General features: G+C 43.2%; 2 protein-coding genes across 2 annotated transcripts; both read right to left on the reverse strand.

Moving 5' to 3' along the window:
* Nucleotides 1-30,163: 30,163 nt before the first annotated feature.
* Nucleotides 30,164-59,185, reverse strand: LOC139469386 (uncharacterized). The gene is made up of 7 exons (XM_071251549.1): nt 58,965-59,185; nt 42,768-42,873; nt 41,871-42,001; nt 38,881-38,899; nt 38,443-38,467; nt 32,229-32,451; nt 30,164-30,737 (listed from the first exon to the last, which is right to left on the reverse strand). Exons 1-6 carry the CDS (start codon nt 59,020-59,022, stop codon nt 32,245-32,247), a joined length of 546 nt encoding a protein of 181 aa, XP_071107650.1. The 5' UTR covers nt 59,023-59,185; the 3' UTR covers nt 30,164-30,737; nt 32,229-32,244.
* Nucleotides 59,186-60,916: 1,731 nt separating this feature from the next.
* On the reverse strand, nt 60,917-71,659 carry LOC139468801 (chitinase-3-like protein 1). The gene is made up of 10 exons (XM_071250939.1): nt 71,599-71,659; nt 68,440-68,667; nt 68,108-68,281; nt 67,343-67,584; nt 65,763-65,887; nt 65,086-65,200; nt 63,582-63,767; nt 62,996-63,127; nt 61,623-62,235; nt 60,917-61,098 (listed from the first exon to the last, which is right to left on the reverse strand). Exons 1-10 carry the CDS (start codon nt 71,657-71,659, stop codon nt 60,917-60,919), a joined length of 2,058 nt encoding a protein of 685 aa, XP_071107040.1.
* Between the last annotated feature and the right edge of the window lie 430 nt (nt 71,660-72,089).

Consider the following 72,089-nt stretch of genomic DNA (forward strand, 5'->3'; position numbering starts at 1 on the left):
ACATTTACACCGACGGCTACAGCACACAGGGTCTGTAAGTTAGAGGCGGGCCGTTCTGGAAAGCGCGTTTGTCTCATCTTGCTAGCTACCAAAAAGCTACAATGCAATAACCCTTTGTGTAACTTACGTTTGTTAGAATATTTTCCAAGCCTGTAGAGATGGGTATAGGACTATCTCTAATGCACACATGTTTCTTACTTTCAAACTGATGTGCATTTACTCTTTGTCACAAAGAAAACTAAGTTTGTTTGGTCCACGTCTGAGGGTCCATTTGGATTCTGTTACACCTGACATGGAAGGTCGCAGTACATATGCAAGCCCCCTTCAGAGCCTTGAAGCCGTGGAGCCGTGGAGCCGTGGAGCCGTAGAGCCGTGACGCCTTGCATCTTTATCAGTCTGGAGAGAGACCTCGGAGCAATTGACGACTACACACGTTACCACTTAATCCCGTGTGATTAGATGTCCCCCTTGTGGTCGTCTCAGATTGTCTACAGAATTTATCAGCAGTCAGTTTCCTCGAGCTGAACAACAGTTAGGCAAATAACAATACTCTACAGCACCTCTTGAAACGCTGGCATCTCCAGTGCAATATTGTCTGACATCGTATCATGACGGCTAACTGATAGCATGGGTGTGTTGACGCGTGGTGAAACTCCATTCTCATCTGTGTCACTGTTTGCAGGTTTCAGCAATATATCTCAAGTGCTTTTTAACAGTATCAGCATACAAGTAACATAGGTTGGCTCTGATTGACGGTAACACGGCCAAACTTACAGATAAGCCCTTCATCCCTTTATCGACCTGATTGTACATGTGAGGAGTCTTGCACGATACTCTCCATGATGAAAGCAGTGGAAGAGACAGGTTATTATATCAGTGTTACCATAATTGTGACACTTGAGCAGCCTCACTGACACCTGGACAACCTGCATCAGTTGCTGGAGAAAGTAAACCCTGGTTAGTTGCTCGCAAACTGAGTCATACATGGCGAACATGGCATTCCATTTATATATCTCCCGATATATTGGATATGCAGATACATAATCTTTCTTTCTCAAATGAAATCGTGAAAAACCAATGCCTTGAAAAAGGGGCAGCCATCATTTCGTCAACGTCAGATATTAGTCAGCCTCGAATATCTATCAAGACAGATTCATAAGGCCGTAAAAGGAAAAATAGTGATGACAATTACATAAATGGATGAGTGACAATCAATGATGACAGCTGGGTAAGCCTGTCTTGCTCTGCCGGAAGTACCGGCCACTCCCACTCCGGAAGTGCCGGCCACCCACACCGGAAGTACCGGCCACTTACACACCGGAAGTACCGGCCACTTACATACCGGAAGTACTGGCCACTCACACATCGGAAGTACCGGCCACTCACACACAGCTAGGAAGTACCGGCCACTCACACACCGGAATTACCTGTCACTCACACACCAGAAGTTCCGGCTACTCACACACAGGAAGTACCGGCCACTCACACACAGGAAGTACCGGCCACTGACACTCAGGAAGTACCGGTCACTCACACACAGGAAGTACCGGTCACTCACACACAGGAAGTACCGGCCACTCACACACAGGAAGTACCGGCCACTCACACACAGTAAGTACCGGCCACTCACACACAGGAAGTACCGGCCACTCACACACAGGAAGTACCGGCCACTCACACACAGGAAGTACCGGCCACTCACACACAGGAAGTACCGGCCACTCACACACAGGAAGTACCGGCCACTCACACTATGTACATATAAATGAAGGTGCCAGTGAGTAATAGGATTTGCAAACTTCATGTACATGTCACAGCATGGGATAACATCATATTGACAGGCGACAAGCGCCACATTAGTTACTTCCTCCGAATGTCTACCACAAAATACATGTAATGAACATACTTATCCATAGGGCATTTGTCAATCATGAGACATCTCTCCTCGGATTGCCAAAGTCACAACGAGGTAATTCAGACAAGGAGTTTAACTAAGCTTATAGTATATCGACGATTGATGTCGTTCATTACTATGCCTCTAAGAGAGATTGACCAATCAACTACGAACCCCATATGAGCCGTTATACTGTCAGTACAAATCCAAGATGGTTGTTACTGACCTAATATAAGACCGTATACCGTCAGTAGCAGCCGTTTGGTTTTTTGCAACACCCGTCTCACGTATTTTACATGAAAATCCGGGTACAGAAATTCGTTATTCGACACTTTTTTGTGTTTTAATGTCATTAATATTGATTCGCGAAGACATTAGTGTTTAAAGAAACCACGTTTGTGACTTTAATAATAAAAAATTATAGCGACAAAAAGCTTCCAACGGAAGTCACTGAGTTACAAATAGCAACGTCATAGAGCATAATATAGGATGACGTCACAAACAAGAAACGTTGCCCGCAGATTTCTGTTAATATTTGTTTTGACATGACATAAGCCATAAAGAATCCAAACAGTGTAAAACATTCGGCATAATAAATTCGTTATGGTGTCATTAGTGGCCGCATACGTTGTCATATCAGGTTAGCAGAAAAATACTCGGCTGACGCCTCGTCCAATATTTTTCTCCTTACCTAATATGACACCGTATACGGCCACTAAAGACACCCTAACTAAAAAGGCCATCGGATAGCTGGTTCCCTTTACCCACAAGAACCAGACACATAGGAGACCCGTGAGGCCAGTAGGAAACACAACACTCTCCGCTAGACTGTGCGACAAGAGCGGTGACTTTCCAACTGTCAACTTTCCATTAATGTCGAGCAACAATCCTGCAGACCTTTGTGACTACATTTCACAACTCTTGAGGTACAATCCAGCATGTTTTTTCCACCAAGATTTCAGTGAGCGTCGTCTGACTCTAATCAAAGTTGTTTGATCAAGGTTACAACATTCAAGGCCTCAGTCTGGCTTTCAAAACATTTTATGGTGTAGATGTGGAGGAATAATCCAAATGTGACGCATCAGTGACGAAAATGATGTCCGATACTATTCTCTATTTTGACTTGTTCCATATGTCCTCGTGTTTTTCAGGTGAACATTTGACTTGCCTTTGCATGCATTTATGATGGGTGTTATCTGTGGGACAGGATTCGCGATCAACTGGTATCATCATTAAGGTGGACCTAAAAAGGGCCAAAAGCGATTGTATTTCTAACGGCGTATATTAAACTTGATGTTTTCACCTGTGGTTATATTAGTGTCTTATTTTCTAATGTACATATCTTGATATATATATATATATATATATATATATATATATATATGGGCATGGAAAGGGTTTTGTCGCTTATATTTAATTAACTTGATGTCGATCAAACGTCGATTTTAATAACTGGGTGGTGGAACGTCGATTGAATAATTATATTTTAATTAAACTTGCATAATGATGTGTTCTAAAACCTTACTGACTTTACAGAGTGTATGTTCACAGTTTACCTATTGTAACAATTTTGTGCAGTTTTTGCATAAGAAACCATCACTAAACTCCTCATATCTTCCAAAGTCTCGCGCCAATCGTCCTAGAACTAACATAACTGAAACTGCAAAAATCTAACATCTAATTCAAGATCTTACATGCATTTACTTGTTCAATCAACACAAGTAATAATACGACGGAAACTGATAAAGGTAATTGTGTTATTGTGCAAGAGATCACCAAACGTACCAGAAAAGAGAAAATACGGAGCAGAACAACATCACCAAATGAAAACAAGGGTATCGACAAACATTAGTTTACCAAGTTAAGTTGTTTCGACTGGATTTACTTGCCCGCCTGTTCAGTGAATGTAATCTGACATCAGGAGACAGCATACGTAACATTGTTGATCCCTAGTCGGAAACACGGTTGTTCGTTTTTCTAGCAAACAGGTTAGAACGTGCTTGGAATTATGCCTTGAGATTAATCAACAAAAATTGAAAAGTGACTTAATCATTAAAATGTGATTCACAAACTCTACTCGTCAACATTTTCTGGCTGCTGCGCGCTCGCTGCCTTCTGTGGGAAATTCATGAATAAATGCTACCAATTAAACAAGAAAAAGGAACCTTGAAAATATTCATAAATATATATCATGTACTGTTACCACGCATTAAATGAAAATTCAATAATATTTCCTATGTGGAAACGCAGCCTGCGGATATAGCGAAATTGACGAAAGTTCCGTCTTTCATGAAATATCATTTTGACAGTATTCACAGTATTAGCTATGTCATGTCTTCTCACTTTGATGTTATTCATTTACGATCTAAGTTTGTCGAAGACCTAGGATTCTGATAACGATGGGTTGTCTCCCGTTGGTTGGGCCAACGAAATGAACAGTTGGTAGCAGTAAAGACATCTTCTGTACGATCTATTGTACTCGCGAATAATCTTCCAAACTTGTCAGTCAACAGAAATACATATTTATTGATGAAAACGGTATTAACTATCATTTGACAATGCTCAAAATTCAATAATACATAATAATTGTAATTTATTTATCGTGGAATAGGATGTCGACAATATCAGAAATCCTGCTGAGTGGTCGCGGGTTTTAGTTCCATGGGGTAATCACCTCGATCAATATATTTCCAGCTTCTTTCCGATAAATGTTTTAAATTTGATAACATGTTCGCAAGTTCATTTACTGATTCAATCCGAAGCCTGTACCACGACTCAGGCATCAATAGGCTTTCTTAGAACGTCGAAAATATCACGTGACCCAACAGTTTGTTTACGTTTTGAAACCAACTCTAAATTCTACAACTCGAGACATGACCGACAGGCTGTCCTCGTAGTTTTTGAAAGAGTACGCTGTCATTAAGTAATCAAACTATAAAAAACATTTGCAGAAACCAATATACCTTTTTTACTTCTGTTCCAAACAACTTTGCAGAGGTATTTGCTTGACTTAATGGAGAACTTGTGTTGTGTATCACTTGGAGCTGAGCCAATTCCCGCGCATATTGTACGATTAAATATTAATATAAAATTCTCTCCAAATCCATGTTTTTGCTCCAATAATGCCAACGTTAACACATCGTGGTGGTTGAGGATATTTTGGGAGTAGCGCACTTTCCCGGGCGCACTTTTTCAGATCCAGTTAGCGCTGTGCCGACGCTCTACCACTGGACCACGGGCGCTATCACATATATATATAATCAGTGGTCGTTTAACAGGTCATTAAAATCCCAATTAACATGCATGCGTAATTCAGTAAACAATCAATTGCGCATGCGTGTGACGTCACGGTCAGCTCTCCCATTCATCTTTTCTCGAAACTACACCCGCCATTGTTTATGTCAACCAATCGGATTAACCGGATTAACGCTTGAAAAGGTAAGAATTTATGGCTAACCCTTGCCCTAAGCAAGCTAACCCTAAGGACCGAAAAGGGGTGTTGGATCGTAAAGACGTGTAAGTTTCCCTAATCGGAAAAAGGGGTGTGGGATCGTGAGGCGAGAGTCATCGGAGCGTGAGGCACGGTAACGGTATAGCGAGACAGCGATGGCACTATAGCGCGGTAATTGAGCAGATGGTAGAGCTTGGGCTGCGCCCGGTAAACTGCATTGTCACAGACAGCCTCCGTGGTCAAGTGCGTCCGGAGAGCGGAAGGCCCGGGTCTCGATCCCCGGCTGCATCATACCAAATGACGTTAAAAGACGGTGCTTGTTGTTACCCTGGCTGACGCTCGGCATTAAGGGGCTAAAACAAGGACTGGCTGGCTCGGAGTAAGTATACTGTGTCTGAGTGGGGTATTCATGTTAACTGCGGCATGGTATCTCAGAGAGCTAGCACTATAAATCGGCATCAGTCCGGAGTAGTACAAGCAGCCACACACACACACAAACAGACGTCGCTATAGTAGTGCAATAATCTTGGACGCGACATTAAACCCCATTTCACCTGACCTCACTTTTGTGAAAAGTCAAGCATAACTAACTTGAAAAGAAAATTGTTAATACAGGCCGTACTATTTGTTTATAATGACCACGATATGCCTTTCCCGTGCTTCTTTTCTTTACTCGAGGCTAACAACCTTTATGTAATCGCTTAAAGAATTTAACACCGGAACATTTAATTATCATTTACCAAGTTTCTTCTCCCGCGCACATTCAAAATTTGATGCAATTGACCTTTTCCTTAAAGCATGAAGTTCCCCGCGGAAATCACTCCGGTAAAAAACATCTAAACTCGGGATAAATTCATTTGCATGTGATGCCTCCGGAGTCTGGAATTTCTGCCGAATGATTTTCGAAAAGTTGAACTATATATTGATTTCTGCTCACTTCCTCGGAACTCAGGCCCAATGGCAATTGCTCTGTATGTAAATATGATAATTGATCTCCCCTGTGATTTCACTTAATTCGTAGGCATTTTATTGTAAATATGCTTTTTTAAATTGTCCTTTATTCTTATCAAGTCACTTGTTCTTACTTGTTCGTTTTCTTTGAATCTGTTAATGTTTGTCGACAGATTAGCTCTTAAAAGGTATTGTTGTTTGTTTTCCTTGAAAAAACAGTAAACAAGCATGTAGGCCAAATGTGTCTTTTTAGTAACCTGCGAATAATTCACGTTTGCACGACAGTACCAAGCAACCGTGACATGTGCACACCATGGGCTGAATGGGATGGTTTTCATGGACAGGGGACTTTAAGACCAGTACTTGTTCATTAGGACAGTAGTATGCATTTGTATTGTTGAAGGGTGAGAACGGTTCAGATCGGCGCAGCTACTGGGAATACAGACGTATACGACTGACGGTAATTCATCTGTGATTTGATTGTGTAGCTGACAGTGATGATGTAAATTTGTAAATGGTCACTGTAAGGTTGAACCTAACATCGACTAGAATACATTCCCTCAAGAACAAACGTCATTAGTGCAGTGAGTCGCGTGCATACGAGCTCGAAGCGAAGACAGTTGCCCGTGTAGTCGAGTCGTAGCACAGGAGCGTCTTGGAAAGACTCATAACTTTCATATAGGTTTTATTTTAAGGACTTCCACTGTGTTACTGTGATATAGGTTATATTGTAAGGACTTCAACTGTGTAACATTGATATGGATTTCATTGTGAAGACTTCAACTGTGTAACATTGATATAGGTTTCATTGTGATGACTTCAGCTGTCTAACAATGATACAGGTTTCACTGTAAGGACTTCAACTGTGTAAATGTGATACAGGTTATATTGTAAGGACTTCAGCTGTGTAACACTGATACAGGTTTCATTGTAAGGACTTCAACTGTGTAACATTCATACAGGTTTCACTGTAAGGACTCCACCTGTGTAACTGTGATAAAGGTTATATTGCAAGGACATCAACTGTGTAACATTGATACAGGTTTCACTGTAAGGACTTCAACTGTGTAACATTGATACAGGTTTCACTGTAAGGACTTCACCAGTGTAACTGTGATACAGGTTTCATTGTAAGGACTTCAGCTGTGTAACTGTGATACAGATTATATTGTAAGGACTTCCACTGTGTAACTGTGATATAGGTTATATTATAAGGACTTCAACTGTGTAACATTCATACAGGTTTCATTGTAAGGACTTCAACTATGTAACATTGATACAGGTTTCACTGTAAGGACTTCAACTGTGTAACATTGATACATGTTGCACTGTAAGGACTTCAACTTCGTAACATTGATACAGGTTTCACTGTAAGGAATTCAACTGTGTAACACAGATACAGATTTCACAGTAAGGACTTCAACTGTGTAACATTGATACAGGTTTCATTGAAAGGACTTCCATTGTGTAACATTGATGCAGGTTTGATCGTAAGGATTTCCACTGTGTAACTGTGATACAGGTTTCATTGTAAGGACTTCCACTGTGTAACATTGATACAGGTTTCACTGTGGGGACTTCAACTGTGTAACATTGATACAGGTTTCATTGTAAGGACATCCACTGTGTAACATTGATACATCTTTCACTGTAAGGACTTCATCTGTGTAACATTGATACAGGTTTCATTGTAAGGACTTCAGCTGTGTAACTGTGATATAGGTTATATTGTAAGGACTTCAGCTGTGTAACTGTGATATAGGTTATATTGTAAGGACTTCAACTGTGTAACATGGATAAAGGTTTCATTGCAAGGACTTCCACTGTGTAACTGTGACATACATTTAATTGTAAGGACGTCAACTGTGTAACTGTTATATAGTTAATATTGTAAGGACTTCAACTGAGTGACTGTGATATATGTTATATTGTAAGGACTTCCACTGGGTAACTGTGATAAAGGTTATATTGCAAGGACTTTAACTGTGTAACATTGATACAGGTTTCACTGTAAAGACTTCAACTGTGTAACTGTGATATAGGTAACATTGTAAGGACTTCCACTGTGTAACTGTGATATAAATTTCATTTCAAGACTTCAACTTTGTAACTGTGATATAGATTATATTGTTAGGACTTTCACTGCGTAACTGTGATATAGGTTATATTGCATGGACTTCAGCTGTGTAACTGTGATATAGGTTATATTGTAAGGACTTCCGTTGTGTAACAGTGATATTGGTTATATTGCAAGGACTTCCACTGTGTAACTGTGATATAGGTTATTTTGGAAGGACTTCATATGTGTTACATTGATATAGGTTATATTGTAAGGACTTCAGCTGTGTAACTGTGATATTGGTTGTATTGCAAGGACTTCCACTGTATAACTGTGATATAGGTTATTTTGGAAGGACTTCATCTGTGTTACATTGATATAGGTTTCATTGTAAGGACTTCCACTGTGTAACTGTGATATACATTTCATTTTAAGACTTCAACTGTGTAACTGTGATATAGGTTATATTGTAAGGACTTCAACTGTGTAACTGTGATATAGGTTATATTGTAAGGACTTCAACTGTGTAACTGTGATATAGGTTATATTGTAAGGACTTCCACTGTGTAACTGTGATATAGGTTATATTGCAAGGACTTCAACTCTGTAACATTGATATAGGTTTCATTGTACGGACTTCCACTGTGTAACTGTGATATAAATTTCATTTTAAGACTTCAACTGTGTAACTGTGATATAGGTTATATTGCAAGGACTTCTACTGCGTAACTGTGATACAGGTTATATTGTGAAGACCTCAACTTTGTGACTGTGATATAGGTTTTATTGTAAGGACTTCCACTGTAGCACTGTGATATACGTTTCATTGAAAGGACTTAAACCTAAATGAAAAAAATTGGTTATTGATTTTTTGACTTGAGCTCAAAACGCTGAAGTAATTTGTTTTGAGCTAGATAGACAGTTGGTATTTGGAACGTCTGATGTTTGCTGTCAAATATCTAACTGCCAGCCAAGCGATGTGAGAAATTGTGATTAGCTAAGATTATTTATAGCAATAGTTGATAAAGTGCATTTCTCTGCTCAGAATTTCCACTGTAGGCCTACCTCGTGATGTCCCACACACGGTACACCTGTAACTGCACGTGAGTAGAGCTCCTCACTTCACCACGTGGTGATCTACCCATCGCTATCTACCCTGAAGTTCACCGGTAACTGCATGTGAGTGGATGATATAGACCAGCGTTCATCGTGATGTTAACGGATCGAGTATTGAATTTCCCCAAGTGGTTGCATTTAACATATTCCCAGCAAGGGGATTTCGCAGTACGAAGTCATAGACGTTTGTGTAAAATTTTGATATTATAGTTTATTGTTGTTAGTAGGTTAGGAATGTGTGTATTGCTTTGTGAAAATGAAAGAAATTCAAGTATAAAAAGGTTTAAACTGTATAAAAACATGTTGTATTGGTGGAAGTTTATTACGGTTATTTTGTGGATTGGTTGCAATGTCATTTATGTTGACATTCAGGTCCAATCCTCATCATTCAGCAGTTGTGTGATATTCCAACTCCTAGTTGAAATACGCCATTGTTCTTACCTAGTTGGCCGGTGGGGCAGTCTAATGATTAAAGTGTTCACTCGTTACGCCCAAGGCCTGGGTTCGATTCCCGACATGGGTAAATTGCTAAAAGCGGCGTAAAATCACACTCACTCACTCTTTCTAAGTGACACTCATTATGGTTTGTTCACGCTAAACCGGTTCGGCTCATTCTTGATTAGATGTTCAATTTGTTAATCAGGTGACTATTTTTTATCCCTTTTGATTGGCTATTTAGGCCTTATGACATCTATGCACATAACCTAACCATGTTCCACTCTGAACTGCTCATCACAGGAGGAAAGGTTAGCTCCAACTTTCTTACAATTTCTAGATAGTAAATAATATGAAATAGCATTGACTAATGTTAAGGATAAAGGTTTGCTAACTTGGTCGGCTGTTTTATTTTTAAGGACTGTTTTTTTTAATTACTTTTGGAGACAGTTAAATCATGTGCGTAATGTAGAATGTAAAATAACCATAGCTTGCTGTTCGATGTTTGTGTATTGGTGGCACTATTCGTGTGGACCGTATGTTAGCATTCAAGTGTGAAGTGCTTGCTTTTGCTTTGTTCTGTGTGGGCGGAGGTTTGGTGACGCTTCTTCGTTCGCGGCGGTCTGTAAATAATCGCGTCTGTACCAGACAATCCAGTGATTTTTATCACTTGGGATACGATGACAAGCATCAGCGAGCCTGACCACCCGATCCCTTCAATCGCCTGATACGACAAACATAGTCGTCTTTCACGGCAGTTTGACAAGTTGTGTTCAGGGCACGCAGGGCACATTAGCGTCATGGCGATTGGTCTGGACTATTGCTATCGTATGGCCTTATTCCACAAATTGGGGAGCCTCTTTTGCATGTTGTTGTATGTTTACAAAATACCCTGGCATATGCTGGGAATGTTCCTATCCTGTCTGGCTGTATGTTATTTTCTGTTTATTGAATAGGGAGATGTTAATGTTGTGATATGTATTATATATAGCTAAAAGGGCAAAGCATTGTGATACAAATCTTTACCGTAATGTTTTCAGGGTCATATCATATCATCAACCAAGTAATTGAACAATCGACCAAATGTGATATACGGCCACGCGGCTCTGTCTGGGAACCGTCTGAATAAAACGTCTCACACCCAACAGCAAGCCAGTCTTTGGCTAGTGTAGCTGTTACAGCTAGTCAGTCCAGATATTGCCTGCACATCATGATACTCAAGATTCAGTTGTAAACCTACAAGTACGTATGCTATATCTAGATCAGTGATGTTCTTACAAAATTGCAAAACAAATGCGAATCTTCAATTGCAACTTTGCAATACATCCAAAATGTCGACTTGATGTAGTTGTTGTCATTACCAGCACTTGCCAATGAAAGTGTTTATTCGGCAGTAAATGTATGTAAATGTAACTGTTATGGGCGGATATTCAGGGCGGTCGGGTAGCCTAGTGGTTAAAGCATTCGCTCGTCACGCCGAAGGCCCAGGTTCGATTCCAACATGGGTGCAATGTGTGAAGCCCATTTCTGGTGTCCCACGCCGTGGAAAAGCAGGAATACTGCTAAAAGCCGCGTAAAACCATACTCACTCACTATGGGCGTATAGTCACTGCCACGACTATAGTGTTACATGATTACTGGGGATGGCTCAGCATTAACACTCAGGGTCTTGTGTAATCACGCTTACATCATGCGTCGTCATTGATGGGGATATTGATAAGCTGGACACGTGTTCACTCTTTTGAATGAATACCAACAATATATGTGGAACCTATAACATCGATGTATTAGGATGTTAAAAGTAAATTTACGATTAATATAATATTTTCAATAGTATTCTGTAAATAAATACAGAACAAAACAAAATTGAAAAGACTTTCAAACTGTTTTAGTTGTGTACACCCATTTACGTGACCATAAACATTACTAGTTGACAGAGAGTCACAGGGAGTATTAGGTAACAGCTTTAGAAGTCCTAGATAACACAATGTCTCATCATCGTGCCCTGGATAACACGATGTCTCATCATCGTGCCCTGGATAACTCAATGTCTTATCATCGTGCCCAGGATAACACAATGTCCCATCGCCGTGACCTGGATAACACAATTTATCATATAATGGGTAGGTTTCTCGGCAGGATAAAGCCAATGGATAAAAACGATATCCGTTGGGGTCATATGCGGATAGAGATGCAAATATCAAAGGTCAAGTAGGGACTACTTTCACTGTTTATAAACAAACATGGCGTCGCCCTCGTCATTCGGGGATCGAGTTAGAATTAACCATCGGCAATCTGGATAAACTACAGGGATAATTGCTATCATTATTAAGACACAGTCTTATATACTGAAAATCCGTGTCTAACTGTGACGTAGATAAGGCATTTTATAAGTTTTGTCAACTTTGGAGATATAAATTTCGAAACAATTTTGCGAGGGCACGAGGCCTTGCCAAGCGGGATGAGTAGCCGTATCTGTGCTTGTAGACCTCTGCGGCTTGAAACCTTCTCCACAAATTAAAATTGTTGGATTTGGCCGAAATATATGTGAATTGTTACCTTGTTGCGTTTTTTCTCTGTGTGTACATCTGACTACACTTCTTACGTTATGACAGAACAGACCGACTGTCAACAAGGTCTGAACGTGGTCGTGACGTCTCAGAGACTAGGGTTAGGGTAGCTTCCCTTTGACAAAGGGCAGTTACTGTAGCGAACAGACCGATGGATTGCCGCAAAAGGCAATTAAAAACAATTTTTGTTTTGCGTTTATGTTGCTTCGCCACTGTATAAGAAATAGATTTCAGTTGGAACTATATTGGCTGCTGTCACTGTCCGACTGACACATCACTTACTCTCCGACCTAATAAATATTAATGCGCGCATTCCAGGAAAACTCGCAATGTTTCGGTTATGTTTGTGAGAGAGGGAAAGCGATTTTTGAGCACAGAATTAAAGAATGACATTATAATGATAAAGAGGTTATCACGCTTGTGTGTTTGGGGATGGTAAATATCCTGTATTAGGAATAAACACTATGTATTTAGCTCGCCAAGGCAATGCAATGTCCCATCGCCGTGAACTGGATAACACAATGTCTCATCACCGTGCCCTTGGTAACACAATGTCTTATCACGATGCCCTGTATAACACAATGTCCCATCGCCGTGACCTGGATACCACAATGTATCATCACCGTGACCTGGATAACACAATGCCTCATCACCGTGACCTGGATAACACAATGTATCATCACCGTGACCTGGATAACACAATGCCTCATCACCGTGACCTGGATAACACAATGTATCATCACCGTGACCTGGATAACACAATGCCTCATCGCCGTGATCTGGATAACACAATGTCTCATCCCCGTGACCTGGATAACACAATGTCTCATCACCGTTACCTGGATAACACAATGTCTCATATCATGCCCTTGGTAACACAATGTCTTATCACCGTGCCCTGGATAACGCAATGTCCCATCGCCGTGAACTGGATAACACAATGTCTCATCCCCGTGACCTGGATAACACAATGTCTCATTATCATGACCTGGACAACACAATGTATCATCACCGTGACCTGGGTAACACAATGCCTCATCACCGTGATCTGGATAACACAATGTCTTATCATCGTGTCCTGGGTAACACAATATGTCATTACCGTGACCTGGATAACACAATGTATCATCATCGTGTCTTGGGTAACACAATATCTCATCACCGTGACCTGGATAACATAATGTCTCATCACTGCGCCCTTGGTAACACAATGTCTTATCACGATGCGGCCCTGTATAACACAATGTCCCATCGCTGTGACCTGGATAAGACAATATCTCATCCCCGTGACCTTGATAACACAATGTCTCATTATCATGACCTGGATAACACAACGTATCATGACTGTGACCTTGATAACACAATGTCTTATCACCGTGAACTGGATAACACAATGCATCATCACCGTGGCCTGGATAACACAATATCTGATCAATTATACCTGAACCATTCCTTTTTCAGTGCTATGAAGCGTCGCAACATCCTGTCTGAACTGTCTGAACGCCCTGCCTGACCAGAGGTTATAACAATGACAACACCCTGCCTGAACACAGACTATAACAATGCCTTACACAATGTCTGAACGTCCTGCCTGACCAGAAGTTATAACAGTGACAACACCATCCCTGAACACAGACTATAACAATGTCTCACAGAATGTCTGAACGAACATAGGCTATAACAATATTCTTAATACGCGCCCTGACGTCAGGATATAACAATGTCTGAACACCCCGCCTGAACACCCTGTCTGAACACCCTGTCTGAACACCCTGCCTGAACACTCATTTACATTCTTTACCCACTGATTTGTCGAATGTAATATACTTCCCAGTTTACATAAATGGTGTCATTGTTGTATGAGCTAGTGTGCTTTGAATAAGATGCAGGATTTTTCACAGACCCCACAAAGTGTCACCATTCCCTTTCACACCTGCAGACAGCTTCAACTCAGCATTTTAAAAGGATCACTTTCAGTCCCTGTCTTCTGTGTATAATCATAGCCCAGGGACTCTGGGACTCTGAGCAGAGGTGGAATCGATGAGGACAAATGTTGCCACTTAGTCCGGTTTAATGAGTTGCCCCTCCTGTGAACCTCTCAGACAGTCTATAGGAAACACCGCTACTGTCACAGAATACATCAGAAGTCGCTGAGTCCGTTTCCTCCAGTTGTACGTGAGGTGACCAGCTCTGCTGTGGTCAGTATTACCCCGGACACGTCGAGGTTATAGGACGTTTCGACACGTGGTCAGTGTCGTCAATGTCACACTTCAAGTTGAACAACATTTAGAATGAAGTCAAAATTCAGATCATGTGCCTTCTCACGCACGTTTTGCCATTTTTGTGGTATCTTGTGATTTGTTTAAATTAGTTAATATTAGTTAATTATGGTATCATAAAGCGTATTTCTACTAATGTATTTACTAAACTTTATTCGGAAAAACGCCAGGTGTCTCTCTTAAATCACTATACTTTTCTTAACCTATAATTTAATTTCACAATATGTGCAGTCATCGGAACTACTGTGCTGTGTCACCGAGAAAACATTATTTGTGTACGACAGACTGTTGCACAATCAGTGTCAAAACATTTGTATTCTTCAAAACAAATGTGGGAGTAATTCGAGCCAGGGGAGTTATCTGAGCCTGCGACGGGGTAGTCGTTTGGGCCTTAGGGGAGTCATCTGACCCCTAGGCTCAAATATCTCTCGAGTCGTCTGAGCCTGGGGAGTCATTTGAGCCTCCTACACCGGGACTATCTCGTACACAGCACTGCTGGTGGCGAATTGGGTCTACACGCGTGGTTGGTTTTTGCAATTGTACGATCGCTGTGATACTATCTGACACATGCCCGCGACTAACTTAATTAAATCAATACTAAAACAGACACTTCAGGTGCCTTCAGTGCTCACCCGTAGGCTAAAAATCATTCTCAAATATATGGCACAGGATTTACATATTTTATTTTAATTCAACAGAGATGCGGTGCGATGCTAATGTGTTATCAAAACAACTGAAGATTTATCCATTGTGTTTACCGCTGCAGATCGTGAATCTTCTCAAGATGCGGGTGTGTTTACAGATAAAGCACATCAAACATACCGAAAATCTTTCATATGCCGATCTAACATCGATATAACTCTGAGTAAACCGACATGCTATATGAGTCTCGTCTTCCTCAATAAAACCACAAACATGGCAAAGTTTGCATGGGAAGGCACATGACCTGAACTTTGACTTCCCTTCAAAGGCTTTTCAACTTGAAGTCTGACATTGACGACACTGACCATGTGTCGGAGCTTCATCACCTGGATTGAACATTGATGGATTGATATGAATATGTACATTTTAACATAAACATTTAACTTAACATACATTAATTAAACATTAACCTTTTGGAACTTCAGCACCTGTTCTGAACGTTGATATGCATATGTTCATTTTAACATTTTAAGCATGAAAACCTGACATGTTTAAATACGGTAATGAAAGTGATGAGCGGTACTCCCTTGTTCTCGTTTTATTTGTTTGATACCGGAACGCCAAATCCCTGTCAGTGAACTGTGTCTGACGCCTCACTGGTCCCGGGAACGCCAACATGAGTTTTCCTCGGACGGATGCCGTTTGTCAGACGTGCTGTACCGGATTTACACAGTGAAGACAGAGGTTAATGAAAAAGTCTCGATGATAATGAATTGGAACAATCCATTGCTGCCTCATTTGAACAATGGAAACAGTTTGGCTAATCTGACCACGACATTACTGCCACATGACACATGACCGCCACATGACACATGACCACGACATTACTGACACATGACACATGACCGCCACATGACCGCCACATGACACATTACCGCCACATGACACATGACCGCCACATTACCGCCACATTACCGCCACATGACCACCACATGGGACATGACCGCCACATGACACATGTACACCACATTACCACCACATGACACATGACCACCACATTACCGCCACATGACACATAGCCACCACATGACACATGACCGCCACATGGCACATGACCACCACATTACCGCCACATGACACATGACCGCCACATGACACGTGATCACCACATGACACATTACTGCCATATGACACATTACTGCCATATGACACATTACCACCACATTACCGCCACATGACACATGACCACCACATTACCGCCACATGACACATGACTGCCACATGACACATGACCACCACTTTACCTCGTTTCTCGTTTTCCTCGGACGGATGCCGTTTGTCAGACGTGCTGTACCGGATTTACACAATGAAGACAGAGGTTAATGAAAAAGTCTCGATGATATTGAATTGGAACAATCCAATGCTGCCTGATTTGAACAATGGAAACAGTTTGGCTAATCTTTCGTATCAAAGAGTCCATTATCGATGAATAACGTAAACATGAATGTCTATGGGCTCCTCGTCTAAAACTATTGCAAATATTGTTTCAGTGTCTGCGAAGTGTAACGTCATTTTACTGCAACATTCTGACTTCCTTCCGTGCAGTGTCAAGAAGGGGGTCATCCAATGGATGCAGGAACCTCTGAAGCATGCGCGCGCACGCATGAACTCCCACAGGCACCGCGCAGCTGATCCGCTTATGCCAAATACGCATAATATCGGAAAGTGCATCTCCACCAGTAAATAAGTAAGCGCATCTGATAGTAAAGTCAGAGTCCGTCAAATCATGGCATTCCTGCTGTATAACACAATGCCTGTAAGAGGAAGGGACCTGCGTCACACGACATGACACATGACCGCCACATGAAACATGACCGCCACATGACCACCACAATAAAGCCACATGACAGCCACATGACCACCACATTACCGCCACATGACACATGACCACCACATGACCGCCACATGACACATGACCTCCACATTACCGCCACATGACACATGACCACCACATTACCGCCACATGACACATGACCACCACATGACCACCACAATAAAGCCACATGACAGCCACATGACCACCACATTACCGCCACATGACACATGACCACCACATGACCGCCACATGACACATGACCTCCACATTACCGCCACATGACACATGACCACCACATGACCGCCACATGACACATGACCACCACATTACCGCCACATGACACATGACCACCACATGACACACGACTACCATATGACCGCCACATGTCACATGCCCACCACATTACCACCACATGACACAGACCGCCACATGACACATGACCACCACATGACACATGACAGCGACATTACTGCCACATGACACATGACCACCACATGGAACATTACCGCCACATGACACATGACCACCACATGACACATGACCGCTACATGACACATGACAGCGACATTACTGCCACATGACACATGACTGCCACATGACACATTACCGCCACATGACACATGACCGCCACATGACACATGACCGCCACATTACCGCCACATGTCACATGACCGCCACATGACACATTACCGCCACATGACACATGACCGCCACATGACTGCCACATGACACATGTACACCACATTACCGCCACATGACACATTACCGCCACATGACACATGACCGCCACATGACACATGACCGCCACATTACCGCCACATGACACATTACCACCACATTACCGCCACATGACAAATTACCACCACAATACCGCCACATAACACATGACCACCACATGACGCATGACTACAACATTACCACCACATGACACATGACCACCACATGTCACATGACCTCCACATTACCGCCACATGACTCATGACCACCACATTACCGCCACATGACACATGACCACCACATTACCGCCACATGATACATTACCACCACATTACCGCCACATGACACATGACCGCCACATGGCACATTACCACCACATTACCGCCACATGACACATGGCCACCACATGGCCACCACATGACCACCACATAACCACCAGATGACACATGACCGCCACATGGCACATGGCCACCACATGACCGCCACATGGCCACAACATAGCACATGACCACCACATGACCACCAAACTACCGCCACATGACACATGACCACCACATGACCACCACATTACCGCCACATGACACATGACCGCCACATGGCACATGGATACCACATGGCCACAACATAGCACATGGCCACCACATGGCCGCCACATGACACATGACCACCACATGACACAATACCGCCACATGACACATGACCGCCACATGGCACATGGCTACCACATGACCACAACATAGCACATGGCCACCACATGCCCGCCACATGACACATGACCACCACATGACACATTACCGCCACATGACACATGACCGCCACATGGCACATGGCTACCACATGGCCACAACATAGCACATGGCCACCACATGGCCGCCACATGACATATGACCACCACATAACACAATACCGCCACATTACACATGGCCGCCACATTACCGTCACATGACATATTACCGCCACATGACACATGACGACCACATGACCACTACATGACACATTACCGTCACATTACACATGGCCGCCACATAACCGCCACATTACCGCCACTTGACACATGGCCACCACATGGCCACCACATTATCACTGCGTGCACGACAGTCGGGTGTATTCACAGCCGCCGTGGAACTTTAAAGGTTCTGCAGTGATTTGTATTATTAGTCTCCATTATCGTGAAACCGTTTATAGATAGAATACACTAAACATGTAGTTGTTCTCATTCTACTAACTATACAACCATACCTTCCTAGATGGCGCTACAGTCCCGCTTGTAGATGTACGTACAACTACATCAAGTTAATTATACTTATCAACCACGGCAATTACAGTTATTGGCCAGGGAAATAGTATCTCTGCAATCCCTAAACACAAGGCCATGACGGATCAAAGTTCACATGAATCGGGGATGCAGTTCCCACACATTCGTACACCCATAAAAATACAATAAATACCACCTTGTAAATCATAGGCACTTCCTGTTCGGGGTCAGTCGCCCTTTGCACGAGTAGCGGTCAGTCAGTCATTCCCGTATACATATCTGATGCGAGTTATCAAGACAACCTAATCACGAGATAGACATTCTGCTCCTCCACCGAACACTTCATCAATTCCCTGCTGGCCTTTTCATGATAACTTTAATTTCATCAAGCAATTTCATTACCCCGTGTCCAGCAAACGAACCCGTCCAGTCAGACGCCCGATCTACCTTTGTCTGCGTGACCAGCAGTAACTGGTCAGTCGGTCACAGCAATTACCTCCTATCTATTACTCAATGGCTAACTACGAGATCGATATGGACTTAGTCAATTCCGGGATTGGTCACAATGATATTTAAGATTAATCCTATGGATTTCAGTAGTAGCGCTTGATCTCTGATGTATGAGACTGGTGATCGAGATGCATGAAGGAGACGTGTACACACAACAAACCGGTTGGAGCAAAGTGAGAACTTTCTTTGCGGTACAAAGTGCAAGAGACTGCTAAGTACAGGAAATAATATTAAGCATTATGCATGATAATTATGATGAAAAATGTTTACAAAAATGCAAAGCATGTTTGCAGTGTCAGAACTGATCACATTCAACTAACTCGAGGCAATGCATCAGCAATAGCATTGACTTTGCTTTTGATATACTTGACATCTAAACCAAATTCTTGCAAAGACAAGCTCTAGCATTAGGCGTTGTTTATTATTGTTTTACATTCTATGAAGTAAAATCAGTGGATTGTGATCAGTGTACACTTGAAAAGCAAACAAAGTCGTACCCAGGTACACTTCAAATTCTTGCAGAGCTAACAATAGAGCAAGAGTTTCTTTTTCAATGATGGAATATTTTCTCTGATGTTTGTCCCATTTTCGTGAATGATCAGCGTCTGACGCGTCTACCTGCAGCCGGACCGCTCCACCACCACTGTCACCAGCAGCTGCTGCCAATTTCAAAGACTTTTCAAATTTGATGCTTGGCGAACAGGAGAATTCATGAGAATGGCTTTAAAATAGGTGACTGGTGTAGGGATATAAAGAGGAGATACATACATGTAGCAGACTGGTTTCTGGATATATAGAGGGGATACATACATGTAGCAGACTGGTGTCTGGATGTATGGAGGAGATACATACATATAGCAGACTGGTGTCTGGATGTATAGAGGAGATACATACATGTAGCAGACTTGTGTCTGGATATATAGAGGAGATACATATAGAATACTAAACGAGCTCCCGTGTAATACGAGTTACGAGTTTCATAAAATTGGTTTTACACGGGAGCGAGTTTAGAATTTTATTTATTATTTGCCATTGATAACGTTTTTAGAATTATACTGTTGAGTATGAATAGGCTGACACCTACACGATCCACGGCATAGTCCAATTGAGTTTAACAGAATAATACTTCAAACACGTCAAAAGTTGAAACGTATGAATTTAATACCATACAACGGTCCACCTTTAGAATTCAGGCGTCCGTTCCACAAAATTATCGTAGGGCTAATCGCAACTCACATACTTTAACTTAGACTAACGACTGTCGTTGCGCTACAATACGATCGCCTTGTGGAACGGGCCTTGCACCTTAAAGTTTACAATCACGTCACAATACCCGATGACGTAAATTGTGGAATTTTGTTGCAAGGTCCATCGGCGAAACAATGCCATGTGACGTCAGCCTAGCAACAAGGTTGCTGGGGTCATCGTGTGTGCATAATAGTCCAAGAGATAGGGTATGTTTATTTACCCCGAAAGGTCCATATGGTTTGAATACTTGTAACATTTGCATTATGTCTGGGCTATTCAAAAACATATTTCTTACAAAATACATCTTGACCATTTTGCCAGTAGGGGGCGTTAAAGGCATGACTCAGCACTTTTTCCTGAAGGTGACAGTATGTTTTCAGAGATGATCAGGATATGTATGTGTTACCTATAGTTGTCAAATTCTATGTTAAATCAAATCTTGAAAGATGATTTTTTATTATGAAAACAAAAAACTGACAAATTGTATTTAATTCATATATATTTTTTACAGTCAAAATGGCAATTTGAGTTATTTTTTTGTAAACTTCAACTTTTGATTGGATTCATAACGAAACTATTCCCCAAATTCATGAAACTTATGTCAATTTTATTAGAATGGGGCATAGCCAGTATAAAACACTGCAAAGGTTATTCATTTTCTGGCAAAAACATAAACTAGTGCTACTTTTATAATACTCTATAATATTTTAAATACACCAAAGGGAGATAACTCCTCCTTCAAAATTTTCTATTGTAGCTATCATTCGTGAGTAGAATGTAAAATTTGATTCAAGTTCTTAAAACGTCTTTCAAATTTCACCAGTTAGCGGTATATCTCACAATTTTCTTGAATGATATCACTGTTTATCCTGCACACAACAATTTTCAGTATTTCTTTGTTCATGTTCGTCAATGAATGTCCGGGTGACTGCTCTCGTTATCTGTGTCATCATCAGACAGATTGGAAAACTCATCTTCATCAGAGTCATCTGAGGAGAAAGTATCAAGCTTCCTGTGTATTGAGGTTGGTATTTGGTCTCCACTATACCAGATGACTGAATATGAGCCATCCACCAATTTCCAACCATGTTCCTCCGGAGACCTTAATGCAGGTGTTGCAGTATGAGCGTTCTTCCAGATAGATGCTACATAGTGAACACGGTTCAGTTTTTGAAGCAGTACACTCTTCGAAGGGGGAAAGGCACATGGATCACAGCCTTTAACGTTATCAAGTGGTCCTGATTTAGAACGAGGTGCATATTTGTCCTTGAAGATACAATAACGGGCCTCGTTGACATCTGAAATGTCACCTTTATTGTACATTATGCAAACAAAGTGCTCGATAATGTTGACAACTTCCTCTGTGATTTCGTCTTGGCATCCCAAATTAGAAAAAGCTTGTTGAAATGCATCTGATGTCTCCAACATATGTAATGGACGACATTTTCCTTTTCTGGCAAATGCTGCAGTGTAGTCACAACCTGTGAATGCATGGAAAGAAGGAAGAGCCTCACAGATATCCTCCCCAATAGCTGAAGCTACTGCATTGACATCAATGTAGCGTCTGGTGTTGTTACTACTATTTCCTATGTCCATCCATACCTGAGAACCATTCATTCGTTTCAGATGGTGCAGTAGAAGGACCATGACGTCTGTATCAGATGCTCTGACTGAAATCCTTGGCGATTCTAAGTCACTGCTGGTACTGCATGCATGAAATATCAATCTTGTATCTGCTTCTTCGTGGCCAGACTGTAGATGGGAAACAAGTGATCTGACAACTTGCCCACTGTAGGCTGTGAAAACATAGCACACACTGTCGATGGCAACATACAGTTCATGTCCTGACAATATTGAATTATATTCATCTTTTGCCCATTCTTCTACAAGAAACCTCAGGAGCGATGATTTGAACGTTGGAGACCTCAATGCTTGATGGAATTCTTTTGGTCTAATCTGGAGAGGACCTGTCACTAAGGCTTCAAATTCAGTCGGACCACGCATCTGCCGTTCAGTATCCTTAATGGATGGACTCTTGTATGTATCACACACAAACTCAACACGTTTGGCCATTCGACAGAGCGCAATAAGCATTGTTTGGGCAATATCCTTGTACCTTAGAGGTACATTCGTGAGAGACTGTACAAAAAACATCCTGTCAACAATGCATACATCAAGAGTGACAGCTTGTGAGTGATCCTCGACCTTCTTTTCAAGACAGTACAGAAGCCTTGATTTGTCAGTCTTGTTGAGAGAGCCGTCTATGTGGGCAAAGCAAAGAGGTACTGGAGTCAAGGGATATTGAAAGACTTCTTGCAGGTTGATGTTTGAGGTTGTAGCTAGGTACGGTAGTCTTCCAAACAGATCACTTGTGCATTTCAGCTCATTTACCTTCTTATCTTTGGCTGTGCATGAAAGTTTCACAGCTTCAGCAGCAATATTTTTTACTTTACGTCTGGGAATAGGTTTTTCAAACCGATGAGCATCACTGAAACAGCCATCTTGAAATTGCTTGTACCACTCTTGTAGCACAGAAACAAGATCATTGGCTATTTCATCTCGTACAGCCTTTCCGGAACTGATACAATAGAGGTTGGAGTTGGGACATGCTTCACTGAATGGATTCAAACTATTTTCTATTTCATTGAGAAGTTTCTCAACATCCTGGTGATCTCTCACAACCCGACATAGCCTTTGCTCACGAGAAGTTTCATCTTTTCTGTCAAGGCCAGCCATCTCAAGAAGACCTGACACAACTGCGCTTCTTAAAGAGCGAGTTATCATCCATCTTGTGCGAGCAGACTCTGATTGTATGAATGAAGAAATTCCTGTCATCCTTGAAGCTGCATCAGCATTGACAGTTTGCTCAAGTGCCATATCAACTGGTACTCTGGAGAATGAATTTGTGCTTCTCTTTATTGAAAGTCCTCCATTTTCTAGCATCTCTTTTGCTCCCGGGTGTGTGATATCTATGTTCAGTAGATTAAGTGATACAAGGTCATCCATCTTGAATAATTTGGACGATTAATAGCAAAGAAAGTTGGACACATCTGTCCAAGGCAGTACACAAAAAGGTTGAAGTCACACGTCCTGCAGGCCCTGCTAAACATCAGATAGAGATTTACAAGATCGATATAGATGATCCAGAACTGAGCAGTTTTCCCATGAGCCCCATTCCTTGTCTCCTCTGAATAGACATCATATGTGTCAAGGATGCTTTGAATTGCATTCTTTTCTAAAGCCAGTTTGACAGACTCTGATGTTGGATTGACGCCGACTTCACTCACCAGTTGCTTCATGTCATCATCAACAATTCCAGGGTGCTTGTCAAGGAAGGACTGAAAATGTAGTTTCCAGAACGTGAGGGCTAGTATTGGATGAAGGCGTTTGCATCTATTGTAATGTCTACCACTGATAAATCCCTTGAGGGATCCACCAGCAAGAACACCAGTCTCGGTCAAGAGGTATGGTCCCCCAGATCCATCCAGGAGGTACCCCAAACAAGCCAAAAAAGTCATAGATATATGGAAAGCTCCAAAGCAAATGAACACGTTGTCATAGGTGGGTTTTTCTTGTGCCTGTATCTGCAATGCAAGTTTGGCTACAGCCAAATCATAAGTGGCAAGTGCCATGTTTTCCCCACAGGCTTTTGCAACTTCTTGAGATATCCTCAGTGTTTTAGCAACCACATACAGTTGTGTTGGTGGCTCTGTTATGTTTTTCAAATACCCAATTTTTTGTTGGGGTAGATAGTGCTCAGACCATCGTGCATTCCATCCGATCCACATTGGGGTTTGCTGATTCCACGAATAACCCATCATCCAGAGCATGTCCATGTGTCTGAAGCGTACATAATTTGCAGGCTCCTCATCTTCGGATAATGGATACTCAAACCTTTGAATCCTAGGCTTCTTCATGTATGGCTGGATGTAAGATTGTTCTCCTTGGAATGATCTCTTTCTTCTTCCTGCTTTAAAAGATGTATGTGTTGGAACGTCTTCAGGTGTAACTGGGGCTGTTGGACAGCCTTGACACTAGGTGGATCTTTGGGCCTTGGAGAGCCTGTATACAATGTTCTAAAGAATCGCATTAAATCACTGGAGGGTTGGCCATTACCCTTTCCTATAACTTGTGCTGACAAAGGCAATGGTAGAACCTTTGACTCATCTCTCATCCTATTATTTCCTGCCTCAGAAGGAAAGCTGCGTCCACTACACGTGAAGAATTGGAATTTGCTTGTGCCTCAGCGTACAGGACCGCATCTTCATTTGATAGACTTGAAGAAAAAATTACTTTTCTGTTGGAGGATTTGGTACTCTTTATTTCATTCTTGTACTTGTTCAGCAATTTAGCTTCCACCTTCTGTGCACTGTATTTAGATTCACTCCCAAGGAATGTCACATATTGTTTATGCAGAGATGTGAGGTATTCAGCGCCATTTTTAACAACAATTTATTGTTCAACATAGAGTGACAATGTCTTGAAGGCTGTCTCATGTGCATTGCTCAGGTTTTCTTTGCTGTTGTCAGAGTGCTCCATAGATGCTCCATGATTGATGGATATATTTTCTGCTCTTTTGAAGTAAAGCCTACGACAAGAATGGTGATATTTTACTTCCTTCGATATGAAATCTACGTCACAAATCTGAGCAAGTAGCGCTTGGTCACACAGGGTTTCAGCAGCAGATTTTATTTTTTCTTCAGCATCAAAACTCTCACATCTTCCAAGTGTTTCTCTATGATTCCCAACACGCTTTGAAACAGATTTGCAGAAAATGCACACATTTTCAAATACCCCAGAGGAAGTACAAGCAATACCAGGCAATTTTGAACGTAGTAAAACAGATGCATTTCTTTGGTGCTCAATTTTCTCTTTTGGAATAGCTGTGAAATTTTTGTAGCAGTTGATATGATATCCATAGGACAGTTCAATGGCATCTAGAGTTCTCACATATTCACATGCTTTATGGTATTTTGATGAAGAATACTTGTTCAGACGAAGTTTGGCAGCATTTTGTATTTGTTGCCATGACTCACTGTCCAACCTTTTGACTGGTTCTTTTGAATGTTGACCCAGATGCAGAATACATTTGAGATTTTGATCATCCATTCTTCATATTTAACTGCCTCTGCAGTCAATGAATGGTGTTGCTACTACACAGCATCTAAAAAACAAACAAATTGCTTTATAAATGATTAATCAAACTTGAATAGCCCCAAACTAATACAACAACTGCTCCCTGGAAATACTTGAAATTAAGAGTAGTCTCCCTTGATAGCCTTAACTTTTTGCAGGAGCTTTATAACTAATCACAACTAATCATTGCACTTGATTGAAATTATATACTAAAACTTCATTAGAAAGGTTAACTGATAAACTCTATTCAAATCTGGTCCTTTTTATTACATTAATTGTACTTGAACTGTCTGAATTGTCACAGTTTATGATTTTAGGATGGAGTTATCTCCCTTTACCAAAAATAAATCATCCTGACTATTTGAATAAAACTCTGAATCTTCATGAATAATCATTTGAAAGTATTGAAAATTAATAATATTGTTTCTATAATGTTGGGCTTTTTAAGCAACATTACTTAGATAATTAAAACCTCATATTACAGAAGTAAGAAGAAACAAAAGATGGTACTTTGCAAACAAAATCATAAATATTATGATATTTCCTATCACAGATAAGACATTTTGATATAGTGGGTGCAATATTGTGTTCTCTTATAAAGTATATGCTCATACCTTCACTTCAATACCCAAATAACTTTAGTCATTTTCAATTTTTATTAAACTTTTCGCATTTTCCTTAATCACATGTGCGCTAACAAAATTTGCTGAGTCATGCCTTTAATGGCATACTGTGAGGAAATGGTAAAGATACAATTTGTAAGAAATTGATTTCTCGAAAATATACTTAATCTTCTTCATGATCTACATTTCAAACCTTTTGGACCTCTGAGGTAAATAAATTCCATGCTATCTCTTGGACTATAAGCTCCTCTCAGTGATCTATCAACTCCATATGCAATGTCGTTGAATGAGCCAATGGATGTTGAGAGCTTTCAATATTTGTTCGTGAAACGTGAGCGTACATAAGCACGCGTTTTTTGTATTACACAATGTGTAGTACAGCTGTATGTTTATTAAACGAGTGATCTCTTTAACGGGCAAGTAATAAATACATGTAGCAGACTGGTGTATTGACATATAGAGGAGATACATACATGTAGCAGACTGGTGTCTGGATGTATAGAGGAGATACATACATGTAGCAGACTGGTGTTTGGATGTATATAGGTGATACATACATGTAGCAGACTGGCGTCTGGATGTATAGAGGAGATACATACATGTAGCAGACTGGCGTCTGGATGTATAGAGGAGATACATACATGTAGCAGACTGGTGTCTGGATGTATAGAGGAGATACATACATGTAGCAGACTGGTGTATTGACATATAGAGGAGATACATACATGTAGCAGACTGGTGTCTGGATGTATAGAGGAGATACATACATGTAGCAGACTGGCGTCTGGATGTATAGAGGAGATCCATACATGTAGCAGACTGGTGTATTGACATATAGAGGAGATACATACATGTAGCAGACTGGTGTCTGGATGTATAGAGGAGATACATACATGTAGCAGACTGGCGTCTGGATGTATAGAGGAGATACATACATGTAGCAGACTGGTGTATTGACATATAGAGGAGATACATACATGTAGCAGACTGGTGTCTGGATGTATAGAGGAGATACATACATGTAGCAGACTGGCGTCTGGATGTATAGAGGAGATCCATACATGTAGCAGACTGGTGTATTGACATATAGAGGAGATACATACATGTAGCAGACTGGTGTCTGGATGTATAGAGGAGATACATACATGTAGCAGACTGGCGTCTGGATGTATAGAGGAGATACATACATGTAGCAGACTGTTGTCTGGGTGTATAGAGGAGATACAAGCATGTAGCAGACTGGTGTCCGGATTTATAGAGGAGATACATACATGTAGCAGACTTGTGTCTGGATGTATAGAGGAGATACATACATGTAGCAGACTGGTGTATTGATATATAGAGGAAATAAAAACATGTAACAGACTGGTGTCATGTGCCGCAGGTATCTTGGACAGGGTAATCACGCCTTCGTCTACGACTGGTTAGCCACACCGTCATCTACGACTGGTAAGCCCCACCCTCATCTACGACTCTTTAGCTACGCCGTCATCTACGACTGGTTAGCTAAGCTATCATCTACGACTTGTTAGTAACGCCTTCATCTTTGATTCTTTAGCTACGCCGTCACCTACGACTGGTTCGCTACGCCGTCATCTACGACGGGTTAGCTACGCCATCATCTACGACTTCTTAGCCACGCCCTCATCTATGACTTGTTAACCATGCCTTCGTCTACGACTGGTTAGCTACGCCTTCATCTATGACTGATTAGTCACGCCTTCATATACGACTGATTAGTCACGCCTTCATCTACGACTGGTTAGCTACCCCGTCATCTACGACTGGCTAGCCACGCCTTCATCTGCAACTTGTTAGTTACGCCTTCATCTACGACTGGTTAGCTACGCCTTCATCTACGACTGGCTAGCTACGCCTTCATCTGCGACTGGTTAGCCACGCCTACATCTACGACTCTTTAGCTACGCCTTCATCTACGAGTGGCTAGCTACGCCTTCATCTACGTGTGGCTAGCTACGCCTTCATCTGCGACTGGTTAGTAATAACAAAATACGCTTTAAGGCTTATAGTTTCAGGAACTAATCAAATAGACACTTGCACTCAAAGAATTGCATAGTTTATTTGAAAATGATATATACATAAATGTTTTCGAAACGTACAAAAATCAACATCGCATGAAATGTAGAGAGTCGCCATGTTTGGATGGAAAGTGGGTACCATAGCGAGGGAAGTAATATTTCCATTAATGTACACACACTGAACGTAATCCCAATATAACAGTAGACTGTCTCTACACAATCCGTACAAAAAAATGTTTACAATCATACATAAACTGTTTACAATCCGTACACAAACTGTTTACAATCCGTACACACACTCTACAGTCCGTACACAAACTGTACAATCCGTACACAAACTGTACAATCCGTACACAAACTGTACAATTCGTACACAAACTGTTTACAATCCGTACACAAACTGTACAATCCGTACACAAACTGTTAACAATCCGTACACAAACTGTACAATTCGTACCAAAACTGTTTACAATCCGTACACAAACTGTACAATCCGTACACAAACTGTTCACAATCCGTACACAAACTGTTTACAATCCGTACACAAACTGTACAATCCGTACACAAACTGTTTACAATCCGTATACACACTCTACAGTCCGTACACAAACTGTACAATCCGTACACAAACTGTACAATCCGTACACACACTGTTTACAATCCGTACACAAACTGTACAATTCGTACCCAAACTGTTTACAATTCGTACACAAACTGTACAATCCGTACACAAACTCTTCACAATCCGTACACAAACTGTTTACAATCCGTACGCAAACTGATTACAATCCGTACACAAACTGTACAATCCGTACACAAACTGTACAATCCGTACACACACTGTACAATCCGTACATAAACTGTTTACAATCCATTCACAAACTGTTTACAATCCGTACACAAAATGTACACAATCTGTTAAAAATGTCCATATGGATTGTTCACAAACGGTAGAGACTGTTGCAAGCAATACGTATTGTTATTACAGCCGTGTCCCTCGCTGCAGTAGAGGATCTGTCCGATGTAGTCACACACGTCATGTCTCCTTCTCAGACAGGCATCCGGACAGAATGCAGCATCTTATCACATACGACGAATACTGTTTTGACCTGTTGATACGTTCAGCGTCAGCAAAACAAACATATTCACTGACCTATCAACAGGATAAACCGACGTGGTCGTCAGGGAAATATATTATACATTCTTATCTAAAACAAAATACAAAATGTGTCACTGACTCTATTGCTGTATTGCGTATGTGGAAACAGCGTGACGTGACCACGCGCATGTAGTGCTGTGACGTAGTAGTCCAAGGCTCGTGGCCACCCCAACCTTCCCCCACCCCCGAACCCCATCCCCACCCCCAGAACAGCCACCTCAACACCTTTGTGAGGATACCGTCTGGCGTTGAACTGAGAAAACAACAGAGAACCGTTCTTGTTTTAGGTTACGCGTAATGCTGTTCAAATAGAAGCCATTATCGATAGATTGGCACAAACTGCTCACCTACAGACGAAGGACTACCATGTATAGTCAGGAGAGATGACGTTCTACATTGACGGTACAGTTATCTATTTGGCACTGTGTGACGTCCGTCGTACATGCATCAATATTCATATGTAAACATGATTATAGTCAGAGAATATGTAACGTATCTACGAACCACCATGGCAATCAAAGAGTACGCTATCCCGCATGTATATGGCAACCATATGTACATATGTATAAGCTATGGAAGAAAAAACTTTGAAAATATTTCCAGAAAACTAAGCTCCACCCGTCAGCACATATCGGGTAGGATCCAGTACTTTCCTAGCAGCCGGTGACAAAGTGACGTCAGCGGTACAGTAAAGGCTGGCCGGTGGGGGTCAGGTGATATGTTTCTTCCACGATGGTTGGCTAATGATGCACGTGACATTGTGACAATGACCGCAAGCTGAAACGAAAATAAAATTGTTAAAGAAATTGATTCCTTAGCTCCAACATTTGAGTTCCTGGGTTCAACAAATTAACGACAGAGAGAGTGGCTGTTAATCACGGGACGGGCCATCCGCTGATAAGGTCAGTCCTACTACTTAATGCCAGAGAAACACTACGGCAACAATACTACTGATCGCCATCAGTCAGGATGCGAAGTTCCGAGGTCTTACATTGCCGATACCCGACTGTCGAGGTCTCACTGTCTCGACCATAACCGAGGAAAAGTGCTTTATCTCACTTATAAACCGTCTAAATGCGATAAATACCAGAAAATATAAGAAAACATCGATATATCTTTTAGTGAAATAATACTGTGTGTCGCGGTATAAAAGGAATGCGATCAACGCGTGCGAGAGAAAGAACACGTGCAGCACTGACAAAGCTAAGTCATGATATCTAAAATTGAACATTCTCTCATCATCTGCCCCAGCAGTTCAGTGGGAAAACAGCGGGGTATAAAACTTAACATTATATGTGAGGTTGCAGGCTCTATAATCGTCACCCATTATGAAAAACTTTCATTAAATGTCTTCGAGATTAGAAAAATGGACGTTTTAAAAACGAAGTCCAAATTATATCTGCTACTCAAATCATCAGGTCTTACAAGCAAAACGTGAAACACAAACAAACTCATACCAGGTCTTACTGGTAAAAAATGAAACCTCATACCCGGAATGAGGTTTTATTAGGAATATATAAAACCTCCCGTGAGGTTTTTCAGGATAGAAACAAAGGACCTGCAATACAACAGACAAAGGTAGCAGTAGGTTTATAAGCCCGAGCCACGTTATCTTGTTTCGTTCAGACACCAAGATTAAAAAAAAAACAAGCCCGGGTCAGTTTTGTTTGATGAGCGCTGAGACCCTCCACACAATGCGATTTACATTGTCAGTGCGCCTGCGTACTGTGTTGAAGAAAGCCCGCTAACAACATACAGTTCCTCGGGGAATGACATACACTTCTTAACAGTCCGACAACTGGTCTTCTATTGCATGAATACAGCTAAACACAGCATTTATAGGTGTAAACGGATTGCACCGTTGTCATGTAAAGCCGCATCTGTCAACGTGAAGCTACGCACGTATCTGGAGATTGTACGGGCGGTTTGTGTGTATCGTCTGGGCCTCTCTAAACTATTTCAGTGACAAGATCAAGGACTGTGTGAAATACCATTTCAATATCTGACCTATTTAAGGGCTGTGAAAAGTTAGGTCTGTTTTGTAGTAATGGCCAGCTTCCTCTGTGTTTCTACAGCCAGATAACGAATGGTAAAGGGGACATAAAAAACGGTTCTGTTTAAACATCGCCATGACCATGACAAAAATTGTTGTTTTTTTTAACTTATTTTATATTAACCCAGCGTCCCTCCTACATTCCCTGACTGAGTGACCTCATTGCTTAGTCTTGTCACACCCAACAGTGACAGGTGACTCTACAACACTCCTACCCTGGTCGGCTCCGGGTCACAGCAGTGCCGTGCAGTCTTTCAGGACGGCGCTGCCGGTGGCAGCTTCATTTCCACTGGACGACGACTGTCGTACGATGCCGGACTTGTTAACGCTGGCGTAAAGGCCTTCGTGGACGTCGATATCGGTGACGCTGTCCTCCAGTGTCGTCTCGATCCGGTATTCAGGCTCCGGAGCTTCAGGTCCCAGCTGCATCACCGCATCCTGCCCACAACAGAGGGAGATCCATCACTACACACGTGCTTCAATCTGTGCATTGTACTTAATTTAAATTCTATTTGAAAACGACACTTGTAGGTCAATGACCCTTGCATCATAACAGACCTCTCTGCACGTGCACACCTCAACAGTCAGCCATCTGTTTTGTTTGTTTGTTGTTTAACGCCGCACTCAGCAATATTCCAGCTATATGACGGCGGTCTGTACATAATCGAATCTGGACCAGACAATCCAGTGATTGATATCATGGGCATCGATCCACGCAATTGGGATACGATGACATGCATCAGCCAGGTCAGCGAGCCTGACCGCCCCATTCTGTTAGTCGCCTCTTATAAAAAAAAAGCATAGTCGCCTTTCAGGGCAAGCATGGGTTGCTGAAGACCTATTCTACATCGGATCTTCACGGGTCCAGCCATCTGTGAATGACATATCACGTGCCATGTAAACACTGCATTATCGTTATGGTGTTAGTTATGTAATCATGTCTTCATGGAACTCAACGTTGACTTTATAAGAGTTGGTTCCATGTATTCACAACGAATGAAAAGGGAAGTAGTTTGTTATGACTGTAGACAGTCAGATAACTTATGTCCCTCACCGCTGTTTCTGTAACAACTGAGAAGCGATTGAATCCATCAACTGTCGGTTCAGTAAGTAGACGCATTTTTGTCTGTGACCTTTTATAGAAAGAACGGAAGCCTTTTAGGGCCATTAGCGTTTTTTTTCTTGAATTTTCAAGATATCAAGTTGAAATTTTAAAATGTTATGTTGATGTCATTATCTTGAAATTTCAACGAAGTTTTTTGAAATTCAAACATATTTAACTTTCAAGTTAGTATCTTGCAATTTCAAGAAACAAATAAAAAAAACAAATGGCCCTCAAAGGTTTCCGTAAGGAAGAGGAATGTGTAGATTTTGAAAACACCTCTAAAACTCGGGATCCAGTGTTCGCAAACTTATCAGAATTACCTCCCTTGAGTTAGCCTCCCTCAATTCCGCGAAAGTAATTGTAGTAGGGATGACGACGTCATCAAGTGGACGCGGGTTTAGGGTGAGGGAATACAGGCTACATGTGCACAAGGATGACGGTGAGCTATAACAACAGGTCACGTGGATGAGTGTGAGCTATAACAACAGGTCACATGGATGAAGGTTTGGTATTACAAGCTACATGTGCACGTGGATAAGGGTGAGGTATAACAACAGGTGCACGTGGATAAGGGTGAGGTATTACAAGCTACATGTGCACGTGGATGAGGGTGAGGTATGACAACAGTTGCACGTGGATAAGGGTGAGGTATTACAAGCTACATGTGCACGTGGATAAGGGTGAGGTATAACAACAGGTGCACGTGGATAAGGGTGAGGTATGGCAAGATACAGGTGCACGTGGATGAGGGTGAGGTATAACAACAGGTCACGTGGATGAGTGTGAGCTATAACAACAGGTCGCATGGATGAATGTTTGGTATTACAAGCTACATGTGCACGTGGATAAGGGTGAGGTATGGCAAGATACAGGTGCACGTGGATGAGGGTGAGGTATAACAAGAGGTGCACGTGGGCGAGGGTTTTGTATTACAAGCTACACGTGCACGTGGATAAGGGTGAGGTATTACAAGCTACATGTGCACGTGGATAAGGGTGAGGTATAACAACAGGTGCACGTGGATAAGGGTGAGGTATGGCAAGATACATGTGCACGTGGATGAGGGTGAGGTATAACAACAGGTGCACGTGGGCGAGGGTTTTGTATTACAAGCTACATGTACATGTGCACGTGGATGAGGTGAAGTATTACAAGCTACATATGCACGTGGATGAGGGTGAGTTATAACAAGCTACATGTGCACGTGGATGAGGGTGAGGTATGACATGCTACGTGTGCACGTGGAAGAGGGTGAAGTATTACAAGCTACATATGCACGTGGATGAGGGTGAGTTATAACAAGCTACATGTGCACGTGGATGAGGGTGAGGTATGACATGCTACATGTGCACGTGGATGAGGGTGAAGTATTACAAGCTACATATGCACGTGGATGAGGGTGAGTTATAACAAGCTACATGTGCACGTGGATGAGGGTGAGGTATGACATGCTACATGTGCACGTGGATGAGGGTGAGGTATGACATGCTACATGTGCACGTGGATGAGGGTGAGGTATGACAAGCTACATATGCACGTGGATGAGGGTGAGTTATAACAAGCTACATGTGCACGTGGATGAGGGTGAGGTATGACATGCTACATGTGCACGTGGATAAGGGTGAGGTATGACATGCTACATGTGGACGTGGATGAGGGTGAGTTATAACAAGCTACATGTGCACGTGGATGAGGGTGAGGTATGACATGCTACATGTGCACGTGGATGAGGGTGAGGTATGACATGCTACATGTGCACGTGGATGAGGGTGAGGTATGACAAGCTACATATGCACGTGGATGAGGGTGAGTTATAACAAGCTACATGTGCACGTGGATGAGGGTGAGGTATGACATGCTACATGTGCACGTGGATAAGGGTGAGGTATGACATGCTACATGTGCACGTGGATGAGGGTGAGTTATAACAAGCTACATGTGCACGTGGATGAGGGTGAGGTATAACAACAAGTGCACGTGGATAAGGGTGAGTTATGACAAGCTACATGTGCATGTGGATGAGGGTGAGTTATGACAAGCTACATGTGCACGTGGATGAGGGTGAGGTATGACAATCTACATGTGAACGTGGATGAGGGTGAGGTATGACAAGCTACATGTGCACGTGGATAAGGGTGAGGTATGACAAGCTACATGTGCACGTGGATAAGGGTGAGGTATCACAAGCTACATGTGCACGTGGATGAGGGTGAGGTATGACAAGCTACATGTGCATGTGGATGAGGGTGAGGTATGACAAGGTACATGTGCACGTGGATAAGGGTGAGGTATGACATGCTACATGTGCACGTGGATGAGGGTGAGGTATAACAAACGGGGCACGTGGATGAGGGTGAGGTATGACAAGCTACATGTGCACGTGGATGAGGGTGAGGTATGACAGGCTACATGTGAACGTGGATGAGGGTGAGGTATGACAAGCTACATGTGCACGTGGATAAGGGTGAGGTATGACAAAATACATGTGCACGTGGATGAGGATGAGCTATGACATGCTACATGTGCACGTGGATGAGGGTGAGGTATGACAAGCTACATGTGCACTTGGATGAGGGTGAGGTATGACAAGCTACATGTGCACGTGGATGAGGGTGAGGTATGACAACAGTTGCACGTGGATGAGGGTGAGTTATAACAAGCTGCATGTGCACGTGGATGAGGGTGAGGTATAACAACAAGTGCACGTGGATGAGGGTGACGTATGACATGCTACATGTGCACGTGGATGAGGTGAAGTATTACAAGCTACTTGTGCACGTGGATGAGGGTGAGGTATAACAAGCTACATGTGCACGTGGATGAGGGTGAGGTATGACATGCCACATGTGCATGTGGATATGGGTGAGGTATAACAACAGGTGAACGTGGATGAGGGTGAGGTATGACACGCTACATGTGCACGTGGATAAGGGTGTTATAAGAAGCTACCTGTGCACGTGGATGAGGGTGAGGTATACCAACAGGTCACGTGGATGAGTGTGAGCTATAACAACATGTGCACGTGGGCGAGGGTTTGGTATTACAAGCGACATGTGCACGTGGATGAGGGTGAGGTATGACAAGCAACATGTGCACGTGGATGAGGGTGAGGTATGACAAGCAACATGTGCACGTGGATGAGGGTGAGTTATAAAAAGCTATATGTGCACGTGGATGAGGGTGAGGTATGACAAGCTACCTGTGCACGTGGATGAGGGTGAGGTATAACAACAGGTTACGTGGATAAGGGTGAGCTATAACAACAGGTGCACGTGGGCGAGGGTTTGGTATTACAAGCAACATGTGCACGTGGATGAGGGTGAGGTATGACAAGCAACATGTGCACGTGGATGAGGATGAGGTATGACAACAGTTGCACGTGGATGAGGGTGAGGCATGACAAGCTACATGTGCAAGTGGATGAGGGTGAGTTATGACAAGCTACATGTGCACGTGGATGAGGGTGAGGTATAACAACCGGGGCACGTGGATGAGGGTGAGGTATGACAAGCTACATGTGCACGTGGATGAGGGTGAGGTATAACAAGCTACATGTGCACGTGGATGAGGGTGAGGTATGACAACAGTTGCACGTGGACGAGGGTGAGTTATAACAAGCTACATGTGCACGTGGATGAGGGTGAGGTATAACAACAGTTGCACATGGATGAGGGTGAGGTATGACATGCTACATGTGCACGTGGATGAGGGTGAGGTATAACAACAGGTGAACGTGGATGAGGGTGAAGTATGACAAGCTACATGTGCATGTGGATATGGGTGAGGTATGACATGCTACATGTGCATGTGGATATGGGTGAGGTATAACAACAGGTGAACGTGGATGAGGGTGAAGTATGACAAGCTACATGTGCACGTGGATGAGGGTGAGGTATGACATGCTACATGTGCATGTGGATATGGGTGAGGTATAACAACAGGTGAACGTGGATGAGGGTGAGGTATGACAAGCTACATGTGCACGTGGATAAGGATGTTATAAGAAGCTACCTGTGCACGTGGATGAGGATGACGTATAACAACAGGTCACGTGGATGAGTGTGAGCTATAACAACAGGTGCACGTGGGCGAAGGGTTTGGTATTACAAGCGACATCTTCACGTGGATGAGGGTGAGGTATGACAAGCTATATGTGCACGTGGATGAGGGTGAGGTATGACAACAGTTGCACGTGGATGAGGGTGAGGTATGTCATGCTACATATGCACGTGGATGAGGGTGAGGTATGACAAGCTACATGTGCACGTGGATGAGGGTGAGGTATAACAACCGGGGCACGTGGATGAGGGTGAGGTATGACAAGCTACATGTGCACGTGGATAAGGGTGAGGTATGACAACAGTTGCACGCGGATGAGGGTGAGGTATGACATGCTACATGTGCACGTGGATGGGGTGAAGTATTACAAGCTACATGTGCACGTGGATGAGGGTGAGTTATAAAAAGCTATATGTGCACGTGGATGAGGGTGAGGTATGACAAGCTACCTGTGCACGTGGATGAGGGTGAGGTATAACAACAGGTTACGTGGATAAGGGTGAGCTATAACAACAGGTGCACGTGGGCAAGGGTTTGGTATTACAAGCGACATGTGCACGTGGATGAGGGTGAGGTATGACAAGCTACATGTGCACGTGGATGAGGGTGAGGTATGACAACAGTTGCACGTGGATGAGGGTGAGGTATGACATGCTACATGTGCACGTGGATGAGGGTGAGGTATGACAAGCTACATGTGCACGTGGATGAGGGTGAGGTATGACAAGCTACATGTGCACGTGGATGAGGGTGAGGTATGACAAGCTACATGTGCACGTGGATGAGGGTGAGTTATGACAAGCTACATGTGAACGTGGATAAGGGTGAGGTTTGACAAGCTACAGGTGCACGTGGATGAGGGTGGGGTTTGACAAGCTACATGTGCACGTGGATGAGGGTGAGTTATGACAAGCTACATGTGAACGTGGATAAGGGTGAGGTTTGACAAGCTACAGGTGAACGTGGATAAGGGTGAGGTTTGACAAGCTACATATGCACGTGGATAAGGGTGAGGTTTGATAAACCACAGGTGCACGTGGATGAGGGTGAGGTTTGATAAACCACAGGTGCACGTGGATGAGGGTGAGGTTTGACAAGCTACAGGTGCACGTGGATGAGGGTGAGTTATGACAAGCTACTTGTGCACGTGGATGAGGGTGAGGTTTGACAAGCTACATGTGCACGTGGATGAGGGTGAGGTTTGACAAGCTACAGGTGCACGTGGATGAGTGTGAGACACATCAGTGACGTGTCTGATTTCTTACCCTCTCTTCTACGTTATCATCACTCCTGTAAAACAAAAGACCATGGTTATATCGTTGCACGATTCCTCTGTCCCTAAAAGAGGCGACAGCGTCACACATTAGAGAAGGTCGCTTTACATAGATGTTCCATACATTCAATGATAGATTTAATGACCTTACATCTATATGGTTGTGCTGCTTATAAATTTGTTTGTGTTTCGTACAAGCAACAAAAGCCCTTTTTGAAAACAAACCAGCCCATACCCTCCCTTGGGTCTACAGGTCACGCATGCGCGTTATGTACCCCCTGCTGATTATTTTGCCAGACTTTCAGTGGATTATGTTTGTATCCGTGCGAGTAGAAGCGTACGGCAAATCACTATCTGTCAGCTCAGCTAACACTCCGCGCAGTGGCTTGGCCTGACAGTAAACGAAAGTGCAAGGCGTATCAATACGTACCATCTTTGAATCCAGGAACCTGAAAGTGAAACACACAATGATTACGTCACATTTGAATCAGGTAGCTAAGATAGTATGCATCAACACAGAAACATTTATTTACAAGATATTGAAAACAAATGAGGAACACACGTGTCAGTATATCCACCTGTTAATGATGCAGAATACTATTAACACAAATAAGATGCAGCTCACACAGGTTAATGGTTGTAGTTGGCATGCACACAAAATAACAAAATATTTAAGATTATGCAGACAATATTCTTTAAATGTCGTCGACGATTAATTTAAGGACAAATATATTAACAAAAATAGAATGTCCAACCAAATAAATACAAGTTTATCGCTTTGATATCACATGTGAGCAAAATGGCTATACAAAATCTCTCTCTTTATATATATCATGCCATGTTATCAAGAAATGAGTCCTTGTAACATTTTAACGGCTTCCACATTATCATGTATTCTGTACTATGGGCCTGTGGCCTTACAGTTAATTGTGACAAAAACTGACATATATCCGCCTGGTACACGGAGATGGACACACGGGTCAATATGCCAGCAAGGTACACGGGGAGGAACAAACGGGTCAATATGTCAGCCAGGTGCACGGGGAGGAACAAACGGGTCAATATGTCAGCAAGGAACACGGGGAGGAACATACGGGTCAATATGTCAGCCAGGTACACGGGGAGGAACACACGGGTCAATATGTCAGCCAGGTACACGGGGAGGAACACACGGGTCAATATGTCAGCCAGGTACACGGGGAGGAACAAACGGGTCAATATGTCAGCCAGGTACACGGGGAGGAACACACGGGTCAATATGTCAGCAAGGAACACGGGGAGGAACACACGGGTCAATATGTCAGCCAGGTACACGGGGAGGAACACACGGGTCAATATGCCAGCAAGGTACACGGGGAGGAACACACGGGTCAATATGTCAGCCAGGTACACGGGGAGGAACAAACGGGTCAATATGTCAGCAAGGTACACGGGGAGGAACACACGGGTCAATATGTCAGCAAGGAACACGGGGAGGAGCATACAGGTCAATATGTCAGCCAGGTACACGGGGAGGAACATACAGGTCAATATGTCAGCAAGGAACACGGGGAGGAACACACGGGTCAATATGTCAGCAAGGAACACGGGGAGGAACATACAGGTCAATATGTCAGCCAGGTACACGGGGAGGAACAAACGGGTCAATATGTCAGCAAGGAACACGGGGAGGAGCATACAGGTCAATATGTCAGCCAGGTGCACGGGGAGGAACACACGGGTCAATATGTCAGCAAGGAACACGGGGAGGAACACACGGGTCAATATGTCAGCCAGGTACACGGGGAGGAACATACGGGTCAATATGTCAGCCAGGAACACGGGGAGGAACACACGGGTCAATATGTCAGCCAGGTGCACGGGGAGGAACAAACGGGTCAATATGTCAGCCAGGTACACGGGGAGGAACACACGGGTCAATATGTCAGCCAGGAACACGGGGAGGAACACACGGGTCAATATGTCAGCAAGGTGTATGGGGAGGAACACACGGGTCAATATGTCAGCCGGGTACACGGGGAGGAACACACGGGTCAATATGTCAGCCGGGTACACGGGGAGGAACACACGGGTCAATATGTCAGCCAGGTACACGGGGAGGAACACACGGGTCAATATGTCAGCAAGGAACACGGGGAGGAACACACGGGTCAATATGTCAGCCAGGTACACGGGGAGGAACACACGGGTCAATATGTCAGCCAGGTACACGGGGAGGAACACACGGGTCAATATGTCAGCAAGGTGTATGGGGAGGAACACATGGGTCAATATGTCAGCCAGGAACACGGGGAGGAACACACGGGTCAATATGTCAGCCAGGTACACGGGGAGGAACACACGGGTCAATATGTCAGCCAGGAACACGGGGAGGAACACACGGGTCAATATGTCAGCCAGGAACACGGGGAGGAACACACGGGTCAATATGTCAGCCGGGTACACGGGGAGGAACACACGGGTCAATATGTCAGCCAGGTACACGGGGAGGAACATACGGGTCAATATGTCAGCCAGGAACACGGGGAGGAACACACGGGTCAATATGTCAGCAAGGAACACGGGGAGGAACACACGGGTCAATATGTCAGCCAGGTACACGGGGAGGAACATACGGGTCAATATGTCAGCCAGGAACACGGGGAGGAACACACGGGTCAATATGTCAGCCAGGTACACGGGGAGGAACATACGGGTCAATATGCCAGCCAGGTACACGGGGAGGAACACACGGGTCAATATGTCAGCCAGGAACACGGGGAGGAACACACGGGTCAATATGTCAGCCGGGTACACGGGGAGGAACACACGGGTCAATATGTCAGCCAGGTACACGGGGAGGAACATACGGGTCAATATGTCAGCCAGGAACACGGGGAGGAACACACGGGTCAATATGTCAGCAAGGAACACGGGGAGGAACACACGGGTCAATATGTCAGCCAGGTACACGGGGAGGAACACACGGGTCAATATGTCAGCAAGGAACACGGGGAGGAACACACGGGTCAATATGTCAGCCAGGTACACGGGGAGGAGCATACAGGTCAATATGTCAGCAAGGTGTATGGGGAGGAACACATGGGTCAATATGTAAGCCTTGAAGGAATACACGGGTCAATATGTCAGCCTGGGAGAAACACATGGGGCAATATACCAGCAAGATGCACGGGGAGGAACACACGGTTAAAATATGCCAGCTGGGTACACGGGGAGGAACACACGGGTCAATATAAAAGCAAGGTGCATGGGGAGGAACACATGGGTCAATATGTCAGCAAGGTACACAGGGAGGGACACGCGGGTCAATGTACCAGCAAGGTACACAGGGAGGAACACATGGGTCAGTTTGTCAGCAAGGTACACGGGAGGAACACACGGGTCAATATACCAGCAAGGTACACGGGGAGGAACACCAACCTCTGTCTGTGATGATCTGGGGACTCAGGTATTGCTCGGACGAATGGCGGCTCAATTTCTTCATCACTTCGATTCTCTTCAGTTCATGCTTTGGTATTTTTTCATATCCAAAGGATTTGTAAATTGCGCCACTGCCAAGAAGAAAGAGTATTTTACAGGCAACCTGAACGTGTAAACATATGATATCCTACATGTACATCTTCTGTATTGAATCTTCTTTCACGCGATTTTGGTATTCAAAGTAAAGTTGAGACACAGGATAGTAGTGATGACTGGATGTGTATCCTGGCAGGTACCATTGAGTGGGGGCGAACTCAAACAATCACAGATGCTATTGGCCAGCATTTGTTCTGTTTTCCACCATTAATATAGGTGGTTTCAATGCACTGGGTCTTTTGACAGGGTCATGGCGTGGTGAATTGTTGCTTATAATATCACCTACGTGTTCGTCTGTATTAACAGGAATTGTTAAATATATGTAAAGTACGCCTTCTTACTGCAATATACAGGTGAGGCCATCAGAGAGTTGTGTTCGTATGCTTAGTGTTATCATGCCAAATTCATTTACATGCTGTCTGGACCAGTGAACATCCAGGGTAGAACAGGTCTTCAGCAACCCATCCTTGTCGTAAAAGGCGACTTTGCTTGACTAACAGGATCGGGTGGTCCGGCTATCTGACTTGGTTGATGCATGTCATCGTAACCTAATTGCGTGGATCGATGCCCAATATATAGATCATTGGATTGTCTGGTCCAGACTCGATTATTTACCGAAGGCCGTCATATAGCAGGAATATTGCTTATTGTGGCGTCAAAAAACAAACAAACAAACAAATTGAACATACGCCCGGGATACAATGGATGCCACAGCAACTACTAGGGCAGCGGGACACCTACCAGTTGTAAAAGATGATTCCCATTACTATACAGATGATGAAGAGGAGGATGGCCACGGTGCAGCTGGCGATGAGGAAGTTGACATCACTGGTTTGCGCTGTGATGCCTGAAACAGATTCACACTGTTGAAGGGTTTTGTTTGTGCGTCCATCTGTTCAGTGACGGTGTACATGGTACGAGCGGCAGACACTGTCATACACATTGTGTCGGTATTGGTGTATGCTCACATAGTAGGATTATACGTCAATCTGAAACTGTCCAACATCGCGTTTACACCAATGCCTACCATGGTGCGTCTGCCAAGAAGGACCATAGGTCACTGCACGTGAATACATACGAGGGGAGAGCGACACAGATTTTGTGTGAAGTGATTACTGTCTACATGGTCATTGACAGGTTCCCAAATATCAGACAGGTGCATCTCTAGTACATGTCCACAGACACATGGCGAACGGCATGGCTTTATACATGCGGGTTCAATTTGGGGATAAACCTACTGTGTTTGAAATTTGATGTAGTCCCACTGTAGAGTAGATACCTCTTATTCTAATTTGAAACCGAGCGCTTTAGCGACCAAGGGTGTAATAGAGGAAATATCGATGTTTTACAGTTCCAATTGGGGATCGATCGGCAGCCATTTTTATGAATGGATATGTAGGCTATCGATGTATTCATGCACACGTTGTTTGTGTGAAAGGACTCTCTATATTTAAAGGGGGTTTCCGTATCTAAAAGGAAGCCTCTTGTTAACCAATCAGAATCAGGCACTCTTCAATGTCATGGTAGAATTTTCTACAAACATATGGCACTATTATTTGAAATTGTGTTTACTTCAAACTTACCAAACGTAGTCAACTACGTATTTCAAGACATAATTAAACCTGCATCTATACATCCTCTTGTAGAAGGACATCCTTTGTTTATTCTGTCCCTTTAACAGCAACATTCACAGAGCCCATCACGGTTACATTTTAGGTTCCTTTAACTGTGGAGTGGGTTAACTTAATAAAGGGGAGTCGAATATCAGTCCGTGGTTAACAACGTTTTATTGCAGCAGTAGAGTGTAGGAAGAAGTGACGGGCCCTGAACCTAAACAAGATAACATGTGCCTCGCCCTCTCACAAAATATCTTATGTGTAAACGTCTAAAATTAGATTTTACCATTCAGCCAATACATACGCCCTGCATCGTGGGAGTGTTGCCTGAGATTGAACCATGATCAAGTCCTATTACAACTTCTGAGATCTCTGTTGTGCCACGTATTGTGTAGCATAACGGTGTATTACAGACAGGTGTGCCCAATGCCGTGTGTGTGCCGGTTGTCGGGGTGGCTGTATAGTGGAACATGGTGAGGGGATACAAAAACAACATTTCATTAGTGTAGTTGTGTGTTCCCACTGAGCTCAGTACTGAGGAAAAAGATGTATAACTATAGTCCCACTGAGTTCAGTACAGAGGAATAACACGCGAAACTACAGTCTCACTGAGCTAAATACTGAGGAATAACATGTTAAACTATAGTCCCACTGAGATCAGTAATGAGGAATAACACATGATGTTAAACTATAGTCCGCCTGAGATCAGTAATGAGGAATAACACATGATGTTAAACTATAGTCCTACTGAGATCAGTAATGAGGAATAACACATGATGTTAAACAATAGTCCCACTGACATCAGTAATGAGGAATAACACATGATGTTAAACTATAGTCCTACTGAGATCAGTAATGAAGAATAACACATGATGTTAAACTATAGTCCTACTAAGGTCATTAATGAGGAGTAACACATGATGTTAAACTATGGTCCTACTGGGATCAGTAATGAGGAATAACACATGATGTGAAACTATAGTCCTACTGAGATCAGTAATGAAGAATAACACATGATGTTAAACTATAGTTCTACTGAGATCAGTAATGAGAATTAACACATGATGTTAAACTATAGTCCGCCTGAGATCAGTAATGAGTAATAACACATGATGTTAAACTATAGTCCTACTGAGATCAGTAATGAGGAATAACACATGATGTTAAACTATAGTCCTACTGAGATCAGTAATGAGGCATAACAAATGATATTAAAATATAGTCCTGCTGATATCAATAATGAGGAATTAGGAATAACACATGATGTTAAACTATAGGCCCACTGAGTCCACTCAGTAACTGTAGACAGTTGTACGGGCCGCTGTTTATGCGATGTTTATGGACACGTGTCATGTTTGATGACTGTGTGAGTGTGCGTACAACAAGGTACAAGCTATATCCTGTCCTGTCAACTGTCCTAACTGTCACCCGTGGGATGTCATACGCAGAATGTCTCACACAAAATGTCTCACACGGGCAGTGCGATGTGTTGCTAACAGCCCCCTCTCACACATACAGACGCAGAGTCAAATAATTCACGATATTATAACAAAGTTATCATTAAGTGAATATTCGTCGATGAATGACTTAAAGATATGTGTTTGTTATTCCTTCAGTAGGTTATAGTATACAACCGTCATGTATAAACACTGATACCCAGGAGGTATTTCCCAGTTGTATACATGAACAATAACCCCTACATGCCCAGCCAAACCAACACATTCAACAGTCATGCTTTATTCACAATAGTGAATGGGATTAGGAATAGGTTGTACAATAACCATGTCCGTTTCTTACATACAATTGTACAGATTGACATTAGGATCAAATGCAACACAACGACAGCAGTCGACATGCGTGTAACAGAGGAGACACAGTTACACGCGGTGCTGTGGAGGTCACATTCAACACTTTCCAGAGGAGACAAAGTTACACTCGGTGCTGTGGAGGTCACATTCAACACTGTCCAGAGGAGACAAAGTTACACTCGGTGCTGTGGAGGTCACATTCAACACTGTCCAGAGGAGACAAAGTTACACGTGGTGCTGTGGAGGTCACATTCAACACTGTCCAGAGGAGACAAAGTTACACGTGGTGCTGTGGAGGTCACATTCAACACTTTCCAGAGGAGACAAAGTTACAAGCGGTGCTGTGGAGGTCACATTCAACACTGTCCAGAGGAGACAAAGTTACACGCGGTGCTGTGCAGGTCACATTCAACACTATCCAGAGGAGACACAGTTACACGCGGTGCTGTGCAGGTCACATTCAACACTGTCCAGAGGAGACACTGTTACACGCGGTGCTGTGCAGGTCACATTCAACACTGTCCAGAGGAGACACAGTTACACGCGGTGCTGTGCAGGTCACATTCAACACTGTCCAGAGGAGACAAAGTTACACGCGGTGCTGTGCAGGTCACATTCAACACTGTCCAGAGGAGACACAGTTATACGCGGTGCTGTGCAGGTCACATTCAACACTGTACATATCAGTGTCTTGTCCCATATTCAGTGTCTTGTCACATATTGAGAGTGTTGTCCCATTATGAGTGTCTTGTCTCATATTGAGAGTGTTGTCACATATTTAGTGTCTTGTCACATATTCAGTGTCCTGTCACATATTAAGAGTGTTGTCAAAGATTCAGTGTCTTGTCCCATATTCAGTGTCTTGTCACATATTGAGAGTGTTGTCACATATTCAGTGTCTTGTCACATATTCAGTGTCTTGTCACATATTCAGTGTCTTGTCACATACTTAGTGTCTTGTCACATATTTAGTGTCTTGTCACATATTTAATGTATTGTCACTTATTTAGTGTCTTGTCACATACTTAGTGCCTTGTCACATATTTAGTGTCTTGTCACATACTTAGTGCCTTGTCACATATTCAGTGTCTTGTCCCATATTCAGTGTCTTGTCACATATTGAGAGTGTTGTCACATATTCAGTGTCTTGTCACATATTCAGTGTCTTGTCACATATTTAGTGTCTTGTCACATACTTAGTGCCTTGTCACATATTTAGTGTCTTGTCAAATATTTAATGTATTGTCACATATTTAGTGTCTTGTCACATACTTAGTGCCTTGTCACATATTTAGTGTCTTGTCACATATTTAATGTAATGTCACATATTTAATGTCTTGTCACATATTTAGTGCCTTGTCACATATTTAGTGTCTTGTCACATACTTAGTGCCGTGTCACATATTTAGTGTCTTATCACATATTTAATGTATTGTCACATATTTAGTGTCTTGTCACATATTTAATGTATTGTCACATATTTAGTGTCTTGTCACATATTTAGTGTCTTGTCACATATTTAGTGTCTTGTCACATACTTAGTGCCTTGTCACATATTTAGTGTCTTGTCACATATTTAATGTATTGTCACATATTTAGTGTCTTGTCAAATATTTAATGTATTGTCACATATTCAGTGTCTTGTCAAATATTTAGTGTCTTGTCACATACTTATTGCCTTGTCACATATTTAGTGTCTTGTCACATATTTAATGTATTGTCACATATTTAGTGTCTTGTCACATATTTAATGTATTGTCACATATTTAGTGTCTTGTCACATACTTAGTGCCTTGTCACATATTTAGTGTCTGGTCACATATTTAATGTATTGTCACTTATTTAGTGTCTTGTCACATACTTAGTGCCTTGTCACATATTTAGTGTCTTGTCACATATTCAATGTATTGTCACATATTTAGTGTCTTGTCACATATTTAATGTATTGTCACATATTCAGTGTCTTGTCACATATTTAGTGTCTTGTCACATACTTAGTGCCTTGTCACATATTTAGTGTCTTGTCACATATTTAATGTATTGTCACATATTTAGTGTCTTGTCACATATTTAATGTATTGTCACATATTTAGTGTCTTGTCACATACTTAGTGCCTTGTCACATATTTAGTGTCTTGTCACATACTTAGTGCCTTGTCACATATTTAGTGTCTTGTCACATATTTAGTGTCTTGTCACATATTTAGTGTCTTGTCACATATTTAGTGTCTTGTCACATATTTAGTGTCTTGTCACATACTTAGTGCCGTGTCACATATTTAGTGTCTTGTCACATATTTAGTGCCTTGTCACATTTTTAGTGCCTTGTCACATAATTAGTGTCTTGTCACATATTTAGTGCCTTGTCACATATTTAGTGTCTTGTCACATATTTAGTGCCTTGTCACATATTTAGTGTCTTGTCACATATTTAGTGCCTTGTCACATATTTAGTGTCTTGTCACATATTTAGTGTCTTGTCACATACTTAGTGCCTTGTCACATATTTAGTGTCTTGTCACATATTTAGTGTCTTGTCACATATTTAGTGCCTTGTCACATATTTAGTGTCTTGTCACATATTTAATGTCTTGTCACATATTTAGTGCCTTGTCACATATTTAATGTATTGTCGCACGGAGAACGAGGAAGATACAACACAGCTGACCACTGCATCATGGGTGTTGAAGAAGCGTAGAATATGATCGGTTATCGTTGTTACATCATCGTGCCAGACCGCAATGACGTCCGTGACGAAGACAGCACGCTGATTATCGTGAACGTATTACTGGACCGATTACTACCCCATCTATTTAACCGCCTCGACCAACTCACCCACCCCCCTCGTAGCTAGTATATTATTCACGGCAATTACATGTTGAGACTTTAACAAGGGTGATAGTATTAAGTTATTATTTTCATCGACACCAGGCTTGGCAATTTATCAAATGCCTCACGTTTTGCTGATATACCCCTATGACCCCTATCATGTGATGGCCACAACAAAGGATTTCACTATTTCGCAATTCCTTCCCTCTGAGGCTGATGATCAATCAAACCTCGTATTTTGTTGTTTATGATATTAACAATGCCAGTGTCAACCTGAACGAGAAAATCAATGATTAATCCTCTATTAATTACAGCATTTTAAAACAAATCAGTTGCGATTAAGTAATAGGAAAGGGATATTGCTGAAACTACGGTAACCTGACTAGTGACGTACGGGCACTCCTACTGTCAACTGGCAATACCCCGATACTAGGCTGTATTTTTGTATCTGTCTGGTTGCAGGATTACAATGATGTATTGTTGTATCTGTCTGGCTTCAGGAATACAATGATGTATTGTTCTATCTGTCTGGCTGCAGAATTACAATGATGTATTGTTGTATTTGTCTGGCAGCAGGATTACAATGATGTATTGTTGTATCTATCTGGCTTCAGGAATACAATGATGTATTGTTGTATCTGTCTGGCTTCAGGATTACAATGATGTATTGTTGTATCTGTCTGGCTGCAGGATTACAATGATGTATTGTTGTATCTGTCTGGCTTCAGGAATACAATGATGTATTGTTCTATCTGTCTGGCTGCAGAATTACAATGATGTATTGTTGTATTTGTCTGGCAGCAGGATTACAATGATGTATTGTTGTATTTGTCTGGCTTCAGGATTACAATGATGTATTGTTGTATCTGTCTGGCTTCAGGATTACAATGATGTATTGTTGTATCTGTCTGCCTGCAGGATTACAATGATGTATTGTTGTATCTGTCTGGCTTCAGGATTACAATGATGTATTGTTGTATCTATCTGGCTTCAGGATTACAATGATGTATTGTTGTATTTGTCTGGCTGCATGATTACAATGATGTATTGTTGTATTTGTCTGGCTGCAGGATTACAATGATGTATTGTTGTATCTGTCTGGCTTCAGGATTACAATGATGTATTGTTGTATTTGTCTGGCTGCAGGATTACAATGATGTATTGTTGTATCTGTCTGGCTGCAGGATTACAATGATGTATTGTTGTATCTGTCTGGCTGCAGGATTACAATGATGTATTGTTGTATCTGTCTGGCTGCAGGATCACAATGATGTATTGTTGTATTTGTCTCGATGCAGGATTACAATGATGTATTGTTGTATCTGTCTGGCTGCAGGATTACAATGATGTATTGTTGTATCTGTCTGGCTTCAGGATTACAATGATGTATTGTTGTATCTGTCTGGCTTCAGGATTACAATGATGTATTGTTCTATCTGTCTGGCTTCAGGATTACAATGATGTATTGTTGTATTTGTCTGGCTGCAGGATTACAATGATGTATTGTTGTATTTGTCTGGCTGCAGGATTACAACGATGTATTGTTGTATTTGCATACATGAGGTGTGCATCCCCGAGTAGTTTATTCTACCTGCAGTGTTTTCTTGTACGATGAACAACGATCAGGAGTCGTTTATTTCTTAAATGAGATATCAATCTTATCCACACTGTTTAACAACGTTGATAAAATGTACAGGCTTTACAAATATTTACCAAAATTTTGATAATGATGACTCCCTGAATAGAATGGTTTGGTTTGGTATTTCCCGCATATTCTCACAATCCTCACGTTGATTACTTGTACCATTTCTCCTGACACCGCTTGTCATATCTCCACCTGTTTGGGATGAGATCGCTCGGCCGCTGCGTTTATCTGCGTAGCCCAGCTGCATCTATGGGGAGCAACTTACTGGACACTTCCCTCCTAAAACTGACGTCGTTCCATATATGACGTCATCAACTTGCAAATGCATATTCGAATCCCCAGAAATGACGTCATGATAGAAGAATGTTTTATCGTGAAATAAACAACGCTTCGTTCTTCTTTGTAGATATACCATATTTGACCATACGGCATACACAGAGGTGCGTGCGCTGCGCCTTCTGCCTTCAACACTGTGAACTCGTGATCAAAATACACATACAAGACATGTGATGTGTTAAAATCCTAAACGGAATACACATTAATGGTATTATTGCTAAACAAGTGTAGGATCTTTCACACATTTAGACCCTAAGCACGTCAAAATATACGGACAAGGAACGTGTTTAGGTTTGTGTTTAGGATCTAAACATATTTCAGGGTGAACTGCAGTTCCACATGGATGTTACAGACACAGTTGTCTGCCTCCAAGCCAACCAGTCCTTGTCTTATCTCCTTACTGCCAGGCAAAGTAACAACAAGCACCATGTTTTGATGGTATGACGATACCGGGGATCGATCCGGCAGACGCCCTATCCACTGGACTAGGAAGCGGATGTATGTCTTCAAGGGTTTACTGAAAAATTAATCCGTCGCATACTATCTGACCTGCTGACCTGCTGACCGACGCTGGTCAAGCCAATCAGAACAGTAAAAACCTGTTTGTCCGCACACCCCGTAATTCAAGCCACCTCCATGTGAAACTGAAGAGATATTTCTACGTACTCGTTCATCCAGTCATTACACAGAAATAACCAGATTAAAGAGGTCCAATGTGTCTGTCTGTATGTCTCCAGCTGTCAGAGTGTCAGTGAGCACACAAACTAGGTACACTAATGTCTTCTCCATGGTGAAATATTAATGAAGCAAAGGTTTGCGTTTCTAGGAGCGTCCCGTCTTCCATCATAAGTAGCCAGATCGATAGCTTGGTGAAGTTTTCTAACGTTATTCAAGTCTTGGCAATCAGAAATTGTTGCTGACATCTTGACAAGTTGTCTATCAGTATCGGACGAGTTTGGACAAGCAATTCTCTTATGTTTTATCACGATCATTTACCTGCCTAATTGACACCGCGAAAGCAGGCAGTGGTAAGAAGAGGTGTTACCTAAGGTCATAAACTGCAGGTGTTAACTATAGCCCTTAATAATTCTGTGCAGTCAAACAGGATATGTCACCCGGATCCCGATCTATGACAGATCGTTGTCTGCAGGTCAATCCTACATGTACATGCCATACCCGTCAAAACAACCAGTCATGCATAATCCGACACCACAGGTCTTCCGACGCGTACTTGACAGTGACGACGTCAACATTAAACATGTGTGCATGTCGTAACCTACCCATGTTTAGCAGCAAGGTCGTTACAGTGTTGAATCACGAAACTCGACAGAGATGACGTCCTTGGGGACGTATGGCAAGGAGACGTGTACTCGCCACCGTCATGGCGCCTGGCACGTACATGTTAACCATTGATTCAAACGTCTATGATCAGCTTTAAACATCTGTTGGGATTGAAACAGCGCATTCCTGGTGCCCGGGTCTGACAACTTGACAGGTACCCGAGATTGACAACTAGAAAGTTACGTAAGAAAGCCTTACCCTTCGAGATACTGTCCGAGGACAACGAAATCTTGCACCAGCAGCCTGAGTACTAGTTGCCATAGGACCCCACGTGTGTGGCCTGCTTTGAGATGTTATGCGATACACGTACCTATATTAGTTTCCACAGACGCATATCTCATATAACGTGTTGGAGTACTAATATTGGGTGGATGTTGTGATGAAGGTGTGTCGGGATTTGAAATGATACCTCGTATGACACCAACACGATGTGTGCATAATAATCAGGATAATAACGTCTTTCGGTGTGTGTTATACTGGTGAGGTCTGACCACAAGACAGGTTCCGAGGTCTGACAACTAGATACTACCTGGGTCTGACCACTAGAAAGGTGCCCGGGTCTGACCACTGGAAAGGCGCCCGGGTCTGATACCTAAACAGGTGCCAGGGTCTGACAACAATACAGGTGCCCGAGATTTACAACTAGAAAGGTACCCGGGTCTGACACCTTGAGAGGTGCCCAGGTCTGACAACTTGACAGGTGCCCGGGTCTGACCAGTAGAAAGGTGCGCGTGTCTGACAATACGACAGGTGCCCGGGTCTGACCAGTAGAAAGGTGCCCCTGTCTGACAATAAGACAGGTGCCCGGGTCTGACCAGTAGAAAGGTGCCCCGGTCTGACAATAAGACAGGTTCCTAGGTCTGACAACTAGATAAGTACCCGGGTCTGACCAGTAGAAAGGTGCCCGGGTCTGACAACAAGACAGGTGCACGAGATTTATAACTAGAAAGGTGCCCGGGTCTGACCAGTAGAAAGGTGCCCAGGTCTGACCAGTAGAAAGGTGCACGGGTCTGACCAGTAGAAAGGTGCCCGGGTCTGACAACAAGGCAGGTGCCAGGGTCTGACCAGTAGAAGGGTGCCCGGGTCTGACCAGTAGAAGGGTGCCCGGGTCTGACCAGTAGAAAAGTGCCCATGTATGACCAGTAGGAAGGTGCGCGGGTCTGACAACAAGACAGGTGCCCGAGATTTACAACTAGAAAGGTGCGCGGGTCTGACAACAAGACAGGTGCCCGAGATTGACAACTAGAAAGGTGCCCGGGTCAGACAACTTGACAGGTGCCCGAGATTGACAACTAGAAAGGTGCCCGGGTCAGACAACTTGACAGGTGCCCGAGATTGACAACTAGAAAGGTGCCCGGATCAGATAACTTGACAGGTGCCCGAGATTGACAACTAGAAAGGTGCCCGGGTCAGACAACTTGACAGGTGCCCGAGATTGACAACTAGAAAGGTGCCCGGGTCAGATAACTTGACAGGTGCCCGGAATTTACAACTAGAAAGGTGCCCGGGTCTGACAACTTGACAGGTGCCCGAGATTGACAACTAGAAAGGTGCCCGGGTCAGACAACTTGACAGGTGCCTGAGATTGACAATTAGAAAGGTGCCCGGGTTTGACCACGTGATTGACAAGTGCATAAACCACATGGCACGGGCATATGACGTTCACCGCAGGACACAGTAAGTGGCAGCCAAACGAGTTTCTGGAGTATTTGTTCAGGGTTTTAAAAATGTATATCTTGCACAGTAGTTGGGGGCAGTCAAGCTTACCTTCGCCCAGCTATTGTCAGGGCCAACAGGGAACTGAATCAGGTTACGCGAACAGATAGGGCTGCGCTTCCTGGTTGTGGCTGAACAAAGGCGTAGCGAATTCGAGGAGCCTGCTGGCCGCCAATAGCTGCGCATTGTGCCGCATTGTGGGGACGTTGGAGTCATTATTTTGTCTTTCATAAAGGGTGCACTGACAGCATATAATCTTTCTAAATGTTGAAGGTATTCCACGTACAATAAGGGGCAACATAGTGATGTCTGTCATCTCGGCGCTGTCTCTGGCGATCTGCTGGGGTTGTTCTGGGGTACTTCAGCAGATTACGATAGAGAGAAGCCACATCACCGTATGGTGTGACGAGACTGGTACAGCACGTTACGGTATTCTGAGGCCGCGGTGAGGCAGCATATCAGGGTATTATAAGGCCTCGGTGAATCCACGGTGATGTGGCTTATTATATAATTTACGGTATTGAAAGGCCCCGGTGATGCAGTATTTTACGGTAGTATGATGCAGCGTGTGAGGTCACATTACATTATACTGTATAATGTCCCATATGACGTTCAAACATCTGAACGAAACCATACATAGCTTCAGTGAAACGTCAATATCAGGGCAATCACATTACAAATATGCCTTATTTCCTCCGGGCACAGGCACATGACATTCCACAACTCCTTACACCGCAGTCTGATCCAGTCCATCACTGCCACGTCCGTCAGACGTGTGGAGGAGCACTGGGACAAACTCAAACAACACAGAAAGTGGAATCAACAAACCTAATTCCGGAATGACGTCACACTACTGACATGACACCCGGTGTTGACGCTGCAGCGGGATATTTACGCCACGTTGCATCTAACACCCGTCGTGCGTGCAGGTTGGAGACAACTTATAGTTGGTCACCGACATGGGGAATCCGTTCATGTGTTCAGTGCGTTGAAGCTGACAACGTTCTTAAGGAAAGCTAGTTTTATCATATATTTGCTCTTGCCGTGGGTAGTCGTTTATGATAAAATAATACCAACAAGGAGATTAGGAGTTGAGGATGGGTATGGACTACAGGTAAAGGTTAACAATCGTTGCTACTGACAATGACATACGCTCCCATCACATACTCACCCCATGAATCATATATGATCTGTCATATAGGCCTAGAAATACTTTAGCATTGAGAAAATAACTTCTAACCCGCGCGATGGAACGTTTGTCACTGTTTCAATATTTGTCGCGGTCAGTATATGAAAAATACCCTTAAACGTATCGGAATTTTATTGCTAATCGCACTGCGCACTCAGCGAACGTCCTTGTTGTTTTGTATACGCTAGATGTAAGTTATGTGTAACAACGCTTTTAACAATGTTCCAGGAACATCCAGGCGGACCACATCAGGAATTAAATACTACATGTTACACGCACGTTGCTGGGGGACATATTGTTTGCGGAGCTCAACTGACACGTGTCTCCATGTGTCGTTTCTACAGTATTGACACAGTCTCAGTAGTCAGTACGTATCATCGTCCTCTGAACTGTTTACGTGAAAGCAACATTATGTATCAAAGCAGACACGAATGATGATATCCGACCAAGGATCGCATTCAAACCTACGATCAGCGGATCCCGTTAACCTGGGCCAGTGGGCCACCCGATCTAGAGTCTAGTGTGTCTGTGTCTTAGAAGTATCTAGGGCATGCTTAGGATCCACTATAGTCTAAGAAGTATATAGGGCATGCTTAGGATCTACTATAGTCTAAGAAGTATATAGGGCATGCTTAGGATCCACTATAGTCTTAGAAGTATATAGGGCATGCTTAGGATCCACTATAGTCTAAGAAGTATATAGGGCATGCTTTGGATCCACTATAGTCTTAGAAGTATATAGGGCATGCTTTGGATCCACTATAGTCTTAGAAGTATATAGGGCATGTTTAGGATCCAGTATAGTCTTAGACGTATATAGGGCATGCTTTGGATCCAATATAGTCTAATGAGTATATAGGGCATGCTTTGGATCCAGTATAGTCTTAGAAGTATATAGGGCATGCTTTGGATACAGTATAGTCTAATGAGTATATAGGGCATGCTTTGGATCCAGTATAGTCTAATGAGTATATAGGGCATGCTTTGGATCCATTATATTCTGCGTAGTTATATACAGCCATGATCATGAATTGAATGTTATCGACTTTCATTGTGCACGATAAATCGCAAAGAACAATGAAGAACGAAGCGCGGTTTATAACACGATAACACATTGTTCTATCATGAAGTCATATCTGGAGATTTGAACATGTCCTCGCGTCTAGATGAGGATGACGTTATTTTTGAGAGGGACATGTCCATTGAGTTGTTCCCCATAGATATAGCTGGACAGCGCTGATAAACGCAATTGCACCCGAAAGTGGGAGAGATATGACAATCGGTATTGGGAGAAAAGGTGAAGATAATCGACATGAAAAGTTTGAGAATACCAAACTTAACCCCGCTGTTCAGGAAATGGAGTTGCCGAGGTCGGACCGTCTTCCCGATGCAAGATAGTTAACTGACTTTAAAAGTCCAGTTTCCACTCTTGCCGAACTAGGCTGGAATTCCTGGGCTCGATCGTGTCGCCACCAGTGGCTATTATGAGTTATGTCCCTTCTAAGCCTCTCCTATTGACCAATCCGATTCCATCACTCGCATTTGTGTCAATCAAAATGGCGACTTACAGTCAAGACGATCTGATCGATAATCAAGATCTATATTGTGATAAAACGGGTCTTACATCGCGAAGTGCATCAAATCAAGCGAGTACCTGGATTGAAATCTTGAAAAGGTTTGGAAAATATATGTTGACAATGAGTTGGCGGTGCACATGCTTTGCAAATCCTGCTATCGACCGAAATCTGCACGACAGTTTAGGATTTCGATTTCGTTGCGAGATTTTGATTGGACTATGCATAGACCCGTTAGTCCAGCCAAAATGTAACTCCATAATACCAGCCTTGTTCGTCAAGTACAATTTATTGACATCCTTAAAGAGGAGTGCAAAATGTTGATATCTCAACATCATGGTTTATTCTCCCTGTAGTGTTTTATTGCGCGATAAACAACTCCCACTGGTTGTTAATTTCCTAAGTAAACACACAACTCAGACTACATCGTGGTTTCGGTAGGAAGGTATATGTCAACGTTATCACTTGATACTGTAAAGAAAAGGGCAGCATTGTCTTCATCACCAGCTAATGGTCGCCGGAAACAATGCTTACTATCAAAGTTGACTATTTTGATGTAAAATATATCTTCTCGAATTGTCATCATTTATTTTAGTGTATAAGAAATCATTTCATTATCACGTCTATTCCTTGGAAGTCGAACACAACAGGCCATGACCTAGACGAGGTACGCTGAATATGTTGTCATGAAATACACTCAGGGTACGTTTCTACCCGGTACTGGTCTTCCTGCAGAGACAAGATGCTAGCGGACTCAGGAGGCATTTGTCTATAGATTCATCCCTATATTTGTTCAAAGGATCATATTTCAGGACATGAAAATTTATATATCACGCCCGGTGAAGCTTTGAAAGCTCTAATCATGTTGTGTACACAAGTATATGAAGTGTGTACCGTCATTTGGGCGTACAGGTCGCGGTGGAGGGGACGGCTAAACCACGGCCGTCTGTCAGAACCCGATCGGTCGGATCTACAGCCCTAATAGTGTATATGTAGGTCAGCTTTTGATCATGCTGTGGACGAACATCTCCTGGCTTGTCACCAATGTGACTTTCTCATAGATAAGCAATGTAAACCTCCCGGGAGTGGAATGTGTACGTGATTGTGCTCTATGACAAAATTGAAATATTTCGTATCAATTTCAAACAAGATATCACACATTGAAAAATATATCTCATACTTTGTTATTGATTTTTTACATGGGAATATATAAGAGTACTTACTTATATGTACAAAATAGATGTACATACATTGGTTTAGGACAATACAATGAATGTAATATGGGTTTGACTGAAGGTGTCCTCATAATAATTAAACAATGGTTTTCAGATATTGGTAGGTTGTAAACAGTTAGGTGCATGGACTCAGAGGTCAAGTAAGGACTTGTTATGCAGGAATGTCTGTCAAATACCCGCCGCGGGCAATGATCCTTTATCTTAAAACGTCTTTGTAGTGGTCGCGCTTCATCAAACACGTCTATATGTATCAAAGGAAACGTGGTTTATGAGGGCAAATAACAACTGCGGCATCGGAGTGGTAAGTCCGTGGCATCAATAGGAAAATTCCATGTGACCCATAGACTAATTATACACAGACTACGGGTCTCTTGTCAAATCAGGGCTTGGTATTGTTTCCTACATATTGTCGGGTAAATACATAACAATTCCTCATTCACTGGTAGATATATACAGTACTTGCAGACAAACACATTGTCAGGTATATACTTAAACATTCACTCATTCATTGGTACCTAGATATATACAGTACTTGCAGACAAACACATTGTCAGGTATATACTTAAACATTCACTCATTCATTGGTACCTAGATATATACAGTACTTGCAGACAAACACATTGTCAGGTATATACTTAAACATTCACTCATTCATTGGTACCTAGATATATACAGTACTTGCAGACAAACACATGTTCATCGTCATAAATCCACAATATTATTACACAAACATCACAGCACGTGTTTCACGAACGATTACTATTCTTGTGTGAGAAAACAATTGCCAATGTGGTTGAAATATTTCAGTTGTATTTCGTTGTCGGGGTAAAGCTCACAACGATCGTGTCAGCACTGCAAACAAGACTCGGAGTATATCAGTAGGTGGTGTCACGCAAGTCTACGCGCGTTAGTGAATGGACTCCTTCCTTGTTTAGTCCACCGTGACGGATCCCCTACACGTCGAGGCGCTGACAGCCGTCACGGGGGAATCACGATTCGTGGCAGTTATTGCTGTAGTGTGTGTAAAACACGCACTCTGAAGTGTGCGCACCCTATAAACCGAACCGTGTGGGTAAGATGGCATGTATACACCGATAACTGGACCCCGACAACAGGGCGGTGTAGATGTGAGTCAAGAACGTCGGCACAGGGCCTCGCCTACAGCGAAACCGGTTACCCGTTCCCTATCACTGCCCTAACACAATAGGAAACAATTGCATTCAGGTTATATAGAAGAGTTTAGCGCTATAACGAGGCCGGTATAACAGTAAGGGACATATTTCCTTTAAAGACAACTTTTAAAAAGGAGAAAGTTAAAATATTAAACATTTTACAGGTGACGTAATCGGTATTTCATGTGGACTGTGAATAATATATATAGGTCATGTTACTGTCGGGTTAAATGTTGACAGTCGTCTGTTATCCTGGTGAAGATACACACATTCTCTGCGTTTCACAACCTCAACGCACGTCACCAGCCGTCATATTTGTATGAGTGCACAGTTCAGTAAATTACTATACGTATCGTGGTATGTGTAGTATGATATGTTGATAGGACGTCGTACCGCGACTGTCACTGAAACCTACAACCTGGTTGATATTAGGAATAATAAACATTGATAAACAACGATAAACAAAACACCACGAACCTGGTATCAAGGCGAGGAAGACCAACACCGTCTCACACAGTAGAGATGCCATTTTCATCAGCCCGGGTATAATCCTAGATTGAGATATCGCCACCCGGCCCGTACTCCGTCCGTGTCTGATGCAGTCACTTAGATCACTGCCGTACAGCTCACAACGCCGTCACAATAGAGTGGTCGGAGCGGGCTGTGGGGTTGGGTTACCAGTCTCACAGGCGCTGCTTGGTTACCTGTCCCCGGGTTGTAATGGGTGTGTCGGGGGATTAAGGTGATTGGTCTACCCATTCACGGACTCGGAAATATGGAACTTTATTTATATATTTTAATCACATTATTTGAATAATTAATTAATTTGTAAAATTTACGTTGTCTATATGAACGTTATTCGGTATTGGACCCCTACAGATCTTCAGCAACCCATCCTTGTCGAAACAGGCGACTAACGGGATCGAGTGGTCAGGCTCGCTAACTTGGTTGATGCATGTCATCGTATCCCAATTGCGTGGATCGATGCTCATGATATCCATCACAGGATTGTCTGGTCCTGTAATCGATTATTTTCAGACCGCCATCATATAGCTGGAATATTGCTGAGGGCGGCGTTAAACAACAAACAAACAATGCAAGAAACACGAGATAGGTAATGATAATCATTAGAAAATAATTACGTATGCTGGATTGTTTGTGATATCTGGTAACCAGTGTATCGGTGTTCGTAGTTTAGTTTACTTTGTTTAAAAATAAATTTCCTTAATATACAACCCTATGTATTGTGAGAAGTTTATTAAGACACATTTTGTTGCACCTCTTCTTAGCCTGTCTGCTTCTGGTTGAGTTGATGACTGTCGACAGCTGATGTCACGTGTCACGTGATGTATTGTATAGACAATGACGTAACGCATATACACGCACACCACAAAGGCGGGTTTATGGTCGCGGCGCACCTGAAACTGATCTTTCATTTCTGTAACTGTAGCAGGGTAGTGGTATTTGAGTCCATTATGCGTCCGTCTTTTTGTTCAGGAAAATTTTAAAAATTTAAAGTGATTTAAATCCCGGTTTGATTTTAATGATAAACTCTGGTGTACGATCATAGAGGTGTCGACTAAATAGTACACGTGATTTGTCAGTTGTGACACGACTTATCATTGTTTTTAAGTTTTTCAGATAAAAGCGATGATACCATTTCTTGGGTTCATTAACACGTTCATAATTGTGATAAGTGTCATGTATGGGTTGAAATGTCTTGTCAACAAGCTTTATGTGTATGTCCTCGATCAGTCCTCTCTGGTCCTCCCAAGTCCTCCTTTGTCCTCTCCGGCCCTATTCTGGAGACCAAATGGATCGGGTGTTCAGGCTCGGTGAATTGGTTGATCGCGCCTCAACATACCCCGATGTGATCGTTGAGCACAACATCAATCACTGGACTGACTGGTCCATGCCGGGTAGTCACAGAACGCCGTCATATAGCTGGCATATTGCCAAGTACAACAACCAAAACCGATACTTCTCTTGAGGTTGATGGTGGACTCTGTCGCGCAAGCTTCTAGATGACGAAACGTCTTCTGAGTGTTTGTCAGATTGTCAGAATGGTTTGTTTTACGGAGGCGGTATATAACGGAAGTGTGATTGCAAAACATCCCGGTCCTTCTGTAGGAAACACAACATGACATGTAGACCAATCTGCTTCAATCCGTGATTCCAGGTGGGAACGGTCTAAAGGAACCTACCCCTGTCATACGAGGCGTCTCCATGAAATACTACATGGAGGCTAGCGCATTATAAGTGCACATTATTCTTACAGTTTGCGAAGAGTGGTCTCCCTTTAATGAACACCTGTGACCGTTTGAAACGTTATAGCAAATACAAGACTTTTTTTCAAAAAGAAACATTCCACAGTTTGCCACAGGTTTTATTGTTACGAATGGTAAACTCCATAGCGCAGGGCGAATTGGTCAAGGGCAGCTGGACACTGCCCACTCCCAGTTGCACGTGCTGTGGGCGAGGTCAAACACGAGGGGTGCGGGGCAGCTGTAGGTGTAGACCTTTCCCTGTACACAACGGTAGAACACAGCGCAGTCCACGTCGCTCCGACGCCAGTCTGCCGACGTCCCCGACACACACTCAGATACAATATCTGTAGAAAACATGTGATATTTATTTTGCTGAAATGAAGTTATTGTACGAGTCGATAGATAAAACAGAATTTGCAATAATTTTTGCCCATGAAAATATATATATATTACAGTTAGGTTATGTATGTCATACACATGCTTATACTTGTACAGAAGACCCGTGAAGAAACACAAACACACACATTCACACACACAAACACACACGCACAGACACACACATCACATACACATACATACACACACATACACACACACGCACAGAAAAAGACAAACAACACGCACAGACACACACACACTTTACAAACACCACACACAGATACATTGCACATATACACATACACACGCACGCACGCACGCACCCACGCACCTCATACACACGCACAGTCACACACATACACCACATACACACAAAAACACACACCACACGCACCGACATACACACACACTATACAAACACAGACACACACACACGAGCACACACAAACACACAAACACACATGCAAACACGCACGCACATACTACCTACCATTATAATTGCCTGCTGTTGTTGTCAGTGATGTTGGGTCAGTTGTGGCTGAAGTAGAGGTCGTAGCAGATGTAGTCGTTGGAGATGTTGTTGTGGTAGGAGATGTCGTAGCAGATGTAGTCGTAGGAGATATTGTGGTCGGTGATGTAGTAGCAGATGTGGTTGTCGGGGATGTCGTAACGGATGTGGTTGTAGGGGATGTGGTTGGGGATGTCGTAGCAGATGTGGTTGTAGGGGATGTCGTAGCAGATGTGGTTGTTGGGGATGTCGTAGCAGATGTGGTTGTAGGGGATGTCGTAACTGATGTAGTTGGGGATGTCGTAGCAGATGTGGTTGTTGGGGATGTCGTAGCAGATGTGGTTGTTGGGGATGTCGTAAGAGATGAGGTTGTTCGGGATGTTGTAGCAGATATGGTTGTTGGAGATGTCGTAGCAGATGTAACAGTAGGGGATGCAGCAGGTGTAGTGGTTGGCGAAGTAGATTGGCATGTCAAAGCTGCATGAAGTTGTGACACCAGTGGGTATTCCTGGCCACAGAATCCTCCTGTAAAATCATCCATGTCCAGAGACCAGATCATAGCACCGCCGTAGCCGTTGTCTTTGATGTACTTGAGCTGGTCGGGAGAAAATGTGAAGAGATGGAACGCCGCTGCATTCGGGTAACGTCCGACAGGAAACTCACATAACTAAATACTGGTCACAACGCCGTTTAACCATACTCAGTCATTGGAAAGGATACACATCTGTAGTTTAAACAGAGGACTGATGGGTAATATATACGAGGGGTGGCTGAAAAGTTTTGACACTCACTACGAAGGACGTATGGTACACCTCTACAGTGTGCGCGTATAAAGTACAACATTCACCATGCTGATCAGCTGCATGTGGACCAAATACAGTACCAGGCAGCATAGGTCCGCAGGCATCAAAGAGGACATGGCGTCAACTTTATAGATTGATACTCCTTGTTAGGAGTTGTAAGTGGAGTTTAAGAGGGGAAGCGAGATTCTTGAAGATGGTATCCCTGAATTATGCCACCCATCACCCTCGAGTATCCAGCGTACGTTATCACCATTGTACATCCATACATACCCGGAACGTAGCCGTCACTCACTCGTTTGGGAAGTGAAGTCCCTATTTTCACCTGTCCTGTGACTTGCGTGGCACAGAGCCTAGCTTACGTGGGTTATTTATTGCATGGTTCTCTATAGCGTTATGGTAGAACATGGTTTAGGGTATCTGTTATAGAAGACATAATATAGAAACGGTTTACGTTCGTCAATACTCTGATTCTTCTTCAACCTAAGACCATGCAAGCAGAGACATCGGGTGTGGGTAAAACCAGTGGACAGGCTATGTGAGAAATGAGAATACCTTTAGACGGTAGCTTTCCACGTCATCGTAGCCCACCCACTCGGTGTGTCCGTTCCTCCGGCCGTACGCGTAGGGGACACCCATAGACTCCAGGCGAACTGTGCTGAAGCCACCATCAAGCAGCTGGCATATCTGACAACAGCGTGTAACAGGCAGGTAGTGCAGGTCTCGGTACAATTCAAATACAGTTTCATTTGCACCAAGCATTCACCTCAACCTTACTGTACAGTCGCACATCAGCATCTCCTTCACACTGTGGATACTCATAGTTGTGTTTGTTTTTTGTTTAACGCCGTACTCAGCAATATTCCACCTACATGTATATGACGGCGGTCTGTAAATAATCGTGTCTGGACCAGACCAAACAGTGATTGATGTCATGAGCATCGATCTATGCAACTGGAATACGATGACATGCATCAACCAATCAGCGATCCCGATCCTGTTACTCGCCTCGTACAACAAGCATTGGTTGCTGAAGACGTATTCTAACCCGGATCTTCACACTCATGCTCATGGTACCATAGCATTAGACACCGTAACAAAAAACATTCATTCAGAGCAGGACAATGTACTTCCGACATACCTCATAGTAGCTAAGCGTGCCCGTCGAGCGGGTATAGAGCCCAGCGGATCCTGCTGCATTGAAGGGAGACCTGCTAGATGTTTGGGACGGATCTGACAGACGGAAGTGTCTCCCGTAGGTGGGCATTCCCATCAGCAGCTTCTTGGGATCTGCTCCCTGGTCCCGCCAGTACCGCATGGCATAGTCCTGTCAACATTCAACACACCCCGTGACAATGACACTGTGCCAGTACCGCATGGCATAGTCCTGTCAACATTCAACACACCCCGAGATAATGACACTGTGTCAGTACCGCATGGCATAGTCCTGTCAACATTCAACACCCCCGAGATAATGACACTGTGTCAGTACCGCATGGCATAGTCCTGTCAACATTCAACACCCCCCGAGACAATGACACTGTGCCAGTACCGCATGGCATAGTCCTGTCAACATTCAACACCCCCGAGATAATGACACTGTGTCAGTACCGCATGGCATAGTCCTGTCAACATTCAACAACCCCGAGACAATGACACTGTGTCAGTACCGCATGGCATAGTCCTGTCAACATTCAACACCCCCGAGACAATGACACTGTGTCAGTACCGCATGGCATAGTCCTGTCAACATTCAACACCCCCCGAGACAATGACACTGTGCCAGTACCGCATGGCATAGTCCTGTCAACATTCAACAACCCCGAGATAATGACACTGTGTCAGTACCGCATGGCATAGTCCTGTCAACATTCAACAACCCCGAGACAATGAAACTGTGTCAGTACCGCATGGCATAGTCCTGTCAACATTCAACACCCCCGAGACAATGACACTGTGTCAGTACCGCATGGCATAGTCCTGTCAACATTCAACACACCCCGTGACAATGACACTGTGCCAGTACCGCATGGCATAGTCCTGTCAACATTCAACACACCCCGAGATAATGACACTGTGTCAGTACCGCATGGCATAGTCCTGTCAACATTCAACACCCCCGAGATAATGACACTGTGTCAGTACCGCATGGCATAGTCCTGTCAACATTCAACACCCCCCGAGACAATGACACTGTGCCAGTACCGCATGGCATAGTCCTGTCAACATTCAACACCCCCGAGATAATGACACTGTGTCAGTACCGCATGGCATAGTCCTGTCAACATTCAACAACCCCGAGACAATGACACTGTGTCAGTACCGCATGGCATAGTCCTGTCAACATTCAACACCCCCGAGACAATGACACTGTGTCAGTACCGCATGGCATAGTCCTGTCAACATTCAACACCCCCCGAGACAATGGCACTGTGTTAGTACGGCTTGGCTTAGGCCTGTCAACATTTTAAGGCAGTTTAATCTATTGATAAGCAATGATTGTAACTGTTTTGCATGGTGCTGGTGAGATTCAGTAGAAGTTTATTGCAGTGCATATTGACAATGATTAGTTGTCAGGATTGTCACTACGATTTAATATAAGCAGTGGTGAGGCAGTTATCTTATTTAGAGGTGGGGGGACGCACCGTGTAGTAGATGGCGCTGTTGGGGTTGTAGAGCGGGGTGTGGTGGTCCACCTGACGGGGGAACGTCCAGGCTCCCTGAAAGTCGTATGTCATGATGCTCAGGAAGTCCACGTAGCTGAAACAGCGACAACACATGTCAACACGTGACTTCACGTGACAACCCATGACTACACCTGACAACACGTAGATACTGCTCTATTCACATCACAGTGTCCCGTGAAGATCCGGGTTAGAAAAGGTCTTCAGCAACCCATGCTTGTCGTAAGAGGCGACTAACGGGATCCGGTGGTCAGGCTCGCTGATTTGGTTGATGCATGCCATTGAATACCAAATGCGTAGATCGATGCTGGTGATATCAATACCTGGATTGTCTAGTCCAGATTCGATTATTTACAGATCGCCGTCATATATCTGAATACTGCTGAATACAGCGTTGAACATCAGACAGACAGACAAACAAACAAAACACATCACAGTGACGACACGGATACACCCCGGTCATAATACCTTGCCATACGACCTTGTGTAATACCCTATCAGCCAACATGAAAAAAACTATTTCGTTAATCAATGACAAATATCGTATGTCAGACATACTTAGACAACAGAGGTATAGTGTATGGTGTTACAAGCTGACCTAGACAACAGAGGTATAGTGTATGGTGTTACCAGCTGACCTTGACAACAGAGGTATGCTGTACGAGCCGTCGACGATGGGCTGACCGGCAGACACCGCGGCGGCAAGTATGAGGCGCTTCCGGTCCCCAGTTAGAACTTCTTGATCAAACTTGGTACGTAGAGTCTTAAAGAATAAATGCACTTCATTTAACATTCAGTCTTCGCCAGCAGTTCAATACCCATCTTCCCGAGGGAAGGGACGATAAATGTCCAGTTTCCACCCTTCTCGAATTAGGCCGGAATTATGGTGTTATATTTTGGCTGGACTAACAAGTCTACGCAAATTCAAATCAAAATCGCGTTACGAAATCAACATTCGTTCAGTAAACAACATGGCGACTGCCTTGCAGATTTGGTTCGACTATAGGATTAACAGAATGATGTGATGTACTTCGCGAGGTAGCCCGTTTTATCACAATAAAGGCCTTGATTATCGATCAGATCGTCTTGACTGGGCGCCGCCACTTTTTGTAAGCAGATGGTGACATAGAAGGGACATAACTCGTTATCACCATTGATGGCCACGAAATTCCAGCCTAGTTCGGCAAATGTTGAAGCTGAACTTTTGCAGTCAGTTAACTTTCTTTTGGAAAGATGTTCTATAGCATACATCTATAGCATACATCTATAGCATACATCTATAGCATACATCTATAGCATAAATCTATAGCTGTTCCTGGTCCGTGTGAGAAAGATGAACAACGGCAAATACCAACTTGTGTTATGTTATGATAAAAAAAAAACCATCTGATTCTGGCAAGATAGACACAATTTTATGGATAACAACTTCTTTAATACTGTAAAAAGCGACGTTTCGGTATAGATCCTTATACCGTTGTCAAGCAAGACTGAAAGAGGGACATAGTGCAGAATATATATAGCAAGTGGAGGATTAACAGTAGAGGATCAACAGTAACAAAAAGGGCATAATTGAGTGGGATAACATAGGTAGGTGTGACAACGAGGATGATGCTATCACAACACGATGGACAGAAAACATATAGCTAGAAGCCAATGGGGCATGAAGCCAATAAACAAGTGATTATTGTTTGATGAGTTCATAGTAGGCGGATGGGATGAAATAGCCTTGATCTCTGTTGATTGATGGCTTGTGGCGGCGAATGTGGACTGCTTCTGTTAGTTTTCTTTTGGTGAAATCATGGAGGTTGTTGGCGAGGATTTGGACGTTGTCCCAGTTGATGATGTGATTGGGACAGTTGATGATATGGTCCAAAATGGCTGATTTGCTGTCGGATTTGCTGGTGGAGGTTTTATGCTCTTTGATTCTAGTGCTGATTGGGCGGGATGTTTCACCTACGTAAGATTGCCCACAGTTGCAGTAAATTTTGTAGACTACACCCGTAACCTCTTGGGGTTTAGATGTGTTCCTGCCGTTGGCTCTTAGCAGGGTGTTGAGGGAGTTGGAGCTGGTGAAGTGGATGTCGATGTTGTGTCTATCTTGTCATCCGCCTATCAAACAAATCTGATTCTGGCAATGTTAAAGAATATCAAGTCTACTGACAACTTTATCATAAAAAAATCATAAATATTACGTTGTTTTACTCCAAGACATACATACCTCCATCATTTTTGTGTGTTGAGTCTTGTGACCTGTCATTGACGGGTACTCCCAGTCTATGTCCAGGCCGTCCAAGCCGTTGTCGCGTATGAAGTCGATTGCGTTGACGGCAAAGGCTTGTATATCAGCTTCAGACTGGGTGATGTCTATGAAGCCCTGTATACGTTGCCAGCCTCCCAACACGGCGAGAAGCTTCAGGTCAGGGTTGATCTGTCTGAGGCCACGTAACTGCTGTAACATAGCTGCCGAAGATAAAAAAGAGAGTTAGTATGGTTTAACGCCGCTCCTGGATTAAAGAACGTCCCACTGTGCTACGGATATATAACACACACCATTGTGTTACAGACACGAAGAACACAGCATTGTGTAACAGACAAACACACCATTGTGTTACAGACATGAAGAATACAGTATTGTGTTACAGACGAACACACCATTGTGTTACAGACACGAAGAACACAGCATTGTGTAACAGACGAACACACCATTGTGTTACAGACACGAAGAACACAGCATTGTGTAACAGACGAACACACCATTGTGTTACAGACACGAAGAACACAGCATTGTGTAACAGACGAACACACCATTGTGTTACAGACACGAAGAACACCGCATTGTGTTACAGAGGAAAAACGAAGGACATACCATTGTAACCTGACAGTTTCTGTGAATCAGGCTTCTTAAGACTATCCAACACCGAGACCCCCTGTTACATGTCCCCACAACAAGGCGAGATGGGTGGTACGAGGTCCGTGTGCTTACCATAGTCGTTCCACTCTCTGTAAACAATGGTCTTGGAGCTCCCGTCGATGTCGAGGAAAGCGTAGAGGATGTGTGTGCAGAGTGTGGCGTTGATGTTGCTTGGAGTGAAACGTGCAGGAGCTGATCGGTACTGGGACCAGTTGGTGCAGTAGCACACCCGCATGTAGCTGCACTCTGTGAACAGGCAGACACTTGCAGGCATTAAGTTCACCCAGAGAGTTGCGGTTACTATAGCATAGAACAAACTTTATATTTTACTTCTCATTGTCATTTTTTTTCAATGTCAGACAGTGACGTGTTCGTACTTATGATAATACAACCAGTCGACTTACCTTCATTATTCGTGCAGGTTTTAGCCAAGAAGGTGCTGCCTTCCTTAGGGCCCGTGGCGGTGTTCACGACGTAGGTGTAGCAGCTGCTGCCACGTATCTCGGCGGCAACGCACCCGGCAGTCTCATCACAGAAGTCCTTGCAGTCTTGTGTGGAAGCCACTGTTTCAAAGTCAGCCCAGTCAGATTGATCTCCCGCCGTGTCGGCTTGTTCTGTGTAGGTGCAACCCCCTACCGACAGACAGTTTCACTACAAGGTACAGGTATATTTCATATCTGCCAGTCCAAAGACTAAGCATGAAATTGAAACGTAAAGCTAGGATGTCCTCAAATGTTGAGGAAGGTCACCCATGCTCAAATAATTTTCAAGAGTTAGAAGGGATGTTAACTGATTATAGTCAAAACACGTATGATTTGCATGTTAGTATGCTTGCCATGACTGAACGATTTTATCATGTACTTTTAGCTGAATAAGTGCAATGAAGGCTGCTTGGCTTCCTATTTCCTTACTAATCACGACAAAGCAAAACCCAATGTAAACATAACGTTTGTCATGCCCATGTATTACGACCTACATCACCCAAAGGTTTCAACATTACATACCAATGGTTTCGGAGCCTATTGTTTGCTAAATGTAATATGCTGCACAAATACTTAATTGCCTATTGTTTACATTTCCACAATCCGCTAGAGTAGAGCCATGACTGTAAACAGTATTGCACACCCCTGATTAGAACTAACACTATGTATCGCAGACCCCTGAGAAGAACTAACACCGCGTATTGCAGACCCCTGTGTAGAACCGTTTATTACAGACCCCTGAGTAGAACCAACACTCTGTGCTTCTGATCCAAGTGGTTTGGTTCTGATCCAAGTGGTTTGGCTTCTGATCCAAGTGGTTTTGGTTCTGATCCAAGTGGTTTGGGTTTCTGATCCAAGTGGTTTTGGTTCTGATCGAAGTGGTTTGGCTTCTGATCCAAGTGGTTTGGCTTCTGATCCAAGTGGTTTTGCTTCTGATCCAAGTGGTTTGTGTTTCTGATCCAAGTGGTTTAGCTTCTGATCCAAGTGGTTTGGCTTCTGATCCAAGTGGTTTAGCTTCTGATCCAAGTGGTTTGGCTTCTGATCCAAGTGGTTTGTGTTTTGATCCAAGTGGTTTGTGTTTCGGATCCAAGTGGTTTGGGTTCGGATCCAAGTGGTTTGTGTTTCGGATCCAAGTGGTTTGGCTTCTGATCCAAGTGGTTAGGCTTCTGATCCAAGTGGTTTGGGTTCTGATCCAAGTGGTTTGGGTTTCTGATCCAAGTGGTTTTGGTTCTGATCGAAGTGGTTTGGCTTCTGATCCAAGTGGTTTGGCTTCTGATCCAAGTGGTTTTGCTTCTGATCCAAGTGGTTTGTGTTTCTGATCCAAGTGGTTTAGCTTCTGATCCAAGTGGTTTGGCTTCTGATCCAAGTGGTTTAGCTTCTGATCCAAGTGGTTTGGCTTCTGATCCAAGTGGTTTGTGTTTTGATCCAAGTGGTTTGTGTTTCGGATCCAAGTGGTTTGGGTTCGGATCCAAGTGGTTTGTGTTTCGGATCCAAGTGGTTTGGCTTCTGATCCAAGTGGTTAGGCTTCTGATCCAAGTGGTTTGGGTTCTGACTCTATAACTATTTACATGGAGCAATAAAATAAGTACTTCTTCTGTAAAGTACATTGCATAAGAAAAAGAACAGTTATAGAGGTTATCATCCCAAGATCTGATCACAGCCAAGGTGGTGTGACTGTTAGCTGGCCCTGTTAGCCATGAACAAACGCATCCACTGTAGACCATGTCAGCCATGAACAAACACATCCATAGTGGATCCTGTTAGCCTTGAACAAACACATCCACAGTAGGTCCTGTTAGCCATGAACAAACACATCCACAGTAGGTCCTGTCAGCCATGAACAAACACATCCATAGTGGATCCTGTTAGCCTTGAACAAACACATCCACAGTAGGTCCTGTTAGCCATGAACAAACACATCCACAGTAGGTCCTGTTAGCCATGAACAAACACATCCATAGTGGATCCTGTTAGCCTTGAACAAACGCATCTACAATGGACCCTGTTAGCCATGAACAAACACATCCACAGTGGGTCCTGTTAGCCAGGGACCAAATACATCCACAGACGACCCTGCTAACCTTGAACAAACGCATACACAGTAGACCCTGTTAGCCTTGTTTGTTCAAGGCTAACAGGGTCTACTGTGGATGCACATCCACAGTGGACCCTGTGGGGCATGAACAAACACATTCATAGTCGACCCTGTTAGCCATAAACGAACGCATTTACTAAAGACCCTGTTAGCCTTGAACAAACGCATCCACAGAGGACCCTGTTAGCCATGAACAAACGCGTCCACAGTGGACCCTGTTTGCCATGAACAAACACATTCATAGTCGACCCTGTTTGCCATGAACAAACGCATCCACATTAGACACTGTTAGCCTCGAACAAACACATCCATAGTAGACCCTGTTAGCCTTGACCTGCCAATGGTCCCCGATAGTGCTGATCTATTCCATCACCAGTGGTTACCGAACTGGATCACCAAACGTTGCCATGTCCTAGTTACTCCACATCGAATCATGCTGGGCTTGATCTAGTCCATCAGCAGTGGTCCCGACCTAAACCATCCACAGTGGCCTTCACCTAGTTCATGGAAAGGAGACCACAGTTGACCTGGGTGATCAATATTGTGTCTGCGTTAGTCTCGACACAGTGACAGTTGATCGTAGTTGACTTCATCATCCATAGTCGCCTTGACCTTCATCCTCAACTGGGGACCTTCGTTAGTCGTGACCCAGATCATCCATAGTGGATCATTGTTAACTCCAACTTGACGTACACCATCCAAAGTGGTCTTCATATAGGTCATCCACAGTCAGATCGACAAACATTACTCGGGGTTATTCCCCATTAAAGGCTTGGGAGAAAGCCTGATATTTCATGTTTACCCGAATAAAACTGTACAAATGAGTTACTATAAAAGTAAACTTTCCCCCATGGGCCGAACGCGGGTCTATGACGGGACGAGCGAACGCTTTAACCACCAGGCTACTAGGCTACGTGACCGCGCTGGAAGTCATCAAGAGATAGATATACCATATGTGCTGGTGATTCTAAGGCGGACTACCCTACCTGAACACAGCGGGAGGAAACACAGCACAGCAACAGCGAGCACAGCAACAGCACGTGGCATCCTCATCACCACCTGGAACATCACATGAGGGTTTCAAACATGCACACAACGATACAAGAAACATTCAGAGGTCCAGTGGCGTAGCTACCACGAAGCACACAAAGCAAGTGTTTACCCTATGCAATCACTTTAAAATAAAGCATGCTCTATAATATTTTGAGTTATATACTCTTCTAAACGTGAAACGTAATACGGACATTTTTGGCCATAGAAGCATCATTAGCGGCCCAAGAGGTGCAAAATGAAGAGGTTTAATGTGTTATAGTGTCAGTGACATATTTCCCGAATCAAAGTGATCACAAGGACATGCAAACCATTAGTCGGGAAACACGTACGATTAAGTGCATTAACAAAAGGGCCCTGGAGCTGAACGTTCTGCACGTGCAGCAGCACTATTAATGTGCATGTATTAAAATGCAGGGTTTGGGAT

The sequence above is a fragment of the Haliotis cracherodii genome, unplaced genomic scaffold (assembly GCF_022045235.1).
Source record: "Haliotis cracherodii isolate W230 unplaced genomic scaffold, xgHalCrac1.p SCAF_2, whole genome shotgun sequence".
Taxonomy (NCBI): domain Eukaryota; kingdom Metazoa; phylum Mollusca; class Gastropoda; order Lepetellida; family Haliotidae; genus Haliotis; species Haliotis cracherodii.

Bases quoted from the DNA above. Each gene is read 5' to 3' on its own strand.
- LOC139469386 (XM_071251549.1), bottom strand. From the start codon at position 59,022: ATGAAAATGGCATCTCTACTGTGTGAGACGGTGTTGGTCTTCCTCGCC. The intron at 42,002-42,767 runs GTAGGTGTCCCG...TCTTCTTGGCAG, and splicing joins GGAATCATCTTTTACAACTG to TGGCGCAATTTACAAATCCT. The intron at 32,452-38,442 runs GTAAGAAATCAG...TGTTGTGGGCAG, and splicing joins ATGATAACGTAGAAGAGAGG to GATGCGGTGATGCAGCTGGG.
- LOC139468801 (XM_071250939.1), bottom strand. From the start codon at position 71,659: ATGCCACGTGCTGTTGCTGTGCTCGCTGTTGCTGTGCTGTGTTTCCTC. The intron at 68,282-68,439 runs GTAAGTCGACTG...GCCTGTTCACAG, and splicing joins AACCTGCACGAATAATGAAG to AGTGCAGCTACATGCGGGTG. The intron at 63,128-63,581 runs GTATGTCGGAAG...CGCTGTTGTCAG, and splicing joins GCACGCTTAGCTACTATGAG to ATATGCCAGCTGCTTGATGG.